The 71,504-nt window shown below is 48.7% G+C and overlaps 4 protein-coding genes across 4 annotated transcripts; 3 read left to right on the plus strand and 1 right to left on the minus strand.

Moving 5' to 3' along the window:
* Positions 1 to 15,996: 15,996 nt before the first annotated feature.
* Positions 15,997 to 21,646, plus strand: LOC123079122 (subtilisin-like protease SBT5.6). Its single transcript, XM_044501797.1, has 10 exons — positions 15,997 to 16,151; positions 16,347 to 16,441; positions 16,610 to 16,707; positions 16,830 to 16,991; positions 17,093 to 17,204; positions 18,190 to 18,754; positions 18,858 to 18,958; positions 19,057 to 19,414; positions 19,519 to 19,732; positions 21,007 to 21,646. Exons 1-10 carry the CDS (start codon positions 16,053 to 16,055, stop codon positions 21,537 to 21,539), a joined length of 2,337 nt encoding a protein of 778 aa, XP_044357732.1. The 5' UTR covers positions 15,997 to 16,052; the 3' UTR covers positions 21,540 to 21,646.
* An 8,591-nt stretch (positions 21,647 to 30,237) lies between these two features.
* Positions 30,238 to 30,990, plus strand: LOC123074733 (uncharacterized). Its single transcript, XM_044497496.1, has one exon. It carries the CDS (start codon positions 30,473 to 30,475, stop codon positions 30,764 to 30,766), a length of 294 nt encoding a protein of 97 aa, XP_044353431.1. The 5' UTR covers positions 30,238 to 30,472; the 3' UTR covers positions 30,767 to 30,990.
* A 13,292-nt stretch (positions 30,991 to 44,282) lies between these two features.
* LOC123079124 (uncharacterized) lies at positions 44,283 to 44,993 on the plus strand. Its single transcript, XM_044501800.1, has one exon. It carries the CDS (start codon positions 44,381 to 44,383, stop codon positions 44,741 to 44,743), a length of 363 nt encoding a protein of 120 aa, XP_044357735.1. The 5' UTR covers positions 44,283 to 44,380; the 3' UTR covers positions 44,744 to 44,993.
* A 387-nt stretch (positions 44,994 to 45,380) lies between these two features.
* On the minus strand, positions 45,381 to 49,288 carry LOC123079123 (probable complex I intermediate-associated protein 30). Its single transcript, XM_044501798.1, has 7 exons — positions 48,882 to 49,288; positions 48,099 to 48,212; positions 47,068 to 47,130; positions 46,458 to 46,549; positions 46,131 to 46,211; positions 45,953 to 46,051; positions 45,381 to 45,880 (listed from the first exon to the last, which is right to left on the minus strand). Exons 1-7 carry the CDS (start codon positions 48,931 to 48,933, stop codon positions 45,692 to 45,694), a joined length of 690 nt encoding a protein of 229 aa, XP_044357733.1. The 5' UTR covers positions 48,934 to 49,288; the 3' UTR covers positions 45,381 to 45,691.
* Between the last annotated feature and the right edge of the window lie 22,216 nt (positions 49,289 to 71,504).

Here is a 71,504-nt window from a genome sequence, read left to right on the forward strand (position 1 = left end):
AGGCCAGGGATGGCAACGAAAGGCCACGACATAACAAACATAAGCGTCGGAACAACAATGAAGAAACTGAAGATACATCAGTCAACGCCGGATTCAGTGGCTCCAAATCCGGTCAGCGGAAGAAGCCATTCAAAGGAAATAGATCTAATTTGGACAAAATACTCGACAAGCCTTGCCAGATCCATGGCACCCCCGACAAGCCTGCAAATCATTCCAACAGAAACTATTGGGTCTTTAAACAGGCCGGTAAGTTAAATACCGAACATAAGGGGAAAGGGCCGCCAAGCGAGGACGATGATGAGCCCCGCCCACTGAACACAGGAGGACAGAAGAAATTTCCCCCTAAGGTGAAAACAGTGAATATGATATATGTCACGCATATCCCCAAAAGGGAGCGCAAGCGCGCACTAAGGGACGTCTACACCGTAGAGCCTGTCGCCTCAAAATTCAACCCATGGTCGGCTTTCCCGATCACCTTCGATCGCAGGGACCACCCGACCAGTATCCGCCACGGAGGTTCGGCAGCCCTGGTCCTCGATCCAATCATTGATGGATACCATCTCACTTGAGTCCTTATGGATGGCGGCAGCAGTCTTAACCTGATCTATCAAGAAACTGTTCGTAAAATGGGTATTGGCCCGTCAAGAACCAAGCCTAGTAACGCCACCTTTAAAGGGGTGATACCCGGCATAGAGGCCCGCTGCACGGGTTCATTAACATTGGAAGTAGTCTTCGGCTCGCCGGATAACTTCCGAAGCGAAGACTTGATCTTCGACATTGTCCCCTTTTGTAGTGGTTATCAGGCACTGCTCGGACGAAGTGCCTTCGCCCGTTTCAACGCAGTCCCGCACTATGCTTACTTAAAGCTCAAAATGCCTGGACCATGTGACATTATCACAGCCAATGGAAACATGGAGCGCTCCCTCCGTACTAAGGAGCACACCACGGCCCTCGCAGCCGAGGTGCAAAGCGGCCTCATAAAGTCGAACACTTCATTCTCCATCAAGACCCCGGACACTGCTAAGCGAGTCCGTCCTACTCTGCAGAATGATAACCCGGTGGATCCAGAGCTAGACTAGCAGTTTCGCCTCCGCCGATCGCCCCACACAACCGCGGCATATGTACCGCGTGTGCATAATTACGCACTCAAAATACCATGGGCAACGACAGAGGCACACTGCGGACAAGGTTCATTAAAACCTAGCTATCCTATGGTCGTGCAAGGGCTCTTTCCGGTTCCATTTCGTATAAACGACTGTTGACTGCTCCTCTCAAAGGATTTTCTACCAAGGAGAAACGGCGCAGACGTGCGGCAGGGCATCAATGGGATCTTCAAGACTACCTTTTCTTTTACGCCATGTTTACAGCTTCCCCTTGTGTACAAATTCTTGGCTTGTAAAATAGCCTTGATGTTTACGGCATTATCTGTAATAGCACGTCTTAACATATTAATCAGAGTATAAAGGAAACAGTTTATCGCCCCTGTTCGGGATTGGTTTATTTTACCACTTGTATTCCCTCCTTGCTTCAGAATGTCATATATACTTTTGCCTGGCCTAAATGTCGGGGGCTCTATTTGGCCATGCATTTCAAAAGTCCGAACACATCTAGGGTATAGTTCGGCGTCCCGAATATTACATTATATGCATCAGCTCCGAATCATGTCTTTGGTCAATAGTTGGGTTGCCCGGCTCCTGTGATTACCACCTTACGTTCCGATCGTTTGGCTAAGGTAGTAAAGGGAGAACTGCTGCGATTGTGTTTCTGGTTCGTCCGGTTAAACACCTCAGTAGAGAAAGGCGAAAACTGATTGTCATGATATGGTGAGAGCTGGTCGGCGATTCGGCGACTTGCTACAAATCCTTTTGCGATTTACTCCGTATTATATGAGAGGTTGTCCTTCGCTCAATCATGCGCCTAAGGCATCCTAGTTCGGATGACCGCATAAGCACTAGGGGCTAGTACTTAGCCCCGCCGTCAAACTCCTATGGCTAAGTGAAAGTAGTAAAGCCGCATAGTCTGATTGCCTGGTTCACTGCGCAGACACCTCCTTTATGGACCAAGATGTTGGGTCAAGTGTGATCGCGCGCTATACCGAACACCCCTATAGCATCTACGTGGGGGCTCAAGCCGATGACTAGCAAACTTTCGGAATTGACACGGCCACACAGGAGGAAAATAATTTCAGATAAAAGCATAAATATATTACAAGCCTTGGTTCATAAAACATAGTCTGGACAGCCCTGATACATTCATTCAAACATAATGTCCTTTGAGCATTGGCCCTCTATTATTCGAGCACCCGCCAGGACGTCTTCAAAGTACCTCTCCGGCTTGCGGTGGTCCTTGCCTTCAGGTGGGCCTCCGGTCGCCATGACGGTGGCCTTCATCTTTGCCCAATGCATCTTGACACGGGCAAAGGCCATCCACACACCCTCTATGCACGCCGAGCGCTTCACAGGTTCAACTCGGGGAAGCGCATCGATGAGTCGCCTCACCAGGCCGAAGTAGCTGCTCGGAATGGGTTCGGCTAGCCAAATCCGGACTATGATGTCCTTCATGGCCAAGCCGGACATCCTGTGCAGCTCCGACAGTTGCTTCATCTAGTTGTTCAAAAGCACCGGGTGCTCCGGCGCCAAGAACTGTGACCAGAACAGCTTCTCTGTCGAGTTCCCCTCGTGGGCTCAGAAGAACTGCGCTGCGTCGGCGGCACTCCTCAGGAGATCCGCAAAAGCGTCTGGAGAACTCCATAGTCGAGTGAGAAAGGCATATCTTTTACCCCCAAATATACTCGACCAGAGAAAGGGCTTACCAGCCGCTATCTGTTCGGCCTGCCGGATCTCCTCCCGAGCACTCCGAGACTTGGTCCACGCCTCTTTGGCCTCTTGGAGGGCTTTGGCGAGTTCGGCCGCTTGGGCCGTACTCTTCCCCTCCAAGGCCTCGCACTTGCCGATGGCGTCCTTCAACTCTTGTTCCACCTCGGCCACCCTCTCCTCGTGTTGGCGGCGGGCGACCTGCTCGGTCTTTAGTTCTACAGCCGCTTTGTTAGCGGCTGCTTTATTTTCCCTCGCCTCCTCCTTGGCCTGCGCAAGGTCGCTCTTGAGGGTCTCGACCTCGGCCACGCTACCTGCACTCATAATTACAATAGTACATGAGTTACACTCTGAATTTGCATATCACTTCAGATGTATGATCAAACTCTTTTAAAACGTACACACATACCTTGCGCCTCATCGAACCGCTTGTTAACGTGGTCGATCTCATCATCAGCCAGCTTCAGTCTCCAATTGAGGTCGGAAACTTCAGCGGCCTGGGCATTGCCGCCAATAGGGAAGCCTGTTATAAAATAGATAAGTACGTCACCTCTTTCGAATACTATGTGATCCTCTCTTCGGCTTTTTTCAAAAACCGGACAGAGTTTCAGGGGCTACTATCTATATACACGTATATTTCCTTTATATGAAAAGCTTCTAAGAGCATTATGTCGCATACCTCAAAGCCTGTTAGTAGGCTGGTGAAGGCTTCGTTCAGTCCGCTCTTGGCGGACTGAACCTTCTCAACCACCGAACCCATCAGGGTGCGGTGCTCCTTGATAATCCCCAGGTGCAGGGAATCATCGTAGAAATTTCCAAAGGTGGAAGTGATAAGTATGGAGTGTCGAACCCACAAGGAGCTAAAGGTAAGATCAATACTCTCTCAAGCCCTATCTGACACTGATACGACTCTACGTACACCGAACGTTTGCTTCCAACTAGCAACGAGAAATAAAACTATGTTGTGGGTATGAAGAGGATAACTTTGTATGATATCAGAGAGCTAAAATATAAAAGTAGGTGTTGTTATCATAAAGTTATAATATATTACTAAATACTATAAATAGCGAGTGTGGAATAATGGTGGATCGGTGTGCGGAATTGTCCTAGGCAATCGTTAATAAGACCGGTAATCACTATTGCACTTTCATATGAGGGAGAGGCATAAGCTAACATACTTTCTCTACTTGGATCATATGCACTTATGATTGGAACTCTAGCAAGCATTCGCAACTACTAAAGATCATTAAGGTAAAACCCAACCATAGCATTAAAGCATCAAGTCCTCTTTATTCCCATACGCAACAATCCCTCTTACTCGGGTTTGTGTTTCACTCACTCACCAACCCTCTATAAGCGAATCATGAACGTATTGCAACACCCTACAGCGGGAACCCCTCACGCCTGCGCGACACGGAGGGCACCATAGGACAGCATCAAAGTAAAACATACAACTCATACCAATCTAGATCATCAATCAACCCAAAGACAAAAGATATCTACTCAAAACATTATAGGATGGAAACACATCATTGGATCATAATATGTGGCATAAAGCACCATGTTCAAGTAGGGATTACAGCGGGGTGCGGGAGAGTGGACCGCGTAAAATAGATGAGGATGGTGATGATGATGGTGATGTTGATGAAGACGATCACCGCGGCGATGATTCCCCTCCCGATGGCACTCCGGTGCCACCGAGAGAGAGGAGGAGAGGTTCTCCCCCCTTGTGCTTCCTCCTCCACGGCCTCCCCTCTAGATGGGGAGAGGTTCTCCCTCTGGTCCTTGGCCTTCATGGCGATGATGGCCCCTCCGGGATCCTCCTCCATGGCCTCCGGTGATGATGGCCCCCTCCGGCAGGGTCCCAGAGAGGGCCTAGATTGATTTCTCGTGGCTACAGAGGCTTGCGGCGGCGGAACTCCCGATCTAGGTTTCTTTCTGGAATTTTGGGTATATATGAGAGGTGTTGGCGTTGATTTCACGTCAGGGGGGTTTCCGGGCTATCCACGAGGCAGGGGGCGCGCCCCCCACCCTCGTGGGCAGCCCGGGACTCCTCTGGCCTACTTCTGGTACTCCGTGGGCTTCTTCTGGTCCAAAAATGATCTCCGTCAAGTTGCACGTCAATTGGACTCCATTTGGTTTTCCTTTTCTGCGATACTCTAAAACAAGGAGAAAACAGAAACTGGCACTGGGCTCTAGGTTAATAGGTTAGTCCCAAAAATCATATAGAAGTGTATAATAAAGCCCATTAAACATCCAAGATAGATAATATAACAGCATGAATACTTCATAAATTATAGATACGTTGGAGACGTATCAGCATCCCCAAGCTTAATTCCTGCTCGTCCTCGAGTAGGTAAATGATAAAAGAAATAATTTATGAAGTGTGAATGCTAGCAAGTGCTTAAGTTTGATCAATGTAATTCTAATCACTTTTTCTAGCATCATTATATGTCATAACAATAGCTCATCTCATAAAACTTTTCATGATCAAGTACCAAGCAATTCACGTGTTAAGGTATAGATCATAAACTTTCTTGGAAACTAACAAACCGTGTTATTAGTCATCAAACAATTACAATTCATCTTATTTTCAGGAAGAGTCTATGTCAGAGCTTTGATTTAGCAAACTCCACATACTCAACTATCATTTAGTCTTTCACAATTGCTAACACTCACGTGATATTTATGGGTTCAAAGTTTTAATCAGACACAAAGAAAGATAGGGGCTTATAGATTCGCCTCCCAACCTTTTACCTCAAGGGTAATGTCAACAATAATAGTTCATGATGCCTTACATCCAATTGGATATATATATCAGAATCTTTCCAACACAAGGTTCTTGCCAAAGGATAAAATGTAAAAAGAAAAGGTGAAAAATCACCATGACTCTTGCATAAGGGTAAGAGATAAAAGTAAAAGATAGGCCCTTCGCAGAGGGAAGCAGAGGTTGCCATGCGCTTTCAGGGTTGGATGCATCTTAATGCGAAAGAACGTCACTTTATATTGCCACTTGTGATATGGACCTTTATTATGCAGTCTGTCGCTTTTATTTCTTCCACATCACAAGATCGTATAAAGCTTATTTCCTCCACACTAGTCAATCATACATATTTAGAGGGCAATTTTTATTGCTTGCACCGATGACAACTTACTTGAAGGATCTTACTCAATCCATAGGTAGGTATGGTGGACTCTCATGGCAAAACTTGGTTTAAGGATATTTGGAAGCACAAGTAGTATCTCTACTTAGTGCAAAGAACTTGGCTAGCATGAGGAGAAAGGCAAGCTCAACGTGTTGGGCGATCCATGACAATATACTTTATTTCAGATATAAGAAAACATAACCCATTACGTTGTCTTCCTTGTCCAACATCAACCTTTTAGCATGTCATATTTTAATGAGTGCTCACAATTACAAAAGATGTCCAAGATAGTATATTTATATGTGAAATCCCTCTCCCTTCAATATTCTTTCATGAATTGTTCAAGTGGCCAATTCTACGTTTGCTAACTTTCAATAAGTTTACTACCTATACTTATTATGTGTGAAGTCATTACTCCCCATGTTATAAGCATATGAAACATATATAAATTCAGATTTATGACATTCAATTTATCCAACCATTTACTCATAGGGTATACGTGAACGTGAAGCACATGAGTAAATGACAAACTACTCCAAAAGATATGAGTGAAGAGCACTGAGTAGTCAAATAATTAACTAGCCATGGGAGGATTCTTTTTCATTCAATATTTCAGATCCAATGATTTTATTCAAACAGCAAGTGAAATTGAAAATACGCTCCAAGCAAAACACATATCATGTGACGAATAAAAATGTAGCTCCGAGTAAGGTATACCGATAGTTTTGAAGACTAAAGAGGGGATGCCTTCCGGGGCATCCCCAAGCTTAGGGTCTTTCCACTCCTTATTCTCCTCATATCGATATCTCACCCAAAGCTTGAAAACTTCAATCACACAAAACTTAACCAAACTTCGTGAGATAGGTTAGTATGATAAAGAGTAAACCATTCACTTTGGTACTGTTAAGGACAAGGTTCATAATTGTTCTCACACAATGACTACTGTACCATATCATTTCTACAATTTATATTGAGAAATATAAGTCATAGAAACTAGAAAACAAGCAAACTATGCAATGAAAACAGAATCTGTCAGAAACAGAACAGTCTGTAATGATCTGAACAATAACCATACTTCTGCTACTCCAAAAATTATGAAATAAACTGGTGGACGTGAGGAATTTTTCTATTAATCTTCTGAAAAAAGAATCAACTAAAAAGCACTCTTCTGTAAAAAAAATGACAGCTAATCTCGTGAGCGCAAAGTTTCTGTTTTTTACAGCAAGATCACATTAACTTTCACCCAAGTCTTCCCAAAGGTCTTATTTGGCACTTTATAGAAACAAAAGCTATAAAACATGATTACTACAGTAGATTAATCATGTAGACACACGAAAACAGTAAGGGTAAATATTGGGCTGTCTCCCAACAAGCGTTTTCCTTTAATGCCTTTTAGCTAGGCATGATGATTTCAATGATGCTCACATAAAAGATAAGAATTGAAACATAAAGAGAGCATCATGAAGAATATGACTAGCACAATTGATTCAAACCAACTTCCTGTGCCTAGGGATTTTGTGAGCACACAACTTATGGGAACAAGAATCAACTAGTATAGGAAGGCAAAACAAGTATAACTTCAAAACTTTAAGCACATAGAGAAGAAACTTGATATTATTGCAACTCCTACAAGCATGTATTCCTCATAATAATTTTCAGTAGCATCATGGATAGCAACTTTGTTCTCATACTCCATTGGAACCTCTTCCAAAATAGTGGAATCATTATTAGCTAAAGTTGACACTCTTCCAAATCCACTTTCATAAATATCACACTAAGATTCAACACCCTCCAAAATAGTGGGATCACTAATTCCTAAACTTGACACTCTTCCAAACCCACTTTAAATTATAGTATTATTCATACTCCAAAAGATATAAGTGAAGTTCATGGAGCATTCTACAATTAATATAGACTAACCAATATCCAAGCTCAAAATGTATAAGTGAAGCACATGAAGCATTCTATAAAACCATACTCAAAAGATTTAAGTGAAGCACAAAGAGCAATTCTATAAGATCATACTTAAAAGATTTAAGTGAAGCACATGAAGTATTCTATAAATAAATGAAGGGCTATCTCATTCTAGCATGGTTCTTAAAGGAAAAAAACACAAAAGACACAAATCATGTGAACAAAGCAAAAACCGAGGTATACCGATATTTGTTGAAGAAGAAAGATGGGATGCCAACCGGGGCATCCCCAAGCTTAGATGCTTGAGTATACTTTGAAATATTTACTTGGGGTGCCTTGGGCATCCCCAAGCTTGAACTCTTGCCTCTCTTTATTCTTCTCATATTGATAGCTCCTCGACCTTCGGACACTTCATCCACACAAAACTTTAACAAAAACTTGTGAGATCCGTTAGTGTAATAAAGCAAATCACTACCTTTAGGTACTGTAATTAACTCATTCTTTATTTATATTGGTGTTAAACCTACTTTATTCCAACTTCTCTATGGTTCATACCCCCCGATACTAGCCATAGATTCATCCAAATAAGCAAACAACACACGCAAAACAGAATCTGTTAAAAACAGAACAGTCTGTAGTAATCTGGAAGTTTGGTAAACTTCTGTAACTCCTAAAATTATGAAATAAATTTTAGAATTTTAACAATTTGTACAGAAGTAATTTGCAAAAAGTTTCAGACCCATTTGACCTTCTAGGAAAAAATGTAAATTCATGCACTACAGCCAAAGTTTCTGTTTTTGTTCTGCACATAGTAAACAAGCAATCTAATCATCCTAAAACCAAAGCTTGGCACATTATTTTTATAATACAATGGATATATACAAGGGGATAATTATTTACAGAGAAACTTCCATGAAAAATTCTACATTGTTTCCGTGAGCATGAACACAAGGGCTCAAGGTCGACCCTCACTTCTTCAATGCATAACTTTCCAATCACTTCTCTTTTTGAAAAACTTTTTAGGCATGAGAGGCAAGTAATTTTTTTGTATTCTCATTCTTTTAAAAAAATTGTATGTTTCACCCACAACTAAACAGAAACAAAAAGGAAAAACAAAATCTACTTAGTGAAGAAAGCAAACAAGCACACACGAGAATATCAACCCCACGCTATTGCTCCCCGGCAACGGTGCCAGAAAAGAGCTTGATAATCCCCAAGTGCAGGGAATCATCGTAGCAATTTCCAAAGGTGGAAGTGGTAAGTATGGAGTGTCGAACCCACAAGGAGCTAAAGGTAAGATCAATATTCTCTCAAGCCCTATCTGCCACTGATACGACTCTACGTACACCGAACGTTTGCTTCCAACTAGCAACGAGAAATAAAACTATGTTGTGGGTATGAAGAGGATAACTTTGTATGATATCGGAGAGCTAAAATATAAAAGTAGGTGCTGTTATCATAAAGTTAGAATATATTACTAAATATTATAAATAGCGAGTGTGGAATAATGGTGGATCGGTGTGCGGAATTGTCCTAGGCAATCGTTAACAAGACCGGTAATCACTATTGCAGTTTCATATGAGGGAGAGGCATAAGCTAACATACTTTCTCTACTTGGATCATATGCACTTATGATTGGAACTCTAGCAAGCATCCGCAACTACTAAAGATCATTAAGGTAAAACCCAAACATAGCATTAAAGCATCGAGTCCTCTTTATTCCCATACGCAACAATCCCTCTTACTCGGGTTTGTGTTTCAGTCACTCACCAACCCACTATAAGCGAATCATGAACGTATTGCAACACCCTACAGCGGGAACCCCTCACGCTTGCGCGACACGGAGGGCACCATAGGATAGCATCAAAGTAAAACATACAACTCATACCAATCTAGATCATCAATCAACCCAAAGACAAAAGATATCTACTCAAAACATCATAGGATGGCAACACATCATTGGACCATAATATGTGGCAGCACCATGTTCAAGTAGGGATTACAGCGGGGTGCGGGAGAGTGGACCGCGTAAAATAGATGAGGATGGTGATGATGATGGTGATGTTGATGAAGACGATCACCGCGGCGATGATTCCCCTCCCGATGGCACTCCGGCGCCACCGAGAGAGAGGAGGAGAGGTTCTCCCCCTTGTGCTTCCTCCTCCATGGCCTCCCCCCTAGATGGGGAGAGGTTCTCCCTCTGGTCCTTGGCCTTCATGGCGATGATGGCCCCTCCGGGATCGTCCTCCATGGCCTCCGGTGATGATGGCCCCCTACGGCAGGGTGCCAGAGAGGGCCTAGATTGATTTCTCGTGGCTACAGAGGCTTGCGGCGGCGGAACTCCCGATCTAGGTTTCTTTCTGGAAGTTTGGGTATATATGAGAGGTGTTGGCGTTGATTTCACGTCAGGGGGGTTTACAGGCTGTCCACGTGGCAGGGGGGTGGGCGCGCCCCCCACCCTCGTGGGCAGCCCGGGACTCCTCTGGCCTACTTCTGGTACTCCGTGGGCTTCTTCTGGTCCAAAAATGATCTCCGTCAAGTTGCACGTCAATTGGACTCCGTTTGGTTTTCCTTTTCTGCGATACTCTAAAACAAGGAGGAAACAGAAACTGGCACTGGGCTCTAGGTTAATAGGTTAGTCCCAAAAATCATATAAAAGTGTATAATAAAGCCCATTAAACATCCAAGATAGATAATATAACAGCATGAATACTTCATAAATTATAGATACGTTGGACACGTATCACTCCTCCATGATGGAAGCATGTCGTAGTGCTTCCACCAGAGCACTTGGCACCTCCGGATTAGTGGAGGTCGCCGTCGGAGCTGATGCTCCCCCCTCCTTCAAAGGGGGTTGCTCGCCCGATTCCGGAGCCGCATGGGTCTCCGGAATGATGTCCAGCTGGGGGCCGGACTGGTCAGGGCCCCCGCCGTCGTTCGCCATGGGGATCGCATCCCCCATGTCTTTGGCAGCCGAGGTATTGCCCTCGGGCGTTGTTTTGGTAGCCTCGCCCACCCCTCCCCGGCCTGGAGAGGTCCTTCGGGACAACACCTCGGTGTCATCCGCAATGATTGGCGGAGAGGTTCGCGGAGGCGTCTCGCTCTCTGCCATCTCGGGCGGCAGAGAGCTCCCCTCAGATAGTGAAGGGTTGGGGAGGTCGCGAGCGGGGCTGAAATACACATAATATAATATGTTATATTAAAAACATAGAGGACCGAATACATGTAATAAATCCTTTGATGCTTACGATTCGGCCAGGGGCTTCACCCTGGGAAGCCTCTTGGGGATGGGTTCGGCTTCTGAATCCGAACCATCCGAGACGGCAATCTTCCCCCTCTTGGGCGCCTCATCCTCCGGGTCTATGGAGGCTGCCCTCTTCTTCTTCCTCCCCTTAAGAGGGGAGTCGCTTTCCGCCTCCTCCTCCTCGTCTTCATCTCCCTCGTGGAAGGAAGGGATTTCGGTCTCTCCGGACACTGCATCTGAAGGACCCTTGCGGCGGAGGTGGCCCTTGGCCTCCTTGCCCTTCTTCTTCTTGGCCTTCTTCTCCGGTGCCTAGTAGGGCACCGGGACCGGCATCTTTGTCAGCTCGGGTTCGGCCGGGTCTTCAGGCAGCGGGGCCGGACACTTGATCCGCTCCGCCTTTTCTATCCAGCCCTGTACAAGGGATGGAAAACTCATTATGCCTAAGAACTCATTGATCAAATATATATTCGAGAATAACACACTTACCGGTGTGGCCGGATTCTCGCTGTCAAGACCGATGTCTTCGGTCTTCTTCGGCCACGCTTTCTGGGCCTTGAAGAGCAGCTTCCAGATATCTTCGTGCGTTGTGCCGAAGAAGTGCTTCAGGGTCCGAGGATCTTCCGGATTGAACTCCCACATGTGGGAGGGCCGGAGTTGACACGGAAGAATCCGGCGGAAGAGCATCACCTAAATCACGTTGGTGAGACTGACGTTCTTGCCTATCATGTTTGAGATGCGCTTTTGTAGCATCAACACTTCCGCTGTGGATCCCCAGTCCAGACCCTTGTTGGTCCATGACGCGAGCCGCATAGGGGGTCCGGATCTGAACCCAGGAGTGGCCGCCCACTTGGCGTCGCGGAGTTCGGTGATGTAGAACCACTCCTGTTGCCACACCTTGACGGCCTCCACGAAGGCCCCTTTAGGCCAAACAGTGTTGGGGAGCTTGCTCACCATGGCACCGCCGCAGTCCGCATGATGCCCGTCGACCACCTCCGGCTTCACATTAAAGACTTTTAGCCATAGGCCGAAGTGTGGGGGGATGCGGAGCAGCGCCTCGCACACGACGATAAACTCCGATATGTGGAGGAAAGAATTTGGGGCTAGATCATGGAAATCTAGCCCATAGTAGAACATGAGGCCGCGGACGAAGGGGTGGAGGGGAAATCCTAGCCCGCGGAGGAAGTAAGGGATGAATACAACCCTTTCGCCGGGCTCCAGGGTGGGGATGACTTGCTCCTTGGCAGGGAGCCTGTGTGCGATGTCTGCAGACAAATATCCCGCCTCCCGAAGCTCCTTGACGTCCTTCTCCGTGACGAAGGAGGCCTCCCACTTGCCCTTCAAACTAGATCCGGACATGGCTGGAGAGGTTGGCGGCGGTGGGAAAGATTGAAGTTTGGGCGCTGGATCTCGAAGATGGGAAAGCAAGGCGTGGGAAAAAAGAGGAATCTTTATCCTCTTATATAGGCAGTGAATATTAGACGCCCCCCCCCCCCCCTCAAGCCTTAAAACTCGCCTGTTCCTGAGGGGTCGTGCGAATGGCACGGTTGGATTACCCAAAACCGTATTGATGAGGATCCCGCGATAAGCGGACACGATCTCTGTTTTGACAAGACGTGTCAATAGAGGTTGTGCCTCGAAACGCGAAGTGGGAGGCGAATAAATGGTTCGAAATGTTAAAGAGGCCCGACATGACGTTTCGCCGAAAAGTTGTCAGTTGACAGACATTATTTTGATTAAGTATTTTGCCTTCGTGGCTGAGGGTTGTGACTATTATACAGAGCCGGATACGGTTCTTCCGTTCAGAAGATTGCTTTGAAGTATTCAGGAGGAGGAACCTGCCTTGCAATGCCGAACACAACCCGCGTGCCGAACATATCGTCATTGAAGACTGGTTCAGGGGCTACTGAGGGAGTCCTGGATTAGGGGGTCCTCGGGTGTCTGGGCTGTATGATATGGGCCGGACTGATGGGTCGTGAAGATACAAGGCAGAAGACCTTCCCCCGTGTCCAGGTAGGACTCTCTTATGAGTAGACTTGGTGCGCCTAGCCCAATAAGGACAGGGCACCTCCCCGCAGCACATGCTAGCCCTTGGGTCATGGCGAACCCACTTGTGGACTTCCGGACCCCTCTGGAATCCTGCGGAACCTTCTGGAAGCTTCCCGGTACAATACCGAAAAAACTGCACCTTTTTCGGAACCCAAAATATGACTTCCCATATATAAATCTTTACCTCTCGACCATTCCGAGACTCCTCGTGATGTTCGGGATCTCATACGGGACTCCAAACAACATTTAGATACCACTCATCAAATATCCCAATACTACTCTAGCGTCAACAAACGTTAAGCGTGCGACCCTGCGGGTTCGGGAATTATGTAGTCATGACCGAGACACCTCTCCGGTCAATAACCAATAGCAGGACCTGGATGCCCATATTGATTCCTACATATTCCACGAAGATCTTTTATCGGTTGAACCTTGATGACAACATACGTAATTCTCTTTGTATGTCGGTATGTTACTTGCCCGAGATTCGTTCTTCGGTATCTCTATACCTAGTTCAATCTCGTTACCGGCAAGTCTCTTTACTTGTTCCGTAGTATATCATCTTGCAACTAACTCCTTAGTCACTTTGCTAGCAAGCTTCTTGTGATGTGTATTACCGAGAGGGCCCGGAGATACCTCTCCGATACACGGAGTAACAAATCCCATTCTCGATTCACGCCAACTCAACAGGCACCTTCGGAGATACCTATAGAGCATCTTTGTGATCACCTAGTTACGTTGTGATGTTTGATAGCACACAACCTCCGGTATCCGGGAGTTGCATGATCTCATGGTCGAAGGAATATGTATTTGACATTAAGAAAGCAGTAGCAATAAACTAAATGATCATACGCTAAGCTAACGGATGGGTCTCATCTATCACATCATTCTCCTAATGATGTGATCTCGTTATCAAATGACAACTCATGTCTATGGTTAGGAAACCTTAATCATCTTTGATCAACAAGCTAGTCTAGTAGAGGCTCACTAGGGACACGGTATTTGTTTATGTATCCACACATGTATTTAAGTTTCCGGTCAGTACAGTTCTAGCATGAGTATTAAACCTTTATCATGATTAAGGAAATATAATAATAACCATTTTATTACTGCCTCTAGGGCATATTTCCATCAATAATTTATTTTTGCCAAAGACCCAAACTCAGCTAACGTCTCTCTTATCTTCTGCAATATTTGGACTAAACTAGAGATATAAGACGCGAGATAATGTTCAAATTTGCAAACTGTTGATTATACTTCAGATTTGCAGACACCATTATATTGACGTTCGCATGGCTAGGTCAGCTTATTTATCATTTGGCAGTTTTTCCCCTTTAACCTTTATACAGAACAGGAGGAAGCGAAAATGGTTTAAAAATGGCTCTTGTGATTAAAAAAATACATAGTCATCACCAAAATATCTTTATTCATAATCTTAATATGTCATTTGCCTTTATTCAAGTGATCATTTTATCATATTAAATTATAGCAACTTTTGCAAGATCAAAAGTTTGATATGAACAATGAAGCATTTTAACTTAAATCGGAGTAACCCAAGTGTTCACACTAAATTGACACTGCACTCATATTGTTTAGATAATTTATACATTTACTATCACTATTTCTCCATCACACGAATGATGTAGTTGATTTTCTTTTCTCTGGTATTTTTGAAACACCTTTTGCTTAAATGCTCGGTTCAACACACGCAGGGCATATGTTAGTAATAACTTAATAAGTGCATTTTCCCGGACTTCATCGGCATCCTACTCGGCTAGCTCATGCTACGAGGCACTCTTCCTTGGTGCTTGCGAAGACCCCCACTGGAAGCTGACTTGGAAACCGTGGGTGCTGTTGTGCATCAAGTTCTTCATATGGCTGGCGATGCAGGACCGTTGTTGGATGGCCAATCGTCTTGCTTGTCACGGTCTACCCCACGAGTCCACTTGTGCCTTCTGCGACCAAGAGGAGGAAACCATGCAACATCTGCTGGCGAGCTGCTCATTCTGTCAGCAGGTTTGGCACGACATTCTTGGTTGGGCTAGATCATCTTCTGATCTACCGCATGACGACACAGCTTTCCAGACGTGGTGGGCTACATCTTGCGCCCACACACCCGCTTCTGCTCGCAGGGGTCTGGCGTCCCTCATCATCCTCACTGCTTGGTGGCTTTGGAAGCACTGGAACAACTGCATCTTCAACGACGAGCGGCCATCGGTTACCTGTCTCTCCACCACCATCAAAGACGAGGCTTGTCTTTGAGCAAAGGCCGGCTCAACCGGGATAAAAAACATCATCCACGATAGTTGGCCTCTATCCGATCGGGGATGAGCAACCCCTAGCTACCATGCCTCTTTGTGTACATGGTCTCATGAGCGCTTGTAATCCCATGTTGTTACTCTCCTTCTATTAATGAAAAGATACACAACCGTTGCGTATTCACGAAAAAAGTGCATTTTTTCATGACATGAGGTGAAAGACACTATTCTTGTCTGAAAATAAGATACTGGTGGATGCGATATCAGCGCCAGACTAGCTATTTTTGTTGGTGGTGAAAATGCCAAGGTTGCAGAGTTTATGTATCCAATCCAGACCACAATATCCAAGTTAATTAGCTCATCACAGCTTCAAGCTGAAGCTAGACACTAGGACGAATACCGGGAAGATTCTTTCGCCAAAAGGGAAAAAAGAATACTGGGAAGAAAGCAGGAAATTACAAAGAATAAAATACAAGAAGCAAAAGATGGTATCGTCTCAGAGGGCTAGAGACAGTCAAACTATTCCGCCGTGTCCCTTTCGCCCTATCCATCGCCTCGCCACAGAATCTGTATAGTGTATATATAAACAGCCTCCAAGCCGTCGAGGCACAGAGGGAGGTACCGCGCTCCGATGAAGACGGCAGGAGGAGCCATGTCCGGACTTCTCTTCTTCCTCTTCCTCTGTCTCTTCTCCTTCTTCACTGCCTCTGCCTCTACCAAGCAAGGCCAGGTCATCATCTCGATCGATCATTCTATTTTTCGATGTTAATCAACAGATTTCTCAAGGGTCTAGTTTGACTTTGATTATTTCATGGCCGGCAGTCCTACCCTTCATGATGCTTGATGCAGTTGTTTTGTTAGCTCCCTCATATGCTTAATTTTCCATGAACTTTCATGTCGCCGTTGTGGATAATTGGATATACAGGTCTATATAGTGTATCTGGGCGAGCACGCCGGAGCGAAGTCGAAGGGGGCGATCCTTGATGACCACCATGCCCTCCTCCTCTCCGTCAAGGGCAGGTACGTACGTACACGTCCATTAATCGATATGCATATGATACATGGCGCCGCCGTGCACTGCTCATATATACATCTATCGTCCTCGACATTTGCTGTGTGCTGCCTGCTGATAATGGATACTAGCAAGTCGCAGCTAATCATTCAGACGCTCTCTCTGTGGTTCACCAGCGAGGAGGAGGCACGGGCGTCGCTGCTGTACAGCTACAAGCACACCCTGAATGGCTTCGCGGCTCTTCTCTCCGAGGAAGAAGCCACAAAGCTTTCAGGTAATACATGTGCACTCACAGTGACACTAGGGATTTTCTCAAGATAATACTGTTATTTGTCCACCACTGTTGCCTATATGTCTTTGTGCGCGTTTGGCTGATGCATGTGGCATGACCTGCAGAGAAGACTGAGGTAGTGTCTACCTTTCGGAGCGACGGGAGGTGGTCCCCCCACACCACGAGGTCTTGGGAGTTTGTGGGCTTGGAGGAAGGGCTCAGCAAGGGCTGGCAGCCGTCCGGCGCTCACGCCGGCGAGAATGTCATCGTAGGCATGCTGGACTCCGGTGAGAAGGCTCTCTACTGACTTGCGTGCTTCCGGCCAATCAACTAAAGACTTCACGTGTCGACGTTTCGTTTGACAAGAAGCGGCTGTTTGAAACTGCAGGGATCTGGCCGGAGTCGAGGAGCTTCAGCGACGAGGGGCTAGGACCAGTGCCCGCGCGGTGGAAGGGAGTGTGCCAAGGAGGAGATTCCTTCAATTCCTCCGCCTGCAATAGGTAATTAAATCGGCTGCTTGTGGGCTTATTCGGGTATAATCAGCTCTTAGTACTAGTTAATACTAGATGATACGCATTCATATGTAATTATGTACTTGTGCGCACCGCATCATGCATTCGTGGCCCTGCTTTTCCGTGGGATTCCATGGACGCCTTGCTGGAACATATTGGTTAGTCGGTCTATTCAGGCTAGTATTTTCTGTGTGTTGTTGCTGAAAATAGGGGTCATATCCCATGGCGTCTTGCCATCTTCCATCATGCGACCTTATCGATCGATCACTTCGTCAGACTAAAAATCATGACAATACCAAACTACTCCATGCAACTTGAGATACAAGTATGTAGATACAAGTTAAACAAAAGGCAGACATACATGCAGTGCATCAACCTATGATTGAGATGACAAGACAGTGACGACTGACGACCAAAGGAGAACCACCGCCACCACACACACACACACACATAGCCGGTCTACGATGTCGATGTATCCAAACTAGAATCTCCGGCGTGGGTGCCTGCACGCTTCAACCGGGACCAGACCGTGCACGTCCGAACAAAAACCCGAGATGGTGGGCCAGCTCGGGGGCAAGACTCCAGCTTGGCGCCTTCTCGACTCAGTGCAGTGCACAGCTTGTTTTATAATCTCTGCCTGCATGGCTTAGCAGACGTACAAACAGTCCGCCGTAGAGTAGTTTTCTATCTGATGCAACTGCGGCGGCAGATTAGGTAGAACCCCGTGACGCCTTCCTCGCAGTCCGTGTAAAACGAGATCCCTGTCAGCCTGACAGTGTCAGATGTTACTCCCTCGAGAGTTGCAGAAAAATCGTCGTGATATCGTGCAAACTTGTTTAATCACATGCTGTAAGCATAGGCCAAATCAGATGATTGTTAACCCCGATTTGCGTCACTGACACTGTGCTTGTCGATACGTACGTACACCTTTTTTTGAGATACAGTGATAATCATACGTACGTTACGTACACAGGAAGGTCATCGGCGCGCGGTGCTACCTCAAGGCGTACGAGGCCCACCACGGCAGGCTGAACACCACCAACGCGTACCGCTCGCCGCGCGACCACGACGGCCACGGCACCCACACCGCGTCCACCGTCGCGGGCCGCACCGTGCCGGGCGTGGCCGCGCTCGGCGGGTTCGCGGCCGGCACGGCCTCGGGCGGCGCGCCGCTCGCCCGCCTCGCCATCTACAAGGTGTGCTGGCCCATACCGGGGCCCAACCCCAACATCGAGAACACCTGCTTCGACGCCGACATGCTCGCTGCCATGGACGACGCGGTCGGCGATGGCGTCGACGTGATGAGCATCTCCATCGGGGCCACCGGGAAGCCGCCCCGGCTACCGGACGACGGCATCGCCGTGGGCGCGCTGCACGCCGCCAGGCGCGGCGTGGTCGTCGTGTGCAGCGGTGGGAACTCTGGCCCCGCGCCGGCCACCGTGTCCAACCTTGCGCCGTGGATACTCACGGTGGGCGCCAGCAGCATCGACCGCTCTTTCAACTCCCCGATCAGGCTTGGCAATGGCATGGTGATCATGGTAAGCGCCTAAGGAATTTGCATGTCACGTAACGTACGTTATTCTTGTTTTTTCTTCTAAATAAAAATGGACTGACGCGAGATTTACCGTTCTTTCATATCAGGGACAAACGGTAACACCATATCAGCTGCCGGCGAACAGGACGTATCCAATAGTTTATGCAGCACACGCCGTGGTTCCTGGCACTGCCGCCAACGTTACCAAGTAAAATATCTTTAAAAATATACAGCACTAGTAGTAACAATCACTGAAGAGTCACACTTGCTAATCGAACAAGGTTCAAATTTCGTATTTGGGCGCAGCCAATGCCTGCCAAATTCACTCTCGCCAAAGAAGGTGCGAGGCAAAATCGTGGTGTGCTTGAGGGGGAGCGGCCTGAGGGTGGGCAAAGGCCTGGAGGTGAAGCGGGCGGGCGGCGCGGCGATCGTGCTCGGCAACCCGCCGATGTACGGCAGCGAGGTCCCCGTCGACGCGCACGTGCTCCCGGGAACGGCAGTCTCCATGACCAACGTTAACACCATCCTCAAGTACATAAACTCCAGCTCGAACCCAACCGCTTACCTGGACCGCTCGAGGACAGTCGTGGACGTGAAGCCGTCTCCGTTGATGGCGCAGTTCTCGTCGCGTGGCCCCAACGTCCTCGAGCCCAGCATTCTCAAGGTACTCCCGTGCGCAAACGGCATCCATTTGCATTTGCATCTTCTCAAGATGACTCTTGTCGAGCATCTGTGCTAACTGCATCTGCATGCAATGTGTGCGTGCAGCCTGACGTTACGGCGCCAGGGCTGAACATCCTGGCGGCGTGGAGCGAGGCGTCGTCGCCCACAAAGCTCGACGGCGACAATCGCGTGGTGAAGTACAACATCATCTCCGGGACATCCATGTCGTGCCCGCACGTCTCCGCCACCGCCGTTCTCCTCAAGTCAGCCCACCCCGACTGGAGCGCCGCCGCAATCCGATCAGCCATCATGACCACCGGTAATGTCTGCTTTTTTTTGGAAACTTGGGTAATGCCTTTTTTTTTTGAGAAACCGGTACGCAACGTCATTTGTATTGGGCCAAGTTCTGATTTTCTTTTCCTTTGATTGAGAATGCAATTGTGTAGTGATTTCGGTTTGGGAGCAACTAGTTAACGAGCGCTCCTTCGAGAGCCTCGCAACGATCAGCGCCACTTGGCGCGCTCTCAGCCATTCGCCACGTGTCGCGCTCCCTCCAGATTTTGTTTTTTTTATTTTTCCGCATGCGTTTTCGGCTTTTTAAACGGTTTTTTTGGGTTTTTCGACGTTTTGGTTTTCCCCCGGTCTTCCTTAACTTTTCGACCAATTTTTTTTTTTGAAAAAATAATTCTTACGCGAAAAAACGTGTTTTCTTTTTTTTTTCTTTTGCGAAAAGTCACGGTTTTTCTTCCGTGAGAGGCACGGTTGTGCTTTAGCGAGAGTCACGGCCGTGCCTTTTGGAAACAAAAAAAATGCGTTTTATTTTTTCTTTCTTTCTTGAGAGTCACGGTTTTGCTTCCGCGAGAGGCACGGTTGTGCTTTCGCGAGAGTCACGGCCGTGCCTCTCGGAAAGGGAAAAACAAAACGCGTTTTCTATTTTTTTTTCTTTCGCGAGAGTCACGGTTTTGCTTTCGCGAGAGGCACGGTTGTGCTTTCGCGAGAGTCACGGCCGTGCCTCTCGGAAAGGGAAAAAAATACGCGTTTTCTTTTTTTTTCTTTCGCGAAAGTCACGGTTTTGCTTTCGGTAGAGGCACGGTTGTGCTTTCACGAGAGTCATGGGCGTGCCTCTTTCGGAAAAGGAAAAAAACATGTTTTTTTGTTTTTTTTTCCTTCCACGAGAGTCACGGTTTTGCTTTCCCGAGAGGCATGGTTGTGATTTTGCGAAAGGCACGGGTGTGCCTCTTTCAGAAAGGGAAAAAAACCGTGCTCCCGGTTTGGTTTTTTCGTCTGGTTTTTTTGGTCCGGTTTTTTCATAAAAAAATTCATCAAAACCTATCAATATGGGATCTAGTTTTGAAGATCTCGACGCGAGGAATCTAATGGTGAAAACGGTTTGAGATTTGGACACACGGTTTAAGAAATAAAACGTTTTGAATAAACGGATCTACGAAAAAAGGGAAAACTATCATGTTGCAACAAGTGGCGCGCTGTATGTGCGCCACTTGTCGTGACCTGGGAAGGTGAAGTGTTCTTTGCAAGGAGTACTCCTTAATTGCTTAATTGGTGATTTCGGTTGTGCGTGTGTCGTTTTTACAGCAACAGCAAACAACGCGGAAGGCGGCCCAATAATGAACGCGGACGGAACGGTGGCGGGGCCCATGGACTACGGCTCGGGCCACATCAGGCCCAGGCACGCGCTGGACCCGGGCCTGGTGTACGACGCGTCCTTCCAGGACTACCTCCTCTACGCCTGCGCGAGCGGCGGCGCTCAGCTGGACCGCTCGTTCCCGTGCCCGGCGAGCCCGCCGCGTCCGTACGAGCTCAACTACCCTTCCGTCGCCATCCACGGCCTCAATGGGTCCACCACCGTGCACCGGACGGTGACCAACGTCGGCGAGCACGGGGCTCATTACAGGGTCGCCGTGGTCGAGCCCATGGGCTTCTCCGTGAAGGTCTCGCCGACGAGCCTCGCCTTCGCACGTACCGGGGAGAAGAAGAGCTTCACGATAAAGATCGAAGCGACGGGGAAGAGAAGTCGGCGTCTGAAGAGGAAATATCTTGCAGGCTCGTACACGTGGAGCGACGGAGTCCACGCTGTGAGGAGCCCCGTCGTTGTTCTCGTCGCGTGATCGTTCGTTCTTGCCATTACTGGCCAATTTGAAGAATAGATGAACACGTACAAGACTATTGTGAAATCTATCGAAGTCACCAGTCAAAACTACTCCGTCGTTGTGCATATGCTATACGCCAAAAGGATGGTGGGTTCGTGTCCCGTTATGGAGTCTCAGGATGCCAATGGCTGCGCGCATCGGCATCCTTATCCACACCGTGCGTGCGCCACCGTCAGTTTTCACCGGCGCCCGTGGCCTGCAGGCCAACCACACTCATTGTCCAAACTGCGCGGCGTTACAGGTGTATGACCGGCAGCAGTAGTTCACGCCAACACGACACAGTCCGCGTGCTTTCGTGCATGCTGCCACAGTAGAAAGCCGTGGACGCGGGACTCGTCACTAGAGTCCAGGATCACAGGATATACCAAGAGCCCACGCATGTACGGAGCGCTGGTAGCCTGTCTTTTTCCACTCCAACGCGCGGTGAAAATTCAGAGGCTGCTTGGATATTCGCTGTCGACGTAAAGTTCACGAAAACGATGGGAAAGGGTGATGCTCCACTTTGTATTCACTTGCACAAGATTTTTACCAAGTTCATATACCTAGTACGCATATACCTAGTACTGCAGTAACATGCATGGTCCTTCAGTGTAATTTCTGAAAGAAAAAGAGAGCTGCCAGAAACTTTCGGCGCGATGATTTGGTGTCGGGATTTCTCAGTTCGTAGTGTCTGAACCCATCAATAACAAGCTTACACAGGCTTGCCAGCACTTGGAACTTTTGTTGAACTAGTTAAGCAAAACAAAGCACACGTATGTCCCGCCGGGCAAGCCTAACGTGCAGTGGCTTGCAGTTTTGGTAGGTCCGTACGTCAAGCCAAGCAGCGTGACGCGATCCTTTTGCTTTCGTTTTTCGGCCTTGGATATTGACGTGTCTCTTTCCCTTACTTGCAGTTAGCTGGTTGATTGACACTTGATATACGTTAAGTTCGTTCCAGCTAGGCGGGCGTGTGAAGTGCAGCAGAACAAGTGTTCCTGTCATAATCACTACTCTGTTGATCAGAAAGTTGCGTGTTTGGTATGCTGCACGGAGAGCTGTGCAAATCCGACCTGCTGACACCTGTTTTCTTATTACTCAAATCAGTTTGTGTTAGATCTAGTTTATCTTAGATTAGTATAATGTTGCGTACAACCAGATACAGAGTAAATGAACCCACGAACACAAAAACGACTCAAAAATGAACAACTATGACTATATGACCAGAAATTCTTGCCAAAGGCGCAACTGAATTTGTAGTTGTTGCATAACCATAGTTCTCGTCAAATATGAGCAAAATCAAGAAATCCAGCCACTCGAGTACCCGCAAATATCTATAGAGGAACACATGATCTTGAAGGAGAGCCCTGTTGACATCAGGTTTCACAATGTTATTTTTTTTCGAGGAACCGATAGAAGCACTGTCTTTTCATATAAAAGAAAGATGAAAGTCCCATATTTACAGAGATGCACACGTTTTGAAGGTAACGTGGCCAACCCTAGGAAGATATCTGACCCAGTCTTAGCCCACACCTACAGTGGGCACTTCGACACAAAACGCCCTCTCTCATTGCTTGATGTCGTCGAAGGCTAGCATCGCAACCTCATAGTGCGTCATGCGGGACCCCGTGAAAATGCGCCGGTCTCTTTCCTTCCAAATATTCCACAACGCGTAGATAAGCCTGTTAGATTGGATCGATGGAAGCGTTCCTACTCCTCCGTAGAGGAGCCGCGGGTATTTATTGATTGTAGGCAGAAACAACCTCTGCGTGGTTTACAAGGAGTCCACCGATCGCAAGGATCCAGCGGGATAGAGATAGGAAGTTACACGGGAGAGAGAAGGATAGAGATGGTAGTTGAGATTACATAACGTAAATATCTCTAAGTCTAACACCCTTCCTTAATCTGAACTACCTATCCTAAATTGAGATTGTTCTTGAATGCTTCAAATGGCTTGTATGGTAGAGCTTTAGTGAACCCATCGGCCACTTGATCTCTGGAAGGAATAAAGTGGATCTCCAGCTTCTTCTCTGCAACTATTTCTCGTACAAAGTGAAAGTCTATCTCAATATGCTTGGTTCTGGCATGAAAGACAGGATTAGCACTTAAGTAAGTGGCACCCAAATTGTCACACCATAGGGATGAAATACGATGTTGTCTCACACCCAATTCTTCAAGAAAAGATTCAAGCCAAATAATTTCAGCAGTAGCATTTGCCAATGATTTGTACTCAGCTTCAGTACTTGACCTTGACACCGTTGCTTGTTTCCTGGCACTCCATGAAATAAGATTAGAACCAAAGAAAATAGCAAAACCACCTGTTGATTTTCTATCATCGCTGCAACCTGCCCAGTCTGCATCAGAGAAAGCACTAACAAGTGTAGAATTGGACCGTCTAAAATGAAGTCCCAAACCTACAGTGTGCTTGACATACCGTATGATCCTCTTGACAGCTGTCCAATGAGCAAAAGTGGGAGCATGTAAGTATTGACATACTTTGTTAACAGCAAATAAAATATCAGGTCGTGTCAAGGTTAAGTATTGCAAGGCTCCAACAACACTTCTGTATCTGGTGCTTTCTTCCTCCTTAAGTGGCTCTCCTTCATATGCTGACAATTGTTCTGATGAAGACAATGGTGTGGGTGAGGCCTTACAATCCTTCATTCCCATCCGAGCCAAGAGTTCAGTGGCATATTTTTCTTGTTTCAACACTATACCATCCTGAACCTTTTTAACTTCAATGCCTAAAAAGAAGCACAAATCACCAAGATCCTTTAAAGCAAATTCTGAGCTTAGATCATGCAGAAGAGCATCAATAGCATTTTGAGAAGAGCTTGCAACTATAATATCGTCAACATATATGAGCACAAAGATAACAGTGTTTGCCTTATTGTATATGAAGAGAGATGTGTCAGCCTTTGATGCAATAAAACCAAGATGTTTTAACTGCATACTTAACCTGGAGTACCATGCTCTAGGTGCTTGTTTCAGACCATAAAGAGCCTTGTCAAGTTTGCATACATAATGAGGTTTTTGTTTGTTTTCATAACCTGGTGGTTGCCTCATGTAGACTTCCTTTTTCAGAACACCATGCAAAAACGCGTTCTATACGTCTAGCTGCCTTAGGCTCCATCCCCTAGACACAGCAATAGCTAGCACAAGTCTGATGGTTGCAGCTTTTACCACAGGGCTAAATGTATCCTCATAATCAATACCATAAAGCTGCTTAAAACCTTTAGCAACGAGACGTGCCTTATACTTGTCAACGGAGTCATCTGCCTTTTTCTTGATCCTATACACCCACTTACAATCAATAATATTTTTACCTTTCCGGTTTGGTACCAAGTGCCATGTTTTGTTTCTCATTAAGGTTGTATATTCCTCATCCATAGCCTTTTTCCACTTCTGATCTCCAAGTGCATCATCCAGTTTTGTTGGCTCGCCTGAAATACACAACATGCCATACGAAATAGTGCCATCAGTTCTTTTTTTTTGGATTTTTAATACCTTTTTGTAGCCGAGTTGTAACTCTTGATGTGATTGGTGGAGGCTGCTGTACACGCTGGCGCACGGCATCGCTGGTCGCAGAAGATCCTGGAGAGGAACCAAGAGATGCCACATTGGATCCAGTGGCCACGGGTGTGGCTTGCTCATTCAGCGCCGCACCGTTTGTTGCCGCAGCAGATCCCGCGCCAGGTGAGCCTGTCGGCCGCATGTGCGAGTCGCGCCTCGCGGTTGGCTGCATGCGCGAGCCGTTCGAGGGGGATTCCCCGCGTGGAGACGTGGCGGCCGCGGATTGCGTCGCCCGCGCCTAGTCATGCAGGTTGGCTGGCTCGCGATCCGGGACGGATATCCGCGCCCGATCCGAGGAGGATTGACGCGCAGGAGTGGCAGGCGCAGCCAAATCGCCCTCATTCGCCGCGCCAGCTTCGTCCTCTTCTTGCACATGAAATATAGCATCGTTTTGAATGGGATTTTGATCATTTTGATCGTTTTGAACTCCATTTTCTTCAGAAACCTGCACACACGAAAGACAAGGACTGGTTCGAGTAGGAATATTATCATCATGTTGGTTAGTGCAATTGTTTCCCCCGTGATCAAAATCTTGAAGTGTAGATGGAAGAAGAAGAATCTCTTGACGAAGGAGAGCGCCGGCATTAGGATGAAGAGATTCAAACGAAAAAACTGATTTATCAAACACAACATCGCGAGATATATAAACTCTGCCTGTGGGAACATCTAGACACTTCACTCCTTTGTGCATAGAGCTATATCCCAAAAACACACATTTTTTTGAACGAAACGCAAGTTTGCGTGTGTTGTATGGTCTTAGGTTTGGCCAACATGCACAACCAAATACTCGAAGAGATTTGAAGTCTGGTTTGACACCAAAAAGGCGTGTGATGGGACTCTCAAATTTGATGACTTTGCTTGGTCGAATATTTATGAGATATGTGGCAGTGAGAAACGCTTCATCCTAGAATTTTAGGGGCATGGAAGCATTACTAGTAGTGCTAGTCCTACCTCAACAACATGACGGTGTTTGCGTTCAGCCGACCCATTCTGTTGGTGAGCATGGGGGCAAGAAACATGGTGAGAAATTCCAATCTTTTGAAAAAAGGAATTTAGTTTTTCATACTCACCACCCCAGTCGGTTTGCATAGCAAGAATCTTTGAGTCTAGTTGGCGTTCAACAAGGTTTTGGAAATTGAGAAAAACTTGGAAAACATCAGATCGTTTCTTTAGCAAATAGATCCAAGTGAACTTGCTATAACCATCAATGAAACTAACATAATAAGAAAATCTGCCAACTGATGTGGGAGCTGGTCCCCATACATCTGAAAAAACTAACTGCAATGGAGCAGTGGATACACTTGTAGATATAGGATAAGGTGGCTGATGACTCTTAGCTTGCTGGCAAGCATCACAAATTGACTCAACACTAGACTCATAGGGAAGATTATTCTTGCTAAGGACATGCTGAACTATGACTGAAGAGGGATGACCAAGACGACTATGCCACTTTGCCGAGGAAGGTTTGGTGACACTCCACGCTTGTTTATTCGACCATGATGAAGATGAAGATGATATGAGTGGATATAGGCCTCCCTCACACTTTCCTCTAAGGATGACTCTCCTCGTTGCCAAGTCCTTGATCACAAAAGAGTAGGGATAAAATATTATGAGAACATTGTTGTCAAGGGCAAAACGATGAACAGAAACGAGATTTTTGGAAGCATGTGGAACATGTAAGACATTATTAAGGTGTAAATCTTTTACGGGGTTTTTAACAATTGATTTACCAACATGAGTAATGTCCATACCGGTTCCACTTGTCGTGTGTATCTGATCACCGCCATGATACCTTTCCCGCATCGTCAGCTTGTCAAGTTCCCCGGTGATGTGCTCAGTAGCACCGGAGTCGGCATACTAGTTGGTGTCAATGACGTAGTTGTTGGTGACGAGGTTGGCTGCCTTCTTCTCCTCATGATCATCATCATAGCGATGCCAACAAGCTCTTGCGCCACCAATATGAAACTTGTAGCAGATCTGGCACTGTGGATAGTCTCCTTCTTGCTGTTGTTGCTGTTGTGGTTGGGGACGGAGTCGTTGCTGCTGATAGCCGCCGCCACCACCGTGGCCAGGAGAGGGAGAAGAGCGGTTCCCTCGACCGCCTCCTCCTCTGGTGCTTCGGCCACGGCCTCCCCTGCCACGGGACTGCCCACGCCCCCTGTAGACGGCGTTGGCAGAGGAGCGGAAGCCTGCTGGTCCGTCCCCCAGCATCTCCATCCGCTGATCAAACACAGAAATCTGCGCGAAGAGATCGTCAATGCTGATGGAGTTCTTGATTGCGCCGATTGCTGCCACGATGGGATCATAGTCCCAATCAAGGCCAGCCAAGTCCACCATCTCTGGATCGGTTACTGGACGCCCAGCCGCAGCTAGCTCGTCCCCGAGGTTCTTCATCTTGGCGATGAAGGTGTTGCTCGACATGTTGCCCTTCTTGGTGTTGGAGATGGCCATCCGTAGATTGGTTATGCGGGATTGCGACTGCGTGGTGAATATTGTGGTAAGAGCAGTCCACAGATCAAAGGTGTTGTCCTTACCGATGACTTGTGCAAGGATTTCCTGGGTGAGAGAGTTCAACAGGTAGCTCAGAACCCGCTGATCCTTCGACAACCATGGGTCGTACAGAGGGTTGGGCTCGATGGCCGTGGTTTTATCCGCCTTGGTGACTTCTACCGTCTTTGGCGGTGCGGCGTCGCTGCCGTCGAGGAGGCCGGTCACTTGCGCGCCTCGCAGTGCCGGCATGACCTGCGCCTTCCACAGGAGGTAGTTCCCCCTTGCGAGCTTCTCTGTTGGTGGAGCACCTAGGTTGAGGCCGACGACGCTTGAGCTCGTAGCCATGGCGATGGAAGGGTGTTTAGGGTTTTGGTTTTGCTAGACGATAGGAAGAGACTTGGCTCTGATACCATGTTAGATTGGATCGATGAAAGCGTTCCTACAAAGCCTTCCAGTGCGACGCTTGCGGTCTTGCTTCGTCTAATTTGCAATCAGCTCGTCCCACCATCCCGAGACATCGCCGGGTTCCAGAAGGTAACCGAGGCCGGTAAGTCCTCACGTGTCCACGCAGACACATGATTCCAGACGGCAACCACAAAAGGGCAATCCCTGCAAAGGTTGATTTGTGCGATGAAAATAATCATTAAAGAGTAGGACATGGCCCCGTTCTCGATTCAACGCAGGTGCATGGCCCTCGATCGACCCCTGAACAATGGCGTTGCCTCACAAACCCGCAACATCACTCTCATTTTTGGATGATTCTTCGGACGATGATTAACATATTATGTTATTGTAAAGAAAAACTCATCTGAGCTATCCGTTGTGATCGTTCGAAGTGGTGAATCCATACCTTACAAACAGGCCGGATAAACGACCGAACACCTAGTAGGCGTCGATGACCACAAGCATGGACGAGTCTCAGCCGGTGAAGACCCCATCCTATCCGGTTCCGGGAGCAGGGCCATCGAACTCCACGGCTTGCGGCGGTGGTGTCCCAAGGGGCAGTGGCGGCCCCTGAGTAGGGTGCGGTACACGAGCTGCACCGTTGACGGCAAAGAGGTGGAAACAACGCTGGTGGTGCGGTGTTGGCAGTGGCTGGGCCTGGGTGGGGGCGCTGGGGTGGCGGCGGTGAGGGCGAAGCGGACGGAAAGTCGAGCTCGGAGGGTTGGGGTGGGTTGGCCTGTGTGCGACCGAGAGGCGAGCCATGAAAGGATTGTGCAGGCATCCGCGGCATGTCCACGCGAACGCAAACCAAGCCAAAATTTAAGCCGGAAACGGATCGAAGCGGACATGAAAACGGGCAACAGTCCATTTGCGTCAGCGCGCTGGGCCATAGTATTTTTCGAGCGAACAAAAACGAACGCTTGCGGACAAAATTGGTCGGCCTGTTGGAGTTGCCAAAAACGTAGTTCAAGAAATCGGTAATTGGTAGTTGCTTGGTCTGCTTGGGAGTAACGATTAATCGATGAATCGGCCTATTAACTGGATTAATCGGTCGACCATTAATCCATACATTAAATAGGAACTTGTCAACATATATCTAGTTTTCGTATTATACCATACATACTCTCATGCTCTCAGCTATGTAATATAGCAACATATGCTACTGTTTGGTCGAATATAGCTATTGAGGAGCGAGAGAGGGATGGGAGGGGTTACTGGCCAAAATTTCGAGCTTTGTTTGCCCACAAATTAATGGGCCAGCAGCGATTAATCGGCCTAACAACCGATTAATCGGTCTGACCGGCCAATTTCGGCCTGACAAGTTAACACGACGAATAAATGTTATTTGATTCGGTCACTAACGATTAACTGACCCGTTAACTGATTAATCGGATGAATTGTGTGAAACACGGTGATGCGAAAAATCATTTGACGAGCCGTTCACAAGTTCATCGAACCTAGCCCTCTGGACGTCTACTTCCTCACCGTTTCCCGCTGCATGTGAGCATCGTCCTAACTGATGCTACCGTACCAAAGTATAGCAGTGAGTGAAGATCAATTTTCCGATAAAGCGGTCCTTTTGATGTTGGCTATGCTATACGCATCGCTCAGAGCGAGCGATCGAATACCATGCATGAAGCATGTGCCACTGCCAAGTGAAGCAGAGTTTCTGCCGGCGCGTCCACCCACAGAATCTGGCCGAGAGCAGCATGGCATCCTCGGCGCGTGCCACGCGTGCAAATCGTTCCCCGGACGTCAGTGTTATCCACAAACGTGCACGTGCACGCTGCACGCAGACACACAGACCAAGAACACGTGGGGTATGCCACAGAGGCAACACAACCAATCAAGAAACGTGCACGTGCACGCTGCGACAAAACGCATGATCGCCGCAAATCACGTCCAGGTTCATTCAAGCAAGCGCCAAAACGAGCGATCAGATCAAAATCAAAATCAGGAGGTGGAGTGGTCGAGCCTGAAAGGCAAAGCCAACCGGCCACACCGATCCTACTAATTGAGCAACGCGATTACGTGAACGTACGGGGGAATATGAAGTGCCTTAATTTTGTTGCGTAGCAAGCCCAGCCGCCCAAGCCAGGCAGGCACTGGGGCTGGATCGCGGACGGGATTATGGAATTATTCCTTCCCTTCCCGTCAAAGCTCAAAACCGCATACTTATCTGTCACACAATGGTGCAGCTCCACACGGAACGTGCCTAGCTTAGCTTCGCCTACCTAGGTAGCTGCCTGCCGGGCCCTATAAATCCCTCGCGCCGCGGCGAGCTGCGGAGGGAATATCTCGGCGAGCTGTCTGCCTGTCCGTCGTGTTTCGCAAGCTCTCGTCATTGGTTGCCTCATTCACAGCTAGCTAGCCCCGAGTTCGTCCTTTGCACAGCCGGCCGGCCGGTCATGTCGTCGACGACGCAGAGCGCGGCCCTGTCGGCGAAATGCGCGGCGTGGGCGCAGGAGCGGCGGCCGTTCACGCACCCGATCGAGATCCCGGCGGCCTCCGGCGCGCCGGACGAGCGGAGGGGCCGCGGCGAGGAGGAGGAAGGCGGGGAGGTGGAGCCGCCGCACGTGCTGATGGCGCGGCGCAGGGCGGCCTCCTCGGTGTGCTCCGGCCAGGGCCGGACGCTCAAGGGCCGGGACCTCACGCGCACGCGCGACTCCGTCCTCCGCATGACCGGCTTCATCGAGAGCTAGCCCGTCCTTGCCGCGCGCCCATCTTGTTCGCGGCCGACGGCGCGCGGCCGGGCTGCCCTGCGCGGCTTGCCGGCTGCAGTGATACATGCTGTCTGCTTGGGTCGTTGATCCAGTTTGTAGAGTAAATAAGATAGCTACGGAGCATAGGACGAATGTCGATGAATTTTCTTCAATCGGTCTCATTTGTGAATTGGTTGGAATTGGAAGAGCGAGATGAAATTTAATCCGTTGGTGTAAACTTACTCTGTGTGTACGTGTGTGTGTGTCATATAAATATAATACATCTGGTCAAAATGCAAATGCAATGTGGTTTCTTGATACTACGCTCCATCTACACATCGCTGACTCGCTGCTGATTCAGTAACTGCGACGCGCGCGCACCCTGCACCGGCATCTCTGTGGACTCATTCAAGCAACTACTTGATCAGGTGGTTACATGGGTAACTTCTGGAAATCCCCATGAAAGATAAGACAAAAATGGCTGGATGGGTAGTTGGGTAATCAGCTTAGAGAGTCCTACATATATACCCCATCCACCATGTAATACTACTCTACTACTACTTAATTCGTACTTATACCCTATCCTAAGTACACCAAGCTAGCTAGGGGGTCAAGTCAAGCCCAGCAAAAGACGATGCTACGGGAAGATCAAGATGAAGAATTCCATGAAGCAGACATACTGTGGCCAGATGCAGCCCAGGATCCCGTGGTAGCTCAGGTGCACTACTCTCAGGACGACGGCGATGAAGACGACGACGAGTACTCCGGCGAGGACCGCCGTCCGACCAAGGCGCCCAACCGGCAGAAAGCTTCTTCCCCCATCGACATCCCCGGAAAGACCGGTAGGGCTACTGGTGCAAAAGCGCCGGCTCAGCAGGCCGGGTTCAGCAAGTTCGGCGCGAGCCTTGCGGGCGCCGGCGGCGCCAGCGTGATGATCGGCAGCCAAGTCTTCGTGCCGCCGCACGTCATCGTCGATCGGAGGGCCAAGAGGGACACGGCGATGCTGATGCTCCTCGACGCGCCCAAGGTCGGGAGAGTGAGGGCGATGGTGATGCTCGAGTAGCACCGAAAGTTTTTTTTCCCACCCTACCGAAAGTTTTCGTCGGAAATGTTCGCTTCATTTCAAATAATTTTGAGTCATTTTGTGGAATTGACGTGAAAAAAGCTGAAGGGCTGAAGAAATGCATGTATACGTGGTCACACCTACGTCTATTTGAAAGAGAATTCTACTCATGCTTATCCGTTCACTATCTGTTTTTTTTGGACCACTATCTTATTTTCACATACGTGTGGGCACAGAGGAAGATGGCAGTCATCTGTCATACAGTCAATAATGCCATTCTTAATAGCTGATTAACCTTCATGAGAAGTTAATATTACACTCGTTATTAACTTGATCCACACAAGTTTAACACAGTATCTCTTACTTCCTCGCCAAGGAAAACTCTGGGCATGCCCCCGGACAGGAGCAGTACCATGCTTGGACGCAAAAGGAAAGTAATCCCCCACTCCCAGCGAGAAATAATTAAGTAGAGTGCAAACTTATCCTTCAAGAAGGGAGGAATATATGTGCGTTGAACATTTCCAATTAAACCTAACCTCTCCCCAAGATTTACAGCTGTTGGAGGGCAAGCATATACATGAGCGCAAGCACCGGCGAACCCTATATCATTTCATTTCCTCCGGAGCATACAATTGGACACGTCGTATATAACCTTATCTTCTTCCTCCTCCTCTCTCCCTTGATTACGTGTGCAAATGCCCTCAAGCAACCTCTCCTACTCGTCCGGATGTGCACGTCAGTACAGGTGTCTGCATGCCATTGTTGGTGCAGTGCACGAGTTCCTCTCTGGATTTTGTTGGGTAGCTGGCTTGCCAGCTGTGACCACTTGCATGAAATGATGAAAGACACTATTCTGTGGCTGACCTTGTGGTGGTGTGGGTGGTCTGGCCAATGGAAATGGGAGCACTCTTCTCCGGTTTCTTGCGTGACATTTATATTTCTCACAGTTTGTAGCCCACCTGTTCACTCTCACGGCCTCATGTTCTCGTGCGACAGCCACCGTGCCAGTATAAACAACTCAGCAATCAATCATTGACTTACCAGAAGAGTCTAATTAATTCCCCTATCCAAGATGACACGCCCATTGGCTTGCGTGGCAGAATGACAGATTTTGTACTACTTGTCATCCCGGCAGTACTACTACTATTCGGCTTTTATTACGAAAGAGAAAAAAGTGTGTGAGAGAGATGCGAAAATCCCTTTTAGAGGCCGAGCTTCAATAAGGACGGTTTTTGAAAAATTTAAAATTCATCAAAATTCATATTTTTACATTTCAAAAAATTCTGAAAAAAATATAGATATACATGAAGGCGTAATGCACAAGTGTGTAAATTTTCAGTACGAAATGCGTTGAAATAAGGGTTGTGCAAAAAAGAAAAATATGGGGCTTTTTAACACATGGTACTATTCATCCTTCCAGGTCATAAATTTATCTTTTTTGTACACATTGCATTTCAAGGTATTTTATCCTGACAATTTACACACATATGCATAACATCCTTGTTTACTTGTACATATTTTTTCAGATTATTTTTAAAACTGAAAAAAATTTGAATTTTGAACATTTCAAAGAAAAAGGCCTCCATGGAGAACCTCATGCGACTTCTTTTTTCTTTAAGAAAACTTCCAATCTATTCATTTTCAATCATTGTAGTACAACGAACATCAGAGATAATAAAAATTACATTCAGATCCGTAGACCACCTAGCGACGACTACAAACACTGAAGCGAACCGAAGGCGTGCCGCTGTCATTGTCCCTCCTCGCCGGAGCCGGTCAAAACTTGTCGTAGTAGACAGTCCGGAAGTCATCGTGCTAAGGCCCCATAGGACCAGCGCAACAGAACAACAACCGCCGCCGAGGAAGAGTAGCGTAAATCGGAAGGATCCAATCTGAAAACACATGAACATGAACAACCACTAGTAGAAAAAGGGCCATTTGTCCCGGTTTTTAAGGGCCTTTTGTCCCGGTTGTTGAACCGGGACTAAAGTGTCGTTACTAATGCCCTGGGTCTTTAGTCCTGGTTCTTACATGAACCGGTACGGATGGGCCTCCACGTGGCCCGTGCGGCGAGCCCAGGCAGGAGGCCCGTTGGTCCCGGTTGGTGGCACAAACCGGGACCAATAGGCATCCACGCATCAGCAGCTGGCAGGAGCTGAGGTTTTTTTTTAAAGAGGGTGGTTTAGGGGTTTTGGGGGGTTAATTTAGGTGTTTCATATATTGTGTTATGTAGCTAATTAATAGAGAGAAGTGTCCTCTCTTATCTCCGTGCTTCGTCGACGTACGCTACGTATTATACGTATAGAGAGGACTCGACACGCTAGCTAGTAAGCAAATGAAGGAAACAGAAGATCGTCATGAACATATGCATACAGAGAGAAGTGATATCGACCACCTCTCCTTCTCCGAGAGATTGGTCGAACAACAAGTTCTCGTATATCTATCCGACACTACTGACTACATATATACAATATAATTATCTCTTACAATATAATCTCCTAATTATATATGAAGTCAAGGTCCACATGGTATTCTCCGTCTTTAGCGATCACGTGGTCAAGGAAGAATGCCGCCAATTCCTCTTGAATTGCTCGCATACGATCTGGTGGTAGGAGTTCATCCCGCATCCGAAAGATCTAATTTGAAGAAGGGGGTCTATATATATATATATATATATATATATATATATATATATATATATATATATATATATGAATAAATGAAACTCAACACAAATGATGGTAATAAAATAAAATTGTGAATATTATTGCTTACGCACTTCATATTGTTCGTCAGAGTAGCCCCGCTCACAGGTCGTGTGACGGATGGACTCGCAAACGTAGTATCCACAGTAATTATTCCCGGCTTCCTGCCACAACCACTTTACAAGAAATAGAGGTCAATCAAACTGATAAGCAAGCATGCTATAAATGGTATTGATGAAACTAGCGCTTGAATCACTAGGAGATGCGCGGAACATGCTAGTAGTACTTACTTTCGGGTGTCTAAATTGCAGCTTCTTCGGCAGTCCCGGAGCTTTTTGGTGAATTTTGTCCAAACCCTGCCAGACAAAGAAAACAATTACTTGATATCAGGAAATGAACAAAGTTGCTGATATGGTGCGATAATGATCGATTTAACTTACTTCTCGAGCATTTCAGTCATGTCCGCATACTCCTTAGGATCTTTTCGTCTCGAGTCTAAGACGGTTACTAGTCCCTGCTCAAGCTTAATCTCTAGGAGAATATAGTGGAAGCTGCGCACGCATGCATAACTCATCAATTACATTACTATAACCTGGACTAATAAGGGAAACCGAATATGCACAAGACAGTAACACTCACTTGAAGTTGTAAGGAAAGAGTATTATATCTTTGTTTTCATTTATTACGAACGATCGTAGCAAGTTGGCCTCGGTATTTTGGCATGAAATTTAACCTCATTTGCATCTATGAGATTTGTGTTAATGAACCCAATATCACCGATTTGTCTTTTCTTCAATTCGGCGATCTTCAATCTGCATAATATAGTGAGGATAATTATAAATACATGCAATGAAAGAGCTGACCTATATATAGAGACTTAATGACAGAAGTAGTACTTACAGACAGTAGCAAGTGACCGTTAATTTATCGAGGGCCTGTTGATTGAAAAACTGGAAGAACTCCTCAAATGGAACATTCAACAGTTCAATTCCAACGAGGTCATGCTCCTCTTTAACTCTCAGCGTCAAACTATTCGTCCCCCAGACTCTCTGCAGGTTTTCATGTACCAATCATGAAATCTTCGCATCATCGTTGTTAGAGATTTTTCATCTTTGACGAGAGGCTTCCCGTACTCGTATCTGTGTTCGTCCACCTCTAAGAAATCATAATGTACATCGTCGGGCAGGTAATCTCCAAGATTGCTATAACCGGGCACCATCCTCGGATCATTAGCGACGATATCGCTAGACACCTTGAGCGGGGGGGGGGGGGCACGATTGGTCCGCTTGTTCGCCGAGCTGGGCAATTTTTTCCCAGCTCGTCGTTCTGCTAACCTTTGATCACTGATCGTACTTCCCCACCGCTTCGCTTTGAGAAATGACTTTTCAATAATGCGGTCATAGTTGGCTTTCGACGAAGACTTTGGTGGTTTCTTCAGGGCATCCAGATGCGCTTCGCTTTCACCGGATCTATCTTCTCCTCCGGAGGTGGATGTTTCTTTGCTTTCACCCCTTCAAATAATTTCGTCACTTCGGCTCGCACGATATTCCTGTTTTCCTCCTCGGTCCTCTCGTATGGTAACTTCTCTGGAGTCTTCAGAGAAGGACCGAATCTGTATTGCCTCCCGCCTCTGGCTGTACTGCTAGACGCCGGAGCAGACGGAGTGGCTGCGGCTGTCTTCTTTCGTGCTTGCTTATGAGGCGGATGAGAAGGACTACGACGCTCCGGAGCAGCCGGAGCGGCGGCGGGTCTCTTCCGCCCTTGCTGGCAAGGCGGAGAAGGAGGAGGCTGGCTGCTCGAGCGCGCCGGCACAGGCGGAGAAGGAGGCGGAGTGCCGCCACGCGCCGGAGAAGGAGGCTGAGTGCCCTGATCACTCGCCGGAGGAGGAGGCGGACTGCCCTGACTCGCCGGAGAAGGAGGAGGCGGAGGCGTCCAGTTCGGCAGGTTGATGAGCTCCTTCCGCCATAGGCATGGAGTCTTCAGAGAAGAACCCAGCCGAGTCTCCCCTTCACCCGTAAGGTGGTCAAACTGGAGGTCCTCAAATCCGTCGTTATTTGATCCACCATCACCCTAGCATATCCTTCTGGAATCGGCCGCAGTGGTAGGTTGCGCCAGGTTCAGTAGGTAAAACAGAGCCAACAGCCGCCTTGACTTTGAAGTTCTGCCATTGCGTCATAAGGTGGCAATGTTGAGACTCTGTGATAGCATCCACGGAGTAGCTAGCAGGAGCCGTGAAGACAGGCTCCTGCTGAAGCAGCTCGGTGGAAGCCACGCTGCTTCTCCGCTAAGATGGCAGGGTAGCTTCGGGGGAAGCTTCGGCAGGTCGTTTGCTGCGATTTTCTTCTCGTTCATCTATCGCTAGTACCCTTGCGTGCAGCGCCTGCAGTTGGGTATGCTCCTGTTTCTTCCTCCTGTCCTGGCATTTGTAATCGCCTGCGTCCGGAAACCCAGCCTTCCATGGAACGGAGCCTGGCGTGCCTCATGTCCGTCCAGGGTGCTCAGGATTCCCGAGGGCCATTGTGAGCTCGTCGTTCTCTCTGTCTGGAACGAACGTCCCTTTCTGGGCTGCATCGATATACTCCTGAAGCCTCGTGACTGGTATTCTCATTTGCTCGTTCGTCCAAACGCACTTCCCTGATACAAGGTCCAAAGTTCCGCCAGCCCCGAAGAACCAAGTCCGGCAATGGTCTGGCCACCTGAATGTCTCTGGTTCGACCCCTTTATCAAGCAGGTCATTCTCAGCCTTGGCCCACAACGGCCGGGCTTTGAGGTAGCCACCTGGCCCCTTGCGACGGTGAAGCTTCTTCTTCGCAGCATGCTTCTTGTTTGTCACTGGCATCTTCTTACTCTTGTCCGATGTCTTGTGGGCCACAAATGCAGGCCAGTGATCTCTGATCTTCTCATACCGGCCGATAAATTCTGGTGTCTCTTCTTTGTCGAAAATCTTTTCAGCTCATTCTTCCACCTCCTGAATAGTTCTGCCATCTTCTTAAGAGCATGAGACTTGATCAATTGCTCTTTAACTGGCTTCTCTGGATCCTCCTCTGGCGGTAGGGTGAAATTTGCCTTCAGCGCGGTCCAAAGATCTTCTTTCTGCATATCGGAGACATAAGACACCTCAGGTTCTTCTTTAGCCGGCTTTAACCATTGGTAGATGCTGATCGGGATCTTGTCCCTAACAAGAACCCCGCACTGAGCAGCAAATGCTTCCTTTGTCCGGATGGGTTCAATCGGCATGCCATCGCGTGCGATTTCTATGATCTCAAACCTTTCATCCGAGCGCAACTTTTTCTTCGGGCCTCGTCTCTTTACCGAAGTTGTGCTCGATCCGGAGGGCTAGAAAAAAGAAGAAAGACGAGGGTTCATTAATATATGTGTACATACCAAAAACAATTAATGCATCAATTAGCTAGCTATATATAGTCAGCACATGCTTAATTAATATATATACCTGGCCGGACTCCGTTCGGTCACCGGAGCCGTCATCACGGTGTCCTTCTTGCACCGGCATTGGGTCACCGGAGCCATCATGATCATGTCCTTCCTCCTCCATTGTTCGATCACCGTAGTATGCTTCTTCACCCTCTCCTTCCAGACCATCCGTGTCGTTGAGAAACGACAAGACGGCCTCACTTCCTTGTGCGGTTATGTCCCCCGACATCGCTTCTTTTGCTTCGTCTCGGGGGTCCATAGTTTCTGCTAATTTTTACAACATGGCAATTATTATTCAAACGGTGCCGGGGGGTGCTCCCGTGGTATAAGTTATCACGGTCGAGAGGGGGTATATATATCGACCGCCCCTCATGTCGAAGTTATCCGGGAGGGGGTTATATCGACAACGACGTACGACATACATACATTGGAAAATAATGTTATCGGGGAGGGGGTATATCGAACCCCCCCCCCCCCTCGTGTTGAAGTTATCGGGGCGGGGTATATCAACAACGACATACCCGATAAAAAATAAGAAGACGAAGAAGAAATAAAAAGAGGAGAAGAAGAAAGGAATAGAGGAGAAGATCGAAGAAAAAAAGAAGAAAAAAAAGTGGAGAAGAAGAAAGGAATAGAGGAGAAGAAGAGAAAATAGAAATTTTTCTATTTTCTATTTTCTCTTCTTCTCCTCTATTCCTTTCTTCTTCTCCTCTTATTTTTCTTCTTTTTTCCTCTTCTTATTTATTTCTCATCTTCTTCCTCTCCTCTTCTTCTCCTTTCTTCCTCTTCTTATTTTCCTTTTTCCTCTCATTCTTTTTCTTCTTCTTCCTTTCCTAGCTAGATATATAAAACTTTTCTAAAAATGTAATTTTTGCATATATAAAACTTTTTCTTCTTCCTTATTCTTCCTTCTATTCCTTCTTCCTAAATATATAAAACTTTTCTAAAAATTAAACTAACCTAAAATGTACTAAATCAGAGAACATATATAGATAAAACTTTTCTAAAAATCTAACTTTTGCATATATGTATTTTTAAAACATCATTACAATTGAAAAAATACATACATACATACAAAAAACATGTAAAAAATACATACATACATATATGAACATACATAAAAAAATAAATATATCTAAAAAATACATACATACATATATGAAAATCTAAAAACATGTAAAAAAATAGCATGTATAAGTAAAAAAATAGCACGGCGGCGGCAGGGCCGGCAGAGGCGCGGTGCTCACAGAGGGAGGAGTGCGCGGCGGGCGGCGTCGGGGCGAGGAGGGGCGCGGGAGTGGCGCGGTGACGGCGTCGGGGCAGGGGCAGCGCGCGTCGGGGCAGGGACGGCGCGCGGCGACGACGTCCGGCGAGGGTGCGGCGACGGCGACGGCGGGGGCGTCAGGCAGCCTGGCGGCGTCGATGTGCTCGGCGTCGTCGGGGGCAACTGTGGTGATGAACTCTGCAAAATTGCGAAGTGCTACTTATATACCAAGAGCATTGGTCCCGGTTCATCCCACAAACCGGGATCAATGCAACCTTTAGTCCCGGTTGGTGCCACCAACCGTGACCAAAGGTCAGTTTTCGGCAGCCCAAAGGGCGGGAAACGGCGGCCTTTGGTACCGGTTTGTGGCGCCAACCGGGACTAAAGGGGGTGCACTGGTACCGGTTCGTGCCACGAACCGGTACCAGTGCACCCCCTTTAGTCCCGGTTGGCGCCACAAACCGGGACCAAAGGCCCTGTGCTGCTGCGCCCGCGTCGAAAGTTTAGTCCCACCTCGCTAGTTAAGAGGGGCGCGCGGTGGTTTATAAGCCCCACTGGCGCACCCCTCTCGAGCTCCTCTCCATTGCAAACTTACGGGCCTAATTGTCACTGCTATGCCTGATGGGCCTAGTGGGCCTTCTGCGGGCCTGAATCCTGACCCATCGATGGGTTTCTAGTCGTATTCAGGCCGTGGTGGCCCAGTAGGTGGCATATTTTTATTCTTTGCCTTTTTTGTTTTCTTTTTTGCTTTATTTATTTTGTTTTGTTTCTACTTACAACAAAAAACTTATTTATTTTATTTTATTTTGTTTCTAATTACTTATTTATTTTACTTTATGATAATTTTTTTGCTATTAAAGTTTCTAACAAAAACAGTTCTTTATGAAAATTCTTTTTGCTTTTAATGATTTCAAACAGAAAATACTTCGATAATTTTAGTTTCAATAATACTAGAGGTTGCTTATAATGTTTTGAATAGAAAATACATTGATAATTTTAGTTTCATAAATTTTATTAATGTTATTAAAGTTTATTTTATTTTGTTTCTACTTATATATTTTATTAAATTTTATATTATTTTGTTTCTAGTTACTTATTTATTTTATTTGTTATTTTTCATGCACCATTTTCATGCATTTACTGATTATTTTGAGCTATAAGACCCTGAAATTGAAAAACATTTCAAATGAACTCTGAAAAGGTTAAAAGTTGGCATGGTATCATCATTTCATCCACATAGCATGTGCAAGAAAGTAGAGAGGGTTACGAAAAAAACCGGATGCACTTCGTGTACAAACCGAACAATCTCTTTCGAAGTATCAGGGTTCATATGAAAACTCGTCTGTTACATAGGGATTTCATTTTTTTGAACTTATTTGAAGTCCATACTTTTTCTGTGTTAAAAATGCACCATTCAAAGCCACATCATCAATTTTCAACCCTTTCTGACTTCACTTATTATTTTTCATGCATTTACTGATTATTTTGAGCTATAAGACCCTGAAATTGAAAAGCATTTCAAATGAACTCTGAAAAGGTTGAAAGTTGGCATGGTATCATCATTTGACCCACATAGCATGTGCAAGAAAGTAGAGAGGGTTACGGCAAAAACTGGATGCACTTCGTGTACAAAACGGACAATCTCTTTCGAAGTATCAGGGTTTCATACGGAAACTCGTCTGTTACAAAGGGATTTCATTTTTTAAACTTATTTGAACTCCATAGTTTTTCTGTGCTCAAAATGCACCATTCAAAGCCACATCATCAATTTTCAACCCTTTCTGACTTCATTTGTTATTTTTCATGCATTTACTGATTATTTTGAGCTATAAGACCCTGAAATTGAAAAGCATTTCAAATGAACTCTGAAAAGGTTGAAAGTTGGCATGGTATCATAATTTGACCCACATAGCATGTGCAAAAAGTAGAGAGGGTTACGGCAAAAACTGGATGCACTTCGTGTACAAAACGGACAATCTCTTTCGAAGTATCAGGGTTTCATACGGAAACTCGTCTGTTACATAGGGATTTCATTTTTTTAACTTATTTGAACTCCAGAGTTTTTCTGTGTTCAAAATGCACCATTCAAAGCCACATCATCAATTTTCAACCCTTTCTGACTTCATTTATTATTTTTCATGCATTTACTGATTATTTTGAGTTGTAAGACCCTGAAATTGATAAGTGACCAAATTAATAGAAGTTCATCATCACATTAAAACCAAAGTACATACATAGTTCTCATTGAACAACATATATAGCTCTCTAGAGCATCTAATTAAACCATACATTGAAATTATGTAAAACATTTCAATGCAACAAGAAATGCGATCATAATCGCAACCAAGGTAACAATTGATCCAACTGCATAATGATACCAAGCCTCGGTATGAATGGCATATTTTCTAATCTTTCTAATCTTCAACCGCATTGCATCCATCTTGATCTTGTGATCATCGACGACATCCGCAACATGCAACTCCAATATCATCTTCTCGTCCTCAATTTTTTTTATTTTTTCCTTTAAGTAATTGTTTTCTTCTTCAACTAAATTTAACCTCTCGACAATAGGGTCGGTTGGAATTTCCGGTTCAACCACCTCCTAGATAAATAAAATATATGTCACGTTGGTCGGCATAATTGTCATAAACAATAAATGAACCAAATAGTTATAAAAAGATATTATATACCACATCCGAATCATAGACAGGACGAGGGCCGGCGGGGGCGGATACCAAAACCGTCGCACTGTATAATAATAAGGAATAATAAAAGTAAGAAAATTAGACAAGTATCTATCTCAAGTAAGAATTTTTTTTCTTTCAGAAAGAAGATAAGAACAAGAGGCTCACCACGGTGGTGCCGGCGACGAGATCGGCGCGGGCGATTGACGGCGGTGAAGACGGGGACGGGACGTGACGGACCGCTAAACCTGGACAAATCTCGGGGGAAATGGAGCTCGGAGGTCGAGTTTCGAGAGGAGAAAGATTAACTAGTGTGGCTCAGACATTTCATCGAACACCTCATGTGCATAGGAGGTGAGCTAGAGCACCCAAATGCCCTCCCCTCGCCGGCCAGAAAAAACAGAGCAATCTGGAGTGCTCTGCTATGGCGATGGGGTATATATAGGCAGCTCATTTGTCCCGGTTCGTGGCTGAAACCGGGACTAAAGCCAAGCAATCTGTCTCGGTTCAAGCCAAGTACCGGGACCAATGGTTGTGGGCCAGGAGCGACGCACATTGGTCCCGGTTCATGCCTAGAACTGGGACAAATGGGTCCCCACGAACCGGGACCAATGCCCACGAGGCCCCGGCCGGCCCCCATGGGCTAACGAGTCGGGACGAATGCCCCATGGGTCCCGGTTCGTGACTGAACCGGGACTAATGGGCTTGCCCTGCCCGAACCAAAGCCCTGTTTTCTACTAGTGAACCTACGACCAGATCCGAGCAAATCCACAAAGGACAGATCTGCCAGAGACACACCTTCACACGCCCACCGATGATGCTAGACACACCATCAGGACGGGGCTAGGTGGGGAGAACCTTATTCCATCTTCAGGGAGGCGCTGTCCTCTCGTCTTTCTGAGCAGGACACAAACCCTAACAAAACGCGAAGAAACATTTGAAAACAGAGCCCTCCCGCCAGCAAGGGCCGAGATCCACCTCGCTGCCATGGCCCTAAGACCAACAGAGACGAGGCAGGAAACCCTAGACTTTTCTTGGAGAGGAGGCAGCCCGCTTCTCATGCGACTTCTTTTGCTATGTGAAATTTTTACCTAGTACTACTTGTGATATTTGAACAGTTTCATGTGAGTTCTAGGCCAAAAGTTTTTGTACAACACGGAAATACCCGTTGGAACGCTCAAGGCCCCAACACGTTGCCCTAAGCTAGTGTGGGAGGAGAGATTTGGTAGCAAGTCGTCATTGACTTCCAAAACTATACACGAAGTACCAACGTCCAACGATAAATAACGGACGGATTGGGCATTCGGCCTACGCGAGCAAATCCTGGGATTCCCATCCTTTAGCTTTGCCTGCAGTGCACACGGCAATGACGAAACCAATGATCGCACTCGTAATGGTGTGACTGCAACCGGTCCGATGGCGCAGCAGCAGCAGTACACACGCGTCCTCGAAATGATTAGCAAAGCGCAGGCCGATGGATTCCGTTTGCTTCCAAGCCAGAGGACCAAAGGCTACACGAGTAGGTCCGTGAGAGCGTCGCAGGGGACGCGTGTGACGCGGTCGAGGATTAATTAATCTGGATCAAGCCTGGCGTAATCTTGACGTGCTTTAAAAATGGGATCTCGCGCTCGTGTATTCGGCGAGTCTCGTCAGAGCTGCTGCGCGCCGTGCTTTAGATAATGATATAACTTTCAAAGAATTTCACCACCTTGTTTGTAAATCTTATATTCTCTATCTGAAGGTGTATGTGGCACCTTGGTCACCTGCCACCAATGATCGGATCCATGATTAGTAGTACTCCCACCATCTTAAATGTAAGTTTTTCTAGAGATTTTAACAAGTGATTATATACGAAATAAAATGAGTGAATCTAAATTCTAAATTGGCAAGTTTATCGTCATATCGGCTGATTTATCGGCCGAATTATCTTATCGGTCAGACACCGGTAAGCAATGAATCGGCCGATTTATCGAATATCGGAAAATATCTTAAACAGTGATCTACATACATTCGTATGTTGTAGTTCATTTAAAATGTCTAAAAGGACCCGTATTTAAGAACGGAGGGAGTAGTACATTAAGTACCAAATGGAAGAAAGAAAATAGAGGGAGAAACTGATCGCTCGCGCTTGTATATATACGACCAAAATAGATTGCAGCTTCTTCCTTTAAAATCTGAAAAAACAGATTGCAGCTTCATGTCGACCAACTTTATTTCTATTTTTTTTTAGTGGTACTTTATTTCTATTTGACCTGGCTCGGTAGGCCCGCGATCCGGTTCCGGCCTCATCCTCCACGCGGCTGCCGCCGCCGTACGTGGGAAGCTACACCTACACACACGGCATGGTGCCACACCGCCTATATATACGCGCTTCCCCGTCACAGGATAGACCAAAAAGATCACCGAGCTTCCAATCCAATTCCTCCCCAGTGTAAAATACCTGCGCGAGCACAAAACCGCACAGATATGTCGACGGTGGAGGAGGAGCTGTCCGAGTGCGAGGTGCTGTGGCCGGAGACGCGCCACGGCGCTCCGGGGAGCGCGTGGGGGTCATCGACGGCGGCTCCCAGGGCCTCCAGGGACCACCGGCAGTGCTCCGCGCCGGTGGACATTCCCAGGGCCGCGCACCTGCCCGGCGGGCGCGCTGGCCTGGACGACGACGAGGAGGACGGCGCCATGGTGCCGCCGCACCTGATGGTGTCGCGAAGGTGGTCGGAGGGGAAGGCGGCGGCGGCGTTCTCGCTGCGGTCCGGGCCCGGGCGGGCGCACCGGGACCTCAACAACCTGCGCAACTCCGTGCTGCGGATGACCGGCTTCATCGAAGGGTGACGAGGCGGACCCGTCATTTGTGCATATGAGAGAAAAGTCAGTCACCACGCGTTTTCTCGACGGTGTTGGCCAGTCAATTTTGTTCGGCTCATCTTCCCCGTCGTCACCAATCAAATTAATTAGTCTCCCTTGGTTGATGCAAATCAGCCAGTAGTGAGTTAGGATTTATTTTTTTTCGGAATGAAATAAGTAGTGATTTCACGTTTGTACTACGAGTATGAGATTCTTCAGATTAAACCGTCCATTTTAACATCCTTGTCCGGAGAAGTTTCTGTTGCCGTCGCATGTCGGCACGGGCTTTTGATCAATCCTGTGGAAATTTTTTTACTGTTTGACAACAGAGCAAGCCTGATAGGTCGAAGTACCGAGCAAAAAACGTGCGATTTAGCAGGTGAACAATTCAAAAATGCTAAAGAAAACATCAACTAGGCTTCACGGAAACAGGCAACAGTTTGTACAGAATGAGCATCTATCATCTACTCCCTCCGTTCCTAAATATAAGTCTTATAGAGATTTCACTATGCACCACACTAGGATGTTTACACATTTTGGTCCGTATGTAGTCCATAGTGAAATCTCTACGAAGACTTATACTATTTCGGAACGGAGGGAGTAGACGGTAGCACGAAAAGGTCCATGACATGAAGGAAAAATCTTTATTCAATGGCGCTGAACCGACAACTATTTCCAAGGTTACTGCTCTGATACAAAGTGAAGCATTTCATGCTACAATGGATGCAGGAGTCGACAATCTGCGGTGTGATGGTTTTACCGGTAGTACTCTTCGTTATTGACGACACTCATCTATCGCCGTAGGACAAAGTAGCTGCATACAGGATGAGATTCTCTTTTGTGAAGGAGGTTGGCAAGCAAACTGGAAGGAAAACGCTTGGAATTTTAGGCCCAGAAACATCTATCCTGTGAAAGCCGAAAGACAAAATGCGCAAATCACAGTGACCTCATCGCCTTGATCCAATCAACGTCTAATCTAAAATCGCCTGGCCCAGTCTTAGCACCAGGAACGCCGCCTTCTGCATTTAACGAGAGAGACATTCCCACGACGCGAGAAGGATTCATTTCCATGTTCGCTTCGATCACATTTCCTTTCCATGTAGGTAAGTAGCTATCGAGAGGGATCTGGATGGGAAAACAGAGTGGTGTTTTATCATGAACAAACACATAATTGCCAGTTGCGACAAGAGAAATTACCTTCAGGATTCGCCAGCTACCATGAGGCACGCACACGAAAGCCTGCCACGAGTTATCTTCCTCTTGTCCAGGTGAATTTACCCAGTTCTCTGTGTATATCTGCACAAAAATTCAGATTATGGAACATTATATTGACTGGACATCAATAGTTCATTATTTTTGCTAGGCGTATACGTACAGTAGATATGTAGGTTCTCCCATCCCCTCTGAGCTTCATTGCTATTGTATCATATGAATCAAGATCGATGTAACCATCAAACTGAAACAAAGAATCGCATGAAGTCAGCAGAATAGTATCTACATACTGCGACTGCTCAAAATTAGAAATCCTTGTTATTTCGTGGATAGCATTATGGTGTCTATTTAAAGATACAATACTTTCTACTTTTTAAAATTAACAGACCATCATTCTCAATTTAACAGCATCATTTTACTAGTGTTGTGATTAGCTAGTCCATAGACACCCTTCACCAGCTACATCCCTAAGTGCAGACAGAACGCATACCTTCTTTGATCGCATTCCACAGAAACCACTCCGCCTGATCCTCCATGGTGATCCCTCGGACATATCCAAGGAGAGGTTGCCAGAAAAGACACCTTCCCGAGTGCACATGTTGGTTAAATCGTTGCAAAAACTGTCAAGCTAAAAATTAATCTGAGCTAGTAAGGAATACGGTCTACGGAAGTCATGAATAAATGGATTTCATGTTTCATATTCAACTGCTATTAACCAGTACATACAAAAGATAGCAGTTGATATTCCCTGCTACACTAGACTAGTACAGACAAATGACAATGAACAGTACTACAAGGCATTCCCTTTTTTAGACAGCAAATAAATGGATTTCATGTTTCATATAATTATATTCAACTGTTATAACCAGTGCATAGAAAAGATAGCAGCTGATATTCCCTGCTAAACTAGACTAGCACAGACAAATGACAATGAACAGTACTACAAGGCATGCCCTTTTTTAGACAGAGATTAAGCGTATTTCTCCTCTTAGATTCTACATGACTGCAGTTACATACCACATACGAACTGGAAAATAATGCGAGCTATACTTCAAAAGATTGGGCCAGCTGGAAAATTAAGCATGTCAAAAACATAGTACCAGTTGATGAAGTATCTCCACCAGAAACACTATCAGTTATCTCCAGTGATGCAGATGATAAACCTGGAGAACAACACCGTGCAATCATATTATCTCATAGATGCAATTACAAGTTTGATATAAGTTCCGTTTTACAAAAAGGTGTCAGAGGGACGGTATATAAATTTAATACAGATGTCAGAGAGATAATCATCTGTGGTGAAGAAAACAGGTTATCAAATTTCCATCATCAGACGTAATCATCTGTGGTGGAGAAAACAGGTTAATAAATTTCCATCAGACGTAAGAAGCAATCCCATGAAAATTACTGTAAGCCATGAGGCACTACACAGTCTTGATGTTTTACTCATCTATAAAGAAAGTAAACTAGTACAATACATTGGTATCAGATATAATACTCTACAGTATGCACAAAGGAAATGGACAGTGATGCTCTACTGTAGCACATATCCTTACAAAGGATTAGACCATACATCAGGAAGATTCTAAGTACCAGAACTCAATAGCAAATCATTTTATGTTGTTCTCCGGAAGAAGAGAGCTTTTCCTGACTTTATTCATTTTTGCTCGAAACAAGGAAGATACAGTGGTATTAGATATAATACTCTGCGGTGAGCACAAATGAAGTAGACAGTAATGTTCTACTGCAGCACATAACCTTAGGAAGGACTACACTATCTAAGTACCAGAACTCAATAGCATATCATTTTATGTTCTCTGGAAGAAGAGAGTTTTTCTTGACTTTATTCATTTTTTGTTCGAAACAAGGAAGTACCATGGGCGCCTAAATCAGTAACATATTCATCTAAAGACAACATTCTTCAGCAACTGAACATGTCACCTTCTTTGCATATTCCGAGAATAAAATGAGAATAACATTTTTGGTGCCAGGCAGAAATGTTGGGAATATAAATCTTTCATGAGTATCTCACAATAAAAAAGAACAAACATGCTTTACTCTATCATATCAGTTATTCAGAGAAACTGTGACAACTATATTTAAAGAAGAAAACATCAACTTGATGCATTACCTCCATACTCTGAATCCGAGTACAAGTGCCACTTCTTCACCTCATCTTTTGAATTGAAATTGAAGATGAATCTTTCACTTGGTGGAAATAAATCTTCTGAATTCCATACAACAGCTGCCAATTTGGTATATATAGTACAAGATTAATGCATAGGCCCAAAATAATATGTATACTGTGATGTACTACTGTTATAAAATCCGAGCGTAATGCCATCAGAGATAAGGGGTTAAAGATGCCAAAAGAGTTGTTCAGATGACTTAGGGGAAGGTGTGAAAATTCATTGGATACATGTTGCCAATTAGAGGAGAAAATATTTGGCACCATTTTCCCTTTATATAGAAATATGATAAATTTATTTACCATACCATACAGTTAGCGAAATGCATGAGTAGTAAGTTCTTAAAAATCAACAACTAAAGGTTTATATATCAGTTTATGTTCGGAATGAAATTGAAATAGTGAATATATACTCTGGTTAGTGGTCTATTGTATTGGACTGATATCCATGGTAATTCCTATCCCAATTCGTCAGTACAAAATAACCTTGTGTGCAGTGCATCGCAGTAATCTTCAGGCTCCTAGTGAGCAAGCTAAGTTCTTCACACTGACTTGTGAGAGTAGGCATGATTCCTAGTTTCCTACGTTGACCTCTTCCAGTTAACATTTTGCACGCAACAAACAGTTCAAGATTATCATAGGCAAGACAACTATTGGTTTCGTTGAGGAAATGAACCGAATAGGCACAGCGTACCAACAAAATTGGGGTGTGTAATAGGGACCTACCTCGCTTGGTAGCGTTCACGGAAGCTTGCCAGAGCGCCCGCAGCCTCGACATGGCGAAAGCTCACTAGTACCTTTGGATCCGGAGAAGGCGAGCCTAGGATCCGAAGGGACTGGCCAGCGGACGGTGACCTGGATTGGAGGAGGAGGAGACGGGTCGGAGGTGGAGCACGGCCCGACGGTTGGAGGTGGAGCCGCTCTAGCCGGAGGAGCAGCACAAGGATGGTGGTGGGGATGAGTACCACGAGGATAGCCGGACGCGTACAGCCTTGTCCGGCGGCTAGGACCAATTTGTGGGGGAGCGCCACTGGCGTCGCGGAAAGGGGCGGCGGCGGGTCGGCGCCAGCGGAAGGGGGACGGAGGGCCTTGTCGAGGGCCAGATGGGTTAAAGGATTCAGATCACACGGTGAGAAGTGGCGTGGCCGCTGTAAGAGTTTCTTTGACCAACTCCTACCTGCCGACTCATTTCATCCGCACGTGTTCGTTTGGATCGTTGCGGAAAGAAAAAACAGCCCAACGCACCGACCTAAACGGACACACATTAGCTTTTTGTCCACCTGCCAACCCGTTTTCGGTTCAAATTTGAGTCTCGTTTGCGTCGGCGTGGACAAGAAACGGACGCGTGCGACGCGCGCTTGCTCCGCCGGTCGGTGGCACAACGACCATCATTTCCCTCCACTTGTCCAAAACCCTCCTGGCTGCTAGCGCTCCCGGCCGCTCGCCATGGACGACACGCCGACCCTCGATGCCGCCGCCGGCCTCGCCTCGTCCAGCCTCACCTCCGCCAAAGGCAAGCCCCACGCGCCCCGCGAGACCACAGTGTCGCCCAAGAAGAAGCAGCTGACGCCTGAGGAGCGGGCCTTGCAGTCGGCCAAGAGGAAGGGCCGAAGGCACACGCAGGGCGCAAGGGACGAAGCGGCGGCCGACGCCGCCCTCATCGCCGACGCACAGCAGGAGGAAACCAATGCTCGAGTCGCCGCGGCAACAAAGGAGGCCCTGGTCTACCTAGGGTTAAACCCTAGCCAGCAAGGGCTCGTCCACGCCGCCGTGGCCGCGGCCAGCACAGGCTCGTCGGCATTTCCTCGGATGATACTACCAGAGTCGCCGCGCGCATCTGCCATGTTGCCGATTCCCGGCTTCCACGTCTATTCGCAAGCCTCCCGCTTCTCCAGGGAATGCTCGCCGGAGGTGGGCGTGGTGGCGCCATCCACTCCCGAGCCCACTCCCCGCGGCCATCGACCTCAACGCCACGCCGGTGGCCGGTGCATCATCCTCCGGAGGGGTGAGGAAACGCCCGCGGGAGATGCCAGCCGACATGCTCCCTGGCGACCGCAACCTGTTCGACAGAATGTCGGTGGCCAGCGACGACGAAACGGCCAACCGTTTCATCATCGAGAATACCATCTTCGAAGGTGGTGCGGCGGCCGCTGCCTCCGTTGGCGGTGCCACCGCTGAGGGAGCCCTGGATTAGGGGGTCCTCGGGTGTCCGGTCTATTCGATATGGGCCGGACTGCTGGGCCGTGAAGATAAAGCAGAAGGCTATCCCCCGTGTCCGGGTAGGACTCCTATATGCATTGACGGCAAGTTTGATGTCCGGATGTACTATTTCCTTCTTCCGCAAACCGACTCTCTACAACCCTAGGCCCCTCCGGTGTGTATATAAATCGGAGGGTTTAGTCCGTAGAGGCTATCAGAATAATCATAGACTAGACAGCTAGGGCTTAGCCATTACGATCTCGAGGTAGATCAACTCTTGTAACCCCTATACTCATCGAATACAATCAAGTAGGATGTAGGGTTTTACCTCCTTTAAGAGGGCCTGAACCTGGGTAAACATCGTGTCCTCATTGTCCCCTTGTTACCATTGATCCTTAGACGCACAGCTTGGGCCCCCCTACCTGAGCTCTGCCGGTTTTGACACCGACAATGGTGCTTTCATTAAGAGCTTCGATGTGTAGTCACGAGAAGCGATCTATGGCTCGCCTTGTCATCAATGATGATATCACTTATGGAAGGAGCCTAACTTCAGGACAGGTCCTCCAGCTCGGCAGTTTCACCGTGGGTGCCCGCATGGCCATCAAGCCGACAGTGTCCCGCGTGATCGTCAAACTGTTGGAAAACGTAGCATGCAATTTCAAAAAAAACGTACGCTCACGCAAGATCTATCTAGGAGATGCATAGCAACGAGAGGGGGAGAGCATATTCATACCCTTGAAGATCACAAAGCGGAAGCATTTATCAACGCGGTTGATGTAGTCGCACACCTTCACGATCTGTCCCGATCAAGTACCGAACGTACGGCACCTCCACGTTCAGCACACATTCAGCTTGATGACGTCCTCGCTTTCTTGATCCAGCAAGACGGACGAAGTAGTAGATGAGTTCCGGCAGCACGACAGCGTGGTGACGGTGTTGGTGAAGAACAATCTCCGCAGGGCTTCGCCAAGCACAACTGAAACTATGACAGAGGATAAACTAGAGGGGACGGGGTTGCCGGCACACGGCTTGGTGATTCTTGATGTGTCTTGGGTGCTAGCCCTGCCCCTCTATTTATATGTTGAGCCATGGGGTCGAAACTTGGAGTAAAAGCCTCCTCAAAGTCGGCTTTGCCCGAAAGGCAAGAGTCGTACTCGGACTCCAGGGCTAGACGCCAGGGTTCCCGGCGTCTACCTCCTAGACGCCAGGGTTCTGGCATCTAGCCTCTGGTCTCCGCAAAACTCCCTTTTGCACTTTACAAAAGCCTCGTGGGCTTTCCCCTTTGGCCCAAATAAAGTGTTCTCGTACCCAAACATTTCGGGAAACATCCGGAACCCCTTCCGGTGAACTCTGGAACCCTTCCGGAGACCAAACACTATTATCCCATATATCAATATTTACCTCCGGACCATTCCGGAGCTCCTCGTCATGTCTGTGATCACATCCGGGACTCCGAACAACATTCGGTTACCAACATACATAACTCATATAGTACTATATCGTCAACGAACGTTAAGCGTGCGGACCCGACGGGTTCGAGAACTATGTAGACATGACCGAGACAGTTCTCCGGTTAATAACCAATAGCGGAACCTGGATGCCCATATTGGCTCCTACATATTCTATGAAGATCTTTATCGTTCAAACCTTATGACAACATACGTAATTCCCTTTGTCCATTGGTATGTTACTTGCCCGAGATTCGATCGTCGGTATCTTCATACCTAGTTCAATCTCGTTACCGGCAAGTCTCTTTACTCATTCCGTAATACATCATCCTGCAACTAACTCATTAGTCACTTTGCTTGCAAGGCTTCTTATGATGTGTATTACCGAGAGGGCCCAGAGATACCTCTCCGATACTCAGAGTGACAAATCCTAATCTCGATCTATGCCAACCCAACAAACACCTTCAGAGATACCTGTAGAGCATCTTTATAATCACCCAGTTACGTTGTGACGTTCGATAGCACACAAGGTATTCCTCTGGTATCCGGGAGTTGCGTAATCTCATAGTCGAAGGAATATGTATTTGACATGAAGAAAGCAATAGCAATAAAACTGAACGATCAATATTCTATGCTAACGGATGGGTCTTGTCCATCACATCATTCTCCTAATGATGTGTTCTCGCTCATCAAATGACAACACATGTCTATGGTTAGGAAACTTAACCATCTTTGATTAATGAGCTAGTCTAGGAGAGGCTTACTAGGGACATGGTGTTTTGTCTATGTATCCACACATGTATCAAGTTTCCGGTTAATACAATTCTAGCATGAATAATAAACATTTATCATGATATAAGGAAATATAAAATAACAACTTTATTATTGCCTCTAGGGCATATTTCCTCCAGTCTCCCACTTGCACTAGAGTAAATAATCTAGTTCACATCGCCATGTGATTTAACACCAATAATTCACATCTTTATGTGATTAACACCCATAGTTCACATCGCCATGTGACAAATACCCAAAGAGTTTACTAGAGTAGACAATCTAGTTCACATCGCTATGTGATTAACACCCAAAGAGTACTAAGGTGTGATCATGTTTTGCTTGTGAGAGAGGTTTAGTCAATGGGTCTGCCACATTCAGATCCGTATGTATTTTGCAAATTTCTATGTCTACAATGCTCTGCATGAAGCTACTCTAGCTAATTGCTCCCACTTTCAATATGTATCCAGATTGAGACTCGGAGTCATCCGGATCAGTGTCAAAGCTAGCATCGACATAACCCTTTACGACGAACTCTTTGTCACCTTCATAACCGAGAAACATTTCCTTAGTCCTCTTTAGGTACCTAAGGATAATTTTGACCACTGTCTAGTGATCTACTCCTGGATCACTATTGTACCCCCTTTGCCAAACTCATGGCAAGGTACACAATAGGTCTGGTATACAGCATGGCATACTTTACAGAACCTGTGGCTGAGGCATATGGAGTGACTTTCATTCTCTCTCTATCTTCTGCCGTGGTCGGGTTTTGAGTCTTACTCAACTTCATACCTTACAACTTAGGCAAGAACTCCTTCTTTGACTGATCCCATTTTAACTCCTTCAAAATCTTATCAAGGTATGTACTCATCGAAAGTCTTATCAAGCGTCTTGATCTATCTCTATAGATCTTGATGCCCAATATGTAAGCAGCTTCACCAAGGTCTTTCTTTGGAAAACTCCTTCCAAACACTCCTTGATGCTTTCCAGAAAATTCTACATCATTTCCGATCAACAATATGTCATTCACATATACTTATTAGAAAGGCGGTAGTGCTACCACTCACTTTCTTGTAAATACATGCTTCACCGCAAGTCTCTATAAAACTATATGCTTTGATCAACTCATCAAAGCGTATATTCCAACTCCGAGATGCTTGCACCAGTTCATAGATGGATCGCTAGAGCTTGCACATTTTGTTAGCACCTTTAGGATTGACAAACCTTCTGGTTGCATCATATACAACTCTTCTTTAATAAATCCATTAAGGAATGCAGTTTTGATATCCATTTGCCAGATTTCATAAAATGCGGCAATTGCTAACATGATTTGGACAGACTTAAGCATCGATAGTGAGAAAATCTCATCGTAGTCAACACCTTGAACTTATCGAAAACCTTTTGCGACAAGTCGAGCTTTGTAGATAGTAACACTACCATCAGTGTCCATCTTCCTCTTGAAGATCCATTTATTCTCAATGGCTTGTCGATCATCGGGCAAGTCCACCAAAGTCCACACTTTGTTCTCATACATGGATCCTATCTTAGATTTCATGGCCTCAAGCCATTTATCGGAATCTGGGCTCATCATAGCTTCTTCATAGTTCGTAGGTTCACCATGGTCTAGTAACATGACTTCCAGAACAGGATTACCGTACCACTCTGGTGCGGATCGTGCTCTGGTAGACCTATGAGGTTTAGTAGTAACTTGATCTGAAGTTTCATGATCATCATTAGCTTTCTCTCTAGTTGGTGTAGGCATCACTAGAACGGTTTTTTGTGATGAGCTACTTTCCAATTCGAGAGAAGGTACAATTAAATCATCAAGTTCTACTTTCCTCCCACTCACTTCTTTCGAGAGAAACTCCTTCTCTAGAAAGGTTCCATTCTTGGCAACAAAGATCTTGTCTTCGGATCTGTGGTAGAAGGTGTACCCAATTGTTTCCTTAGGGTATCCTATGAAGACGCACTTCTCCGATTTGGGTTCGAGCTTATCAGGCTGAAGCCTTTTGACATAAGTGTCGCAACCCCAAACTTTAAGAAACGAAAGTGTCAGGGGAACGACACCTATGGGATCACGAGGATCCCTTCTACGGTTGGCGGGCGCGAGGCTGTGCAAAGAGCGGGTTTAGGAGATCAACACGGGGGAATTTTATCCAGGTTCGGGCCGCAAGCGATGCGTAATGCCCTACTCCTGCTGGTTTGTGTTTATCTGGTGTTCTTGGACTAGCTACAAAGCGTGCGGGGTCCAAAAAGTCTGAATACTTCCTCAGTACGCCTCGGGCCTCCTTTTATAGTCAAAGGGGTCGCCACAGTGGCACACAGGAGGTGGAAAGTATGTACAGTGTACAAGCTTATCGCCTGACATCACAGGACAAAACACATTTAATGCGCTACTTAGGTGTCATCTTGCTTTATCGGGGACGGCAACGAAGCCCGTCCCGTCCGTCGCCGCTTAGCCTCGCTCCGACGCGTGTCCAGGCTGACGAGCCGTTCAGCGCCACGCTGACTGGCTGGCTGCTGAGTTGGTGCGGTGGCAGTCTTCACGAAGATCTGCATGCCACCACGCAGGTGCTTGCTGAGTTGGCCTGGAAGCTGCACGTCGCCACGCAGGTGCCTGCCTTGTTGGCGGGCTAACTGCTGTGTTGGAACGGCGATGGAGCCTTGGCAGGTGTGGGCCTGGCTGCGGCCCCGCAGATGTCCCCGGCAAGGGTCTTTCCGGGGTCTCGCAGGTGTCCCCGGCAAGGGTCTTCTGGGGGTCTTGTGGGCGTCCCCGGCAAGAGATCTTGCCGGGGGTTTTCGTCTTGTGGTTCTCATCTAGCCTTGTATGTTTTTGGTCTTCACAAAGATCTGCATGCCACCATGCAGGCACCTCCCGAGCCTTGGTTCCAATGTCGTTGATGGTGTTGGAACTCTTAGGCTCAAGGGTGGCGGCCTCGCTGGTGTTGGGCAAGTTGCCCCAGCAAGGCTCTTGCCGGGGAAGGCCCACCTTGCCCCTTTACTCCTCGTGCCTCTGGCTTGGCGCTGCTCTGGTTATCTTGTGTCTTCGCTTCCTCTGCCCCACCAAGCGTGGCCGCAGGAGTGGCTACAACTGCCCGTGCACAAGTAAAGGGGTACAGGAGGCCCACCTACTTTTGTACACCGACAGGAGCCCCCGGGCCTGGGCCACACATAAGCGCAGAGCGTTGTTGGGCCAGGCCCAGAATGGTGCGCTGGCATGTGTGGCAGAGTCTTTACTGCGGTAATTCCTGTTGGAACACGCGGTACGCTACGCTAGCGCCAAATAAAATTTTCTACCGCGCACCCAAGATCATGCTGCTGGAAATAGATCATGGAATCGGGTTTACCACTAGACGCGCAGTCACCACAGCGGAAGTAGAGTTGGTGATGCGTGTAACCGATCTCCCGGGCCGTCTCCTCCTCGCGTTGCCGATCTCTCGCGAACAGCGAAGACCCGTGAACGATGATCTCCCGCGAACGGCACCTCGCGGTTCCCTCGAACGGTTCGTCCAAGTACCGAATGCGATGCCTCCAAGGTATCCACACGTACGGGGAGCAGCGTCGAGCGGCGGACTGCTAGGTCCGGTCGCGCGGCGGACTGCTAGGTCCGGTCGCGCGGCATGGGCATGGGGAGTGGCGGTGGCTAACCAGGGTTCAATCCGATCAACCCTAAGTGGTGTGCCCACTCCCCTTTATATAGACCTCTGAGGTGGGCTCAACACTTGAGCCCACTAGGAGTCCACTTCCATTTTCCACTCAGATCCAATCCGAATGGGCTGCAGCCCCTTAAGTGTGCGACCCTATAGGTTGACATACACATGGACACGACCAGAGTCGATAGTTGGTAGCGGCTCCTAGCAGAACGTGCCAACTCCCATGTGGGCGTAAAGTCGTTTGACGAACCTCAACAATGTGGCATATGCAACATTCCTTTTGCCTCACGATATTTGTTGTCGAGCTCAAGGCGAGTACTTGTCACCCTTGTGTTAGCTCGACCTCTCTTCTCGAAACCATGATACAGATTCCCGAACTGGGTCAACACTTAACCCAAGTCGCATGGCCATGCTTTTCGAATCTGATCACTCGAGAGGGCCCAGAGAATATCTCTCCAAATAGGAGGGGCAAATTCCATCTTGGTCAACCATGTCTCGCGGCATGTCTCACGACTCACCTGAAAGCTACCTTTATAACTACCCAGTTACGGAGTAGCGTTTGATAGACCCTAAGTGAGTCGATCCTCATCCCGAGAACATGCGAGGACCTCAGGTCTAGGACATGGCATAGACATTGCACTTGAGACTAACAGATGACTATATCTCGCTGCGTCTCAAAGTGGGTCTGTCCGGCTCGGTGATCTCCATCCCCGAGCCCATACTATCGGTTTAGCATCCCCATGCACATGACTTGTGAAACATAGTCATCAACCGAGTCGTATACTAGTCAAGGATATGTGTCCGCATAACCTTATCAACTAGGGACCATTAAAACAATCATCATACAATACATAGTTCCACAAACAAGTCACATACTTATTGATACATATCATTGATGATGTTCAAGGACAATACAAAGGACTCATGAATACATATGGAAATATCATCATCACATGATTGCCTCTAGGGCATATCTCCAACAGTCTCCCACTTGCACTAGAGTCAATCATTTAGGCATCGTATGCCCATGGAGCTCATGTGCGCCTCATGCTTCGGACATGGGAGAGGCTTCGTCAATGGATCAGCAACATTTACATCACCTGGATCCCGAGGTCTCAGGAGAAGGGCACGCACCCGGAGGGCACCAAGAAGGAGAGGTGGGAGGAGTGGCGGAGCCGGTGGTGCTGGATCGAGGAGAAGGACCCACGGGAGTTCTACCGGGTCCACGGGAGTCCGCCGGTCCGCCGCAAGGACTGGAGCGACCTCGACGCCAACGACAAGAAGCTCTCGGTCGCCACCACCAGGATCCATCGCCTCACCCTGGCCGGGCTCACTCTCGAAATGATTGGGGCCGATTTCATCCGCCGCCGAATTGCCCCACTGCACAATAAGGGGAGGCCGGCCTGGGACTACAGGAATGCGGCCGACATCATGAGGCTCCGCCCTAGCTTGAAGCATAACTTCACGGTGACGGGGCATGCTCATTTTTGCCGGAGGCTCTTCCAGCTCAAGGTGGGTGACAACGGCAGGGCTGAGAGGACCCGCAGGGCCGAGAAGGCCGGCAAGGCCGTCAAGGCGTCTCTGTTTGGGTTGCCGGCGGGAGTGGTCTCGTTGAGCAACAACTCTCGCCAGACCGCCATCATCGCCATGATGCCAGACTTCAATGTGCACGGCCTCGATTCAACCTGGGATGAGCCGAAAGCGTGGGAGGGGCAGGCATTCTTCGACAATCTGTCGGAGAAGTACATCCGTGATGAGCCGCTGCTCATCCGCGACACCACCAAGGAGGAGCTGGACTACATCACCGCCAGGGCGGCGGAGGCGGCACTTGCCAAGGAGGCTGGTAGCGCCGGCACCGTGGAGGACGAGGCTGACACGGCCGCGGAGGAGAAAGAGCTCGCCGGATGGGCGGAGTCTGCTGGGGGAGGCCAGCAGCATCGGCGTCGGGGTCCCCCTCGTCGAAGATGTGGTCGAGGAGTCGGCCGAAGAGGAGGCCAAGACGGATGACCCCCCGGCCACGGGGAAGAAACGCGTCCTGCGGCGGGCTAGCTCTGGCGAGCCGGTCCGGCCCGGCAGGACCGTGCAACGGCAACAGGCTCAGGAGCAGCCCGTGCACCAGACAAGGGCGATGAAGGCTGCGGCAGCGATAAAGACGGCGAAGGCCGCGACAGCGAAGAAGACGGCGCCTGCCTCTTCTTCGTCCAAGCGGCACAGGACCCCATCCCCTTCTCCTCCTCCTTCGGAAAACACCCTGGAGGCTAAGTTCAACCTCGGGTCCTTTAGCCCGAAGAGGAAGAGGAAGCTAGTGGAGGAGGAGGTGGAGGACGAGTAAGTACCTCGCCCCCCCATCATCTGCTGACCCCATGCCTGTGTTATCCTCCTTTGACTTGATGTTATCTTCATAGGGACATGGAGACGCTGGCCCAGAGGGTGGCGAAGAGGGCCAGGGCCTCGACGAGCGACAAGCCCCTGGCTGGCGCTCCACACATGCCGGTGGTGGTGGAGATCAGCCCGGACAACAGCCCTCGACGCAGCCCCCGCTTCAGCCCCCAGCGTGAGTTCATCACTCACTCTTCGTTGACGGGCATCGGGACACGAATTCTTGGTGCTGACCTTGCCGGGTTTGCAGGAGGAGAGCGGCGGTAGGAGGAGCCACTGAGGGCCACCCCCAACACGCCATCCCCATCGACCACGCCACCCAGAGGGGCATCCCCGGCAAGGGCACCAAGCACTAAGCTCATGCGCACGGAGGAGGAGGAGGCGAACTTGGGTGTCGGTGGCTCCGTCCCGGCGACGAACGTTGGCGGGGAGGGAACCACTTCTTCCCAGCTCGGCACAGGTAAGTGGCCTGCTCCTCGTCCCCGTTTTTTCTTCTTCTTTTTTTTGAACCTTGATTTTGGCTTCATCTCATTCTCCTTCCCGGCTTCTAGACCCTCCCCCGACGGACCAGGAGGATATCGACACCGTCATCGAGGAGTTCGCCAAGGACGCCGAGGCCGAGGCCGACAAGATTGCTGCTGAGGAGGCCGCCAAGACCACCGCTGAGGAGGCCGCGAAGGGGCCTGCCGGAGAGGCCGGCAAGGCCGCTGCCAAGGAGGCCGACAAGGCTGCTGCCGAAGAGGCCGACAAGGGGCCTGTCGGGGAGGAGGTGGCTGACGACCAACCTCCCTCCCCTGCTGCCACTGCCCCGGGCAAGTACTTGAAGGTGGGCGACGACCTGTTCGTCCACCTTCTAGGGACGACGACCACCAGGGCGCCAGCCGAGGGGGAGGTGTTCGATGACGAGGCACTCGCCACCGCTAGGCTCCAGGTTGTCGATGAACCGAGCGCTGGCGGTGGAGGTTCCCAAGAGGAGCAGCTTCTTCGGGACATGAGCGTCAACTTTCGGAAGCTCCAAGCGCTCCATCGCGCCCGCTTGGACAAGGCGAAATCCAGGATGGTGGCAGTGGACAAGGCGGAGGCGGATCTCGAGGAGCGCGTCACTCAGACGCAGGCCTGGTTTGACGAGGATCGGGAAGAACTGAAGGATGCTCAGGACGAGCTGCCTGAGCGCAAGCAAGAGCTCATCCTGAAGCAGGCTGATGTCGAGAAGGCCCAGGAGGTGGCGAAGGAGCAGGCCGCCAAGGACGAGGCTGCTCGGCAATAGCACCAGGCTCTGCTAGACTCCCAGCAGGAGGACCTTGCCGCCCATGAGGAGGTGCTTGCCGCCACACTCCACGGCAAGGACGAGGAGGTCGAGAAGCTCGTCGCGCAGCGAACCCAGGAGCTGGAGCAGAGGCATAAGGACGCACTCGATGCTGGCTCGGGTTCATGCCGGTGAAGTGAGAAGCTGGAGCTGGAGCGGGATGGGCTGAAGAAGGTGGACTCGGAGCTGACGGAGGAGAGGGACATGGCCAACCGCGCTTCAGCGAATGCGCATGCCGCCGTCTCCGACAAGGCCAAGCTGCTCTCCGAGGCCAATGGCTCCATCAATGATCTGAAGCTAAAGGCGGACGGCTTGGAGGGGACGCTCTCAGAGGTCAGGGCCTGAGAGGAGACCCTGACCAAGGCCCTCGAGACTGAAAAGCGGCTGCGGAGTGATGACGCCACTGCCCACAAGGAGTATGTGGACAGCGTCAATCTCTGGATCAGCCGTCTTGTCAACGTCGCAAGGAGGCTCACCGCACAGCTAGCCGCCATGGGCCTGCCAGATGTCAGGTACTCCCAAGAGCCGAATGTGAGCCCCAATGCCAGGTTGACCCTGTTCTTCGAGGGCGTCCTCGAAGCCCTGGAGCGGCTCCACTCCAATTGAGCAGTTTATCTGGCCAATGAGTCCCGGAGGATCTGCCGGGGTGCCCTGACCAAGGTGCTCACCAAGATGTCGTTCTGGAACCCCAACGTCGACTTCGCCGATGCGCTGGAGAGCTTGCCGGAGTATGCAGACCTCACGACGCTCAACGAGCATATCGAGCCCATCATTAGTTGCGTCGACGGAGTCCAGAGGGTGGAGGGACAGCGCTAGGACTAGGCACCCCATTTCTCATCGCTGCTGCGGGTTCATGACCAAGACAATTTTATCTTAAGTTAGAACCACAACAATTATTGATGTAATATAACTCTGCAGTACTTTAAGATGAAACTTTCTATCTTCATGTGTTGATCTTTCTTTGTATGTATACATCCTACGCCCAGCGGGATAGGTTTGCCGGCGCGTAAACCCATGCTATGGCGCTTTGAGGACGGATCCTTAGCAGCCTGCCGGGGGGCGCTTGCTGCCGGGCAAACCACCTTGCAGCTCTCAGCGCGGCCGCTTGAACTGTTGAGAGGACTCGAACCAGAACAAGGGCGTTGCTAATAGCGGGCAGGTCACCTTGCCGTTCTCAGCGCGGCCGCTCGAACTGTTGAGCGGACTCGAAATAGAACAAGGGCGTTGCCAATAGCGAAAGGGTCCCATTGCGTGCAGGTTTTCCATACAAAGAGCAAGATCTTTCGAGGATAATAACCTCATATAAAAAGGAATTGCCCAAAGTTGTGCGTGTCTTAGCTTTTCCGTCGCCACGCAGATGGTTGTTGCGGCTGCGGACAGCATCGCCCCGCCTAGCCGATGGCACCAGAGCGTGGCTGATCGTCGTCGCCTTCCTCTCTCGAGCCATCGCGACAAAGAAATCGATGAGCTGACTCCAGAACCAGATTTTCACAGCTTGCGCCCTCTACCTGGCACGCCAAAGATGTAGGGGGAACGATACCTATGGGATCACGAGGATCCCTTCTACGGTTGGCGGGCGCGGGGCTGTGCAAAGAGCAGGGTTGGGAGATCAACACGGGGGAATTTTATCCAGGTTCGGGCTGCAAGCGATGCGTAATGCCCTACTCCTGCTGGTTTATGTTTATCTCGTGTTCTTGGACTAGCTACAAAGCGTGCGGGGTCCAAAAAGTCCGAATCCTTCCTCAGTACGCCTCGAGCCTCCTTTTATAGTCAAGGGGTCGCCACAGGGGCACACAGGAGGTGGAAAGTATGTACAGTGTACAAGCTTATCGCCTGACATCACAGGACAAAACACATTTAATGCGCTACTTAGGTGTCCTCTTGCTTTATTGGGGACGACAACGAAGCCCATCCCGTCCGTCGCCGCTTCGCCTCGCTCCGACGCGTGTCCAGGCTGACGAGGCGTGTAGCGCCATGCTGGCTGGCTGGCTGCTGAATTGGTGCGGTGGCAGAGTCTTCACGAAGATCTGCATGCCACCACGCAGGTGCTTGCTGAGTTGGCCTGGAAGCTGCATGTCGCCACGCAGGTGCCTGCCTTGCTGGCGGGCTGACTGCTGTGTTGGAACAGCGGTGGAGCCTTGGCAGGTGTGGGCCTGGCTGCGGCCCCGCAGATGTCCCCGGCAAGGGTCTTGCCGGGGTCTCGCAGGTGTCCCCGGCAAGGGTCTTGCCGGGGTCTTGTGGGCGTCCCCGGCAAGGATCTTGCCAGGGGTTTCCATCTTCTGGTTCTCATCTAGCCTTGTATGTTCTTGGTCTTCACAAAGATCTGCATGCCACCATGCAGGCGCCTCCCGAGCCTTGGTTCCAATGTCGTTGATGGTGTTGGAACTCTTAGGCTCAAGGGTGGCGGCCTCGCTGGTGTTGGGCAAGTTGCCCCGACAAGGCTCTTGTCGGGGAAGGCCCACCTTGCCCCTTTGCTCCTCGCGCCTCTGGCTTGGCGCTGCTCTGGTTATCTTGTGTCTTCGCTTCCTCTGCCCCGCCAAGCGTGGCCGCAGGCGTGGCTACAACTGCCCGCGCACAAGTAAAGGGGTACAGAAGGCCCACCTACTTTTGTACAACGACACAAAGCTTAGGTTTCTTGCCAAACCACAGTTCATACGGTGCGGTCTCAACGGATTAAGACGGTGCCCTATTTAAAGTGAATGCAGCTATCTCTAATGCATAACCCCAAAACGATAGTGGTAAATCGGTAAGAGACATCATAGATTGCACCATATCTAATAAAGTACGGTTATGACGTTCGGACACACCATTACGCTGTGGTGTTCCAGGTGGTGTGAGTTGTGAAACTATTCCACATTGTTTTAAATGAAGGCCAAACTCGTAACTCAAATATTTGCCTCCACGATCAGATCGTAGAAACTTTATTTTCTTATTACAATGATTCTCCACTTCACTATGAAATTCTTTGAACTTTTCAAATGTTTCAGACTTGTGTTTCATTAAGTAGATATACCCATATCTGCTCAAATCATCTGTGAAGGTCAGAAAATAATGATACCCACCGCGAGCCTCAACACTCATCGGACCGCATACATCGGTATGTATTATTTCCAATAAGTCAGTGCCTCGCCCCATTGTTCCGGAGAATGGAATCTTAGTCATCTTGCCCATGAGGCATGGTTCGCAAGCATCAAATGATTCATAATCAAGTGATTCCAAAAGTCCATCTGCATGGAGTTTCTTCATGGGCTTTACACCAATATGACCTGAACTGCAGTGCCACAAATATGTTGCACTATCATTATCAACTTTGCATCTTTTGGCATCAATTATCAATATGTGTATCACCACGATCGAGATTCAACAAAAGTAGACCACTCTTCAAGGGTGCATGACCATAAAAGATATTACTCACATACATAGAACAACCATTATTCTCTGATTTAAATGAATAACCGTCTCGCATTAAACAAGATCCAGATATAATGTTCATGCTAAACGCTGGCACCAAATAACAATTATTCAGGTCTAAAACTAATCCCGAAGGTAGATGTAGAGGTAGCATGCCAACGGCGATCACATCGACCTTGGAACCATTCCCGACGCGCATCCTCACCTCATCCTTAGACAATCTTAGTTTAATCATTAGCCCCTGTTTTGAGTTACAAATATGAGCAACCGAACCGGTATCAAATACCCAAGCACTACTACGAGCATTAGTAAGGTACACATCAATAACATGTATATCAAATATACCTTTGTTCACTTTGCCATCCTTCTTATCCGGCAAATACTTGGGGCAGTTCCGCTTCAAGTGGCCAATCCCTTTGCAGTAGAAGCACTCGGTTTCAAGGTTAGGTCCATAATTGGGCTTCTTCCCGGGATTGGAAACTTGCTTGCCATTCTTCTTGAAGTTTCCCTTCTTTCCTTTGCCCTTTTTCTTGAAACTAGTGGTCTAGTTAACTATCAACACTTGATGCTCCTTCTTGATTTCTACCTCCACAGCTTTGAGCATTGCGAAGAGCTCGGGAATAGTCTTCTCCATCCCTTGCATATTATAGTTCATCACGAAGCCTTTGTAGCTTGGTGGCAGTGATTGAAGAACTCTTTCAATAACACTATCATCTGGAAGATTAACTCCCAGCTGAGTCAAGTGGTTATGATACCCAGACACTCTGAGTATTTGTTCAGTGACAGAACTATTCTCCTCCATCTTGCAGCTATAGAACTTGTTGGAGACTTCATATCTCTCAACTCGGGCATTTGCTTGAAATATTAACTTCAACTCTTGGAACATCGCATATACTCCATGACGTTCAAAACGTCTTTGAAGTCCCGATTCTAAGCTGTAAAGTATGGCACACTGAAAGTGCGTTATATCGACTAGAGGGGGGGTGAATAGGCGATTTTTATGAATTCTTCACTAAGGAATTTGTGGGTGAGGAAATTCCTTAGCGAATAACTACTTGCAGCGGAATAAGTACTCAAGAGGAAGCATAACAGAACATAGGTATGGTCATCATGATGAAATGAAGACAAGCACAAAGTACAGAAAGCATAAACACAGGATAACACAAGATGAAGACAAACAGACTGAAGAAATTGAACTGAGGAAATTGAGAAAGTCTTCAGTCAAAGTCTTCAAACACAGATATGAACAAGTGCACAACACAGTTATGAGGAAATGAAAGAGTTGAGGAAATAGAACCAGTAAGCTCGGTGAAGGCAATGATTTGGTAGACCAGTTCCAACTGCTGTCTCAGTTGTACATCTGGTTGGAGCGGCTAGGTATTTAAACCTGAGGACACACAGTCCCAGACACCCAGTCCTGAACACACAGTCCAGGACACCTAGTCCTCACCGTATTCTCCTTGAGCTAAGGTCACACAGACCTCGCCCAATCACTCATGGTAAGTCTTCAGGTGACTTCCGAACCTTCACAAACTCGGTCACTCGGCGATCCACAATTCCTCTTGGTTGCTCTAGACCATGACGCCTAACCGTCTGGAAGAAGCATAGTCTTCAAAGGTAACAAGCGTCAGATCCACGCAGGATCAATCTCTTCAGTGATGCTCAATCACTTTGGGTTTGGGTTTTTCCTCACTTGATGATTTTCGCTCAAAGTCCTCGGAGGATGGAATGCTCTCAAATGACAAATGTCAGTTTCTCTCGGAGCAGCCAAGCAGCTAGTGGTTGTAGGGGGCGGCTATTTATAGCCTAGGGAGCAGCCCGTCATGATAAGAAGTAAATGCCCTTTAATGATATGACCGTTAGTTGGGTAGATATTTTGGGACAGCTGGCGCATAGCACAGCAACGGTTGTCGGGTGGTAGGTGCGACATATGCCAACGGGTGGCTTATCATTGTGGGAGCCAGTAAGACGTCGCTGGTGCCTGGAAACGGGATGAGGCGAAGACATGCTCGCCGGCGAATCTTACCCAGGTTCAGGGCTCTCCATGGAGATAACACCCCTAGTCCTGCTCTGCGTGGTCTCCGCATGATCACTAGATCAGAAAGAGTAGCTACAAGTGCTCCTTGAGCTGTCGGGTTCAAGGGAGAAGAAGAGCAAGTCTAGCTCTCGCTTCCCTCTCTATATGGTGTGTGTGTAACTCTAAGAAGCCAACCCTTTGCATGGGTGCCCCGGGGGGTTTATATAGGCCTACCCCCTGGGGGTACAATTGTAATCCGGCTGGGCGCGGGTCCCAGTCGTCAGCGTCTGCGCTTGCCTGCTTCTCCGCCGGCCATTGGGGCCCGCCGATTGGTGGGTCCCGCCGGCTGCCGGCCTCTTGGTCGACAGGCCGGCCCCACCGCCTAGGGGTCTTGTCGGCGGCTGTTTACTGTAGCCTCGCCCCTGATGACGAGGGCTTTGTTGAGGTAAGCGTGGCTACAGTGTGCCGCCTCGAGGGCTCTCACTGTGGCCTTACTTCGTCTTGTCTCCTTAATGTGGCACATGTTTCGAGGGAGGGGGTAGCCGGCTTCTGGGGGCCGGCTACGCCCCTGGCCGACTGGGGGAGGCCGGGCCGCCTTCGTGCCTCTCTCTGGCTAAAGGGGCCCGCCGCCCGCGGGCCTTACTGGCGTCTGTCGTGGATGACGTTGAGGCCAGCATGGCTATAGTGCCGAGCCGGACGGGAGATGGCTAACCCGTACGGCGTCCTGCGGCCACGCCTGCCTCGGGATTCGGGGGTAGTGGGCCACACTGTAGCCACACCCCATCTTGTCACCGTTATGGGGGCGTAGTTTTGGTGGGTGCGGTCTTGGCCGGCTTCTTGGAGTCGGCGTTCTTCATGGCCGACTCTTGGGAGTCGGCGTTCTCCGTGGCCGGCTTCCTGGAGTCGGCCATCTCGTAGTTATCTTGGGGTAGGTTTCTGAGACTGGGTCGCCTTCTGAGAGTCGGCTCCGGGGGTAGCCGGCCGGGGAAGGCGGCCCAATGCCTTGAATGCTTGAAGGCTCAAATGGCCTGATAATTTTTGAAGAGCCAGGGGTAGTCGGTTAGGCTACCCGTGGCCATTTACTCCGACAGTAGTCCCCGAAGCTGATTGAGCTTCGAGGTTGGGTGGGAGTCGAGAAGCTCAGTCAGCTTCCTATCTTGACGAGACGGCAGCTGGGAGCCGGCTTCGGTTGGGTGCGCCGTCTCGGCGAAATTTTTTGGAGTCGGAGGGCGGGAGCTTGCCAGCGCGCGCACGAGGCCACGGGCCGGCCACTTGCCGCCTGCGAACCACGTGGCATCCCTTGGCTAAAAAGCCTGCCAGCCCACGCGCACGACGGGACGTCGCCGCAGGTCGGGGGCCCGCCGCGCCTACGCCCGGGCCCAGGCGCGGATTCTCTGCGGCCCGAAGTCGCCCGCACGTCTTCCTGCGGCGGTTTCGGCACGCCTTTAGGGCGTAATAATCGCGAGGCGTGGGGGGAGTGGGTGCAGTTAATCCCACGTCTCACCCCACCCCCTGCCTCCCCGGCTTCACCGTGCGAAGCTATAAGTAAGGGGAGAGGGAGAGCGGCAGGCGCTCGCACGCCCCTCCCCTCTCCGCCATCTTCTTCCTTCTGCTCTTTCTTGCGACAGCGCCTCGCCGCCGCACTGCTCCACCACTCGATCCTCCGCCGCCGCGCTCATTCTCGCCAGCCCTACGCCATGATGCAGTTCCGCGGGGATTGGGACGGCTGGAACGTCCATGAGGATCACGTCGAGTTCCTCCGCAAGACGCGGCGGCTGCCCGGTGCGGACAAGGTGGAGGTCCGTCTTGCGCCGGCGAAGGAGATTACGCCGGAGCCGGAGGAAGGCGAGCGGGTAGTCTTCCGCTCGCATTTCTTGCGCGGTATCGGCTTGCCCGTGAGCGCCTTCTTCCGCTCCTTTCTCGAGTTCTACCAACTCCAGCCGCACCACCTTACCCCGAACACGGTGGTGCTGCTGTCCGCCTTCGTCACCTTGTGCGAAGGCTACCTCGGCGTCCTCCCCACCCTCGAGCTCTGGGGGGAGTTCTTCCAGTCCAAGCTGGGCACGCGCATGCAGGGCGTGCCGGCTCAGACTGGCGCCTTCGTCACGATGTGGAGGGTGGCTGCCGACAACCCTGTCAGGACCCCGATTCCAAATCACATCGATCTAGCCGGTAACACCCCATATCACTTTGTGGCCTCACGCACGGTATTCCCACGGGTGTCGCCTTACCATGGCCCGGGACCGTTTGCGCCTTTTGGCTCACGTATATGATAGTGTCGCTAGCATCCATATGACAGAGAACCCGGGCCGACATGACTAGTCGTCAACCCAAAGTGGCACTAACTTACGGGGACAGGCATACATGAATCAACATCGAGCATGTCGGTCAGCAGCGTGCGAATCCGGGCTGTAGCTCTGGGCTAACAGGACTCCGGGAACCCGGGCTGTAGCAGGCTAGGCAGGACTCCGGATGTCACCGCGTGACATTTCCCCGAAGGGACAGACACAGGAACGAAGTGAATCACATGCCGGCCAGTCAAATGTTCCGTAGCAGTAGTGCTGGGCTAGCAGGACTCCGGTGAACCAGGCTGTAGCGGACTACTATGGCTCATGGGAGCACAAGACTACATTTCCCCATAAGAGAGGCTACCAAGGATAAACAACTAGGTTGTCGGATCCCACACATACCAAGCATTTCAATCATACACACAATATGCTCGATATGTGCAAATACAACATGGCATCACAACAAGACTCTATGACTCAGAGTATTTATTCATTAGGCTCCGAAGAGCCAGATATTACAAACATGGGTCTCATGACCCAACATTCAGAGCATACAAGTCAAACACATGCGGAAGCTTAACATGTCTGAGTACAGACATCTACAAATGAAAAAGGCTGAGAAGCCTGACTATTTACCAGATCCTGCCGAGGGCACAAGATCGTAGCTGAGGTATCAAGCTAAACGTCGAAGTCCACACGGAACTACTAGCGAGACTGACGTCTCTCTGCAAAACATAAAATAGGTAAACGTGAGTACAAATGTACCCAGCAAGACTTACATCAGAACTAGCTACATATGCATCGGTATCAACAAAGGGGGGTGGTGGAGTTTGACTGCAGCAAGCCAGCTTTGACTCGGTGGCTATCCTAAACTATGACTGCAAGTAACTCTTTTGAGGTGGCGCACACGAGTCCACATATTCACCATATCAATACACCACTATGGATCCGCTCCCATCTCCCTAGGAGAACGCCATCCATAGCACTCACGCTTATCTTGCGCATTTTAGAGTATCCACTTTCACTTGTCTATGAACTATACAGGCAACCCAGAAGTCCTTTACCGCGGACACGGCTATTTGAATAGATGATGTCAACCCTGCAGGGGTGTACTTCCTCACACACGCTCTCGCCACTTACCACCATGTACACGTCGTGTACCTCGGCAACCTTCAAGCGGAAGCCTGGCGAGGGAGTCGGCCACGACCTGACTAACCACACAAGTCTCTCGTCCAGGTTTATCGCCTATTCGGGTTCCATCCGCAAGGAGATCCGGCCGGGGTGTCGCTCACGGCCCCAAACGATGTGTGCAGGGTTCCCGAGCCCACCATCCGGGTGCCACTCGGTACACCGGGCCACATGTGCCTAGTCTGTCCCAAGCCCACCTGTACAGGGTGCCACTTGGTAGACTACTAACACTACCTACAAACACCAGAAACTAGTTGCAACTCCTGGACAGAGATCAAGTTGATTAATAAGTCGAGAGGGGCACTTAAGTATTCCAATGTGTGGTAGTAACTGTTCATGGATCACAAACACAGAACTCAGTTCCTGAGGATGGCTTCAATGAGACAACCCACCATGTACTCCTACATGGCCTCTCACCGCTACCTTTACCAAATCGTGTTCACACACTTAGCTCTTACACAGTAGGACATGTTCATCACACCTCCGATTCATCCCTGATGAATCAGACCGGACACAACTCTAAGCAATAGCAGGCATGACAAACAAGCATGAATGAGTAGGCACATCAGGGCTCAAACAACTCCTACTCATGCTAGTGGGTTTCATCTATTTACTGTGGCAATGACAGGTCCTGCAGAGGATAAGGGGTTCAGCTACCGCAGCATGTAACAGTTGAATCGTTGTTGTCCTAATGCAGTAATAGAGAGCAGGAGCGAGAGAGTGGGATTGTATCGGAATGAACAAGGGGGTTTTGCTTGCCTGACACTTCCGAAGATAGTATAGCTCTTCATCGGTGTCATCGATCGCATCGTCGAAGCAACGTCTACTGAGAGGGGACAACACCGGCAAACAGAGAAGAAACACGATCAATGCAATGCACAATATGATGCATGCTATGACATGGCAATATGGATGTGTTTTGAGCTAATGCAACTAGCAACATATTAAATGGAGTTGGTTTGAACCTTAGGTTCAAATTCAAACTTCATATGTGAGGGTTTAAATGCCTTTATATGATTTGGTCTAAACAGCAGCCATAAGTTGTTCTAACATGCATGGAAATGGTACAGATGGATAGATTGGATTTTTCTGATCATTTTTCATATATAAATCTTTTCATTCTGAGCTATAGATTATTTTCTATGATTTTTTGAAGTTTGGGGTATTTTCTGGAATTTATAAATCATTTTTGATTTATTTTAATTCTAGAAAACTTTACTGCGTTAGCATTAAGTCATGCTGGTGTCAGCTGGTCAATAGGACCGTCCAGGTCAAACCTGACAGGTGTGGCCCACCTGTCATTGACTCAGTGCTAACCAGGGTTTAGTTAAATCCTAACTAAAGTAAATAGAAGGGCTGGGGCCCACAGTCAGCGAGTCAGTGGGTTGGCTAAAATTTAATTAGCATCTAAACTAAATTAGCAGGGCCTCAGGCCCACATGTTAATGATCCAGGGGGGTCAAACCCTGGCCAACTCGGTCAAACATGCCGGCGACTCGACGCCGGCGAGGCCAGACGCGGCGGGGCACTTCGGGTTTTGCCTACAGAGCACGGCTTGCGACACAGTTGGGTTCTACGGCGAGCTGGGCTCGTGCGCATCCAGCGGTGGCAGTGAGAGGGCGCGAGGTGGTCTGTAGTGGCGGCAGAGGCGAGTTGGGCGGCGACCGGAGCTCTGGCGTCGACGGAATCGACGACACGGCGCGCGGGAGGACCAGCGTTTTGTACCTACGTGATCTACGAGAGCTCGCGAACCCAACGGAGGCACGCACGGGACCAAATGGCCACCGGAGCCTCGTCGGCGACGGGCTCGTGCGGCGGCGTGCTTCGGCATCAATGAAAAATGCAGCTACAGCGAGCGCTAGGCCGCGGGATTAGGGGGAAACGACGGCGAAGCTCACAGTGATCACGAAGAGGGGCTCGGCTTGCTCGGGGACGGCTTGGCGACGGTGAATCGACGTCGGCCGTGACCGGCTCCCGAGGTTGAAGACGGTGGCGATGACGACGCTACGGAGCGTCCCAGCTGGCTTGGCTCGGTGGAGATGACGAGGAAGACGACACGGAGCTCGTGGGCACAACAGAGGGCGAGGGGGTAGCTGTGGCCGTGGTGGTTCTCGTCGGCGGTCTCGGGTGCGTACGGTCGGTCACGGGGGAGAGAGTCAGAGAGGGGATGGGGACGAGCAAGCGGTCGAGGGACGCGCGGGAGAGTGCGTGGCGTCCGTAGCCATCGCTAGGCATTCGGCGGCAAGCATGAGGTGGCCAGGCGCGTGCCAGCGTGCCGCGGCCACGCGCTCCTGTCCTCCTGGCGTGAGGAGGGAGACGGCTGGCAGCGGCCAGCTGGTTTGGGCCGTGCTGGGCCAGGCCAGGTAAGCGCCAGGTGAGTTTGCTCTCTCTCTCTCTCTCTCTCTCTCTCTCTCTCTCTCTTTTATTTGTTTCTGTTTTCTAGTTTTTTGCTATAGTTTGAGCTTAGGAAAAATACCAAGGCATTTCCTAAAATCCTGAAAATATTTTTGGGCCACTAGAGAACCCGGGCCGACATGACTAGTCATGAACCCAAAGTGGCACTAACTTACGGGGACAGGCATACATGAATCAACATCGAGCATGTCGGTCAGCAGCGTGCGAATCCGGGCTGTAGCACTGGGCTAACAGGACTCCGGGAACCCGGGCTGTAGCAGGCTAGGCAGGACTCC

The sequence above is a fragment of the Triticum aestivum genome, chromosome 3D (genome assembly GCF_018294505.1).
Source record: "Triticum aestivum cultivar Chinese Spring chromosome 3D, IWGSC CS RefSeq v2.1, whole genome shotgun sequence".
NCBI lineage: Eukaryota > Viridiplantae > Streptophyta > Magnoliopsida > Poales > Poaceae > Triticum > Triticum aestivum.

Coding starts and splice junctions, on each gene's coding strand:
- LOC123079123 (XM_044501798.1), bottom strand. CDS start 48,933: ATGTCGAGGCTGCGGGCGCTCTGGCAAGCTTCCGTGAACGCTACCAAG. Junction 47,131..48,098: donor CTCGGATTCAGAGTATGGAG/GTAATGCATCAA, acceptor GTTGTTCTCCAG/GTTTATCATCTGCATCACTG. Junction 46,052..46,130: donor GGAGAACCTACATATCTACT/GTACGTATACGC, acceptor ATTTTTGTGCAG/ATATACACAGAGAACTGGGT.
- LOC123079124 (XM_044501800.1), top strand. CDS start 44,381: ATGTCGACGGTGGAGGAGGAGCTGTCCGAGTGCGAGGTGCTGTGGCCG.
- LOC123079122 (XM_044501797.1), top strand. CDS start 16,053: ATGAAGACGGCAGGAGGAGCCATGTCCGGACTTCTCTTCTTCCTCTTC. Junction 16,442..16,609: donor CTCCTCTCCGTCAAGGGCAG/GTACGTACGTAC, acceptor GTGGTTCACCAG/CGAGGAGGAGGCACGGGCGT. Junction 17,205..18,189: donor AATTCCTCCGCCTGCAATAG/GTAATTAAATCG, acceptor TTACGTACACAG/GAAGGTCATCGGCGCGCGGT.
- LOC123074733 (XM_044497496.1), top strand. CDS start 30,473: ATGTCGTCGACGACGCAGAGCGCGGCCCTGTCGGCGAAATGCGCGGCG.